At 30.8% G+C, this 60,948-nt stretch overlaps 4 protein-coding genes, 2 long non-coding RNA genes and 1 other non-coding gene across 8 annotated transcripts; 3 read left to right on the forward strand and 4 right to left on the reverse strand.

The window, feature by feature from the left end:
- Positions 1–558: 558 nt before the first annotated feature.
- On the forward strand, positions 559–2,849 carry LOC114182703 (Adenine nucleotide alpha hydrolases-like superfamily protein). Its single transcript, XM_028069629.2, has 4 exons — positions 559–861; positions 1,652–1,773; positions 2,263–2,381; positions 2,499–2,849. Exons 1-4 carry the CDS (start codon positions 684–686, stop codon positions 2,605–2,607), a joined length of 528 nt encoding a protein of 175 aa, XP_027925430.1. The 5' UTR covers positions 559–683; the 3' UTR covers positions 2,608–2,849.
- A 291-nt stretch (positions 2,850–3,140) lies between these two features.
- Positions 3,141–7,802, reverse strand: LOC114182210 (PWWP domain-containing protein 3-like). Of its 2 annotated transcripts, none has more exons than XM_028069025.2 (2): positions 7,337–7,802; positions 3,141–7,027 (listed from the first exon to the last, which is right to left on the reverse strand). In XM_028069025.2, the coding sequence occupies exon 2, from the start codon at positions 6,984–6,986 to the stop codon at positions 3,333–3,335; it is 3,654 nt and encodes a 1,217-aa protein (XP_027924826.2). In that variant the 5' UTR covers positions 6,987–7,027; positions 7,337–7,802; the 3' UTR covers positions 3,141–3,332. The 2 variants fall into 2 exon arrangements, with proteins under 2 accessions (XP_027924826.2, XP_027924827.2); XM_028069026.2 differs by lacking the exon at positions 7,337–7,802 and adding an exon at positions 7,107–7,264.
- Positions 7,803–12,388: 4,586 nt separating this feature from the next.
- Positions 12,389–12,460, reverse strand: TRNAP-UGG (transfer RNA proline (anticodon UGG)). The gene has a single exon. It is a non-coding gene; the product is annotated as a tRNA-Pro (tRNA).
- A 12,905-nt stretch (positions 12,461–25,365) lies between these two features.
- LOC146887359 (uncharacterized) lies at positions 25,366–26,333 on the forward strand. The gene is made up of 2 exons (XM_085672107.1): positions 25,366–25,926; positions 26,043–26,333. Exons 1-2 carry the CDS (start codon positions 25,366–25,368, stop codon positions 26,331–26,333), a joined length of 852 nt encoding a protein of 283 aa, XP_085528233.1.
- Positions 26,334–32,735: 6,402 nt separating this feature from the next.
- Positions 32,736–36,768, reverse strand: LOC114181304 (MYB-like transcription factor EOBII). The gene is made up of 3 exons (XM_028067726.2): positions 36,249–36,768; positions 36,004–36,133; positions 32,736–33,488 (listed from the first exon to the last, which is right to left on the reverse strand). Exons 1-3 carry the CDS (start codon positions 36,475–36,477, stop codon positions 33,086–33,088), a joined length of 762 nt encoding a protein of 253 aa, XP_027923527.2. The 5' UTR covers positions 36,478–36,768; the 3' UTR covers positions 32,736–33,085.
- LOC114181305 (uncharacterized) lies at positions 33,712–39,433 on the forward strand. Its single transcript, XR_003603789.2, has 2 exons — positions 33,712–33,885; positions 38,035–39,433. It is a non-coding gene; the product is annotated as an uncharacterized LOC114181305 (long non-coding RNA).
- Positions 39,434–43,213: 3,780 nt separating this feature from the next.
- On the reverse strand, positions 43,214–45,132 carry LOC114179779 (uncharacterized). The gene is made up of 3 exons (XR_014994156.1): positions 44,970–45,132; positions 44,796–44,865; positions 43,214–43,434 (listed from the first exon to the last, which is right to left on the reverse strand). It is a non-coding gene; the product is annotated as an uncharacterized LOC114179779 (long non-coding RNA).
- Between the last annotated feature and the right edge of the window lie 15,816 nt (positions 45,133–60,948).

The raw sequence follows: 60,948 nt of genomic DNA on the forward strand, positions 1-60,948 counted from the left end.
GATAATACAAACAAGGGTACTTTAATTAAATTTTTAAAATAATTAATTTGACTTTTATATTAGACGCAAAGTATTGTATTATTATAATACAACATGCACGTGGATATGCTCAACGATGGTTAACGTAAACGTGTTAAACTTATTTTCTGTCAAAGAAAACATTTTAAATATTTGCGTTGAATATGTTATTTTTCTATAAAATAGTAGCAACTATTTGTTATGCATTTATTTTTTTATCATGGTTTAATTTTTTAAATCATAAAGTGGAATTAATTTATAAAAATGAACTATTAATATTTAGGTTTTAAAAATTAAAAGGAGGTAGTATTTTATGAAAAAACATGAAAAATTTATCTCCTTTTAACTCTTTGCATGTGATTTTGTGAAAGTTGTCGTTTTGCTCTGTTCTCGATGTTTCGGGCCCCGGCCCAGGAATAAAAGAAAGGACAGCACGACTCGTGGCCCAGGACTCAGGGCCCACTATCACTCGTACAAGAAAACGACGCACCGTGTTTGAAGTAGGGTCCGCGCGCAGTTTAGCGAAATCGGATAGAAATTGACTACCCTGCGCAGGGGTGGTTAATCACGCTGGCGCCTCTGTGGTCGTTCAATATAAGCGCGAGGTCAAAGTAGAAGGAGAGAGCGAAGCGAGTTGAAGTGAGTTGAAGCGAGTTGACTCAGAGATGGGGGACGAGGTGACTCGGGTGATGGTGGCGGTGAACGAGTCGAGCATCAAGGGTTACCCTCACCCTTCGATCAGCAGCAGAGGGGCTTTCGAATGGACCATCAACAAGATTGTTCGTAACAACGTTTCTGCGTTCAACCTTTTCTTTCTTCACGTTCAAGTTCCTGATGAAGATGGTTCTCTCTCTCACCCTCTCTATTTTTTAATTGTTCTTTGCTGATTGTGTGAAGATTGTTACGTTAGTGGTGGTTCGATTTAAGTGATTCCTAGAATTTCTGTTAGAGTGGGTCCAATATTGGTGAAATTGAACCTTTGCTAATTTGATTTTGAGTGAGATTGATTGTTAAGTGTGTGATTTGTTTTAATTTTTAGGTTAGTAGTAAAACTCAATATAAAATATTCTTTTTTGAATGTGAAAGCTAATTAAAGTGTTTTTAACTCAAAATCAATTCTTCAACTTAGGACCGATCATGTGAGTATTTAGTTAAAATCATCTACTTGTAGTTTTTAGTGTAAGTTTGGATTAAAATTTGTAAACTTGAGTTTGCAAAAAGTAACTCAAGTTTTGGTTCTACGAAACTGAGTTTCCTACAAAAAAAATTGATGTTAATTATTCAGAAAAAGAAAACATAATGGTTCTACCTGACTTGGCCGTGATTATTTCTTGGGCGGGATAGATTAAAAGGAACGATGTTTTCATTCATCAAATGTTGATTTCTAGCTCTAACTATTTTTATGTGTGATTTGAAAAAGGAAAAGGATTGTGCCCTTATTTTACTGAGTATAGATTGAGTTCGAGAATGCTATGATGATAATTGGTGGTGTTTTGTGATTTGTTTGATCCTTTTTCTTTGAATTTGCAGCTAATGAAGTGGGGTGTTTATGTTTTGTTGTACTAGGAGAAGTGAAAGGAGCGTGTAATCTGATGGTGCTGCTGTTTTTATTCTCTCTTTTTTTTTTTTCTAGGTTTTGATGACACAGACAGTATATACGCATCACCTGAAGATTTTAGGAACATGAACCAGAGAGATAGAATTAGAGGGATTCATCTGCTGGAATACTTTGTCAATAGGTGTCATGAAATTGGGGTAATGGTTTTCTATTGAACTCCCGAATGATCTAGTCCCTGTCTTCTTTCTTAGATCACATGCTAAGTGAAATAGGTTTCAAATTATCACTGTAAAATATGTTTAGGCACGCATCCAATCATGAACATATGATGACCTAAAAAATGATCAAATCTGATTAGATATTACTTAAATTTATTTTATTCAGTGACGGTGTGCATGATAATGAATAAACTATCAACTTTGTCTTTGAATTAATACTCTTTTTCTTCAGTAATTGCTATTTAAGTAATCCCTTTTATTCATCACTTTAGTCCCTTAATTAATGTATTTTACGGTTCAAAACCCAATATTTAGCATGCTTTTTAGTACTTTTAGGATTACTTGAGTTGTTTATTTTACTTTAGGGATAATTTAAGAAGAGATTACAACTTCAGGGATGAAATTTATTATGTACTAGATCTATTTATAACACTCTTCTCCGCATGCTAAACTTTGTTGTATTTATAGGTGGTCTGCCAAGCATGGATAATGCAGGGTGATCCCAAAGAAGTAATATGTCATGAAGTGACACGACTAAGGCCAGATTTTCTGGTTGTGGGTAGCCGAGGTCTTGGCCCTTTTCAAAAGTATGCCCCAATTGCTTATTTGTTAAAAATGCTGAGATTTGGAGTGCATTAAAGTTCCTAGAATTTAATTTAGTTTGAGATGTGTTGTTGAGGAATTATGTTTAACGTCTTCTGCAGGGTTTTTGTTGGCACTGTGAGTGAATTTTGTTGGAAGCATGCTGAATGCCCTGTGCTTACTATCAAACGCAAACCTGATGAAACTCCCCAGGACCCTGTTGATGACTGATATTTTGATACACCAGACATTGAAGATAGATTACCATTGCGTATTTGGTTATAAGAAAAAAAAATGGAATACCATTCAAGATTAAGTAGTGGAAACAACAACAGAAAAACCTACTTTTGGTGCTTCTTTGCCCTTTGTTCCTTTTATCTTCTATGTTGTGTTCATAAGTGTTTGTAATTCTGTAAGTTGGATGCTGTTATTATATCGCTGTTAAATGTTATGCAGGCATTATTTTACCAAAACCATAATCTTTTTCTTCAAGGAATTGTGTAAAAGCAACATTGCACTTCACTTCACGTGTCTCGACTTTTTATTACAAAACATTGTTAAAATATGATATAGATAGATAGAGATGGTTGGGTTTTAAATAGCAGCTTAAGAATCTGATGAAAATTTTGCATCAGAACATTCGAAGCTTCTATCAATTACCAACACACTTCATAAAAAGTGTCGAACCAAACGAAAATAATCAGAACGGAATAGAATAACCTTTTTATAAGTAAAAAGCTGTTTGATTATTACTACCATGAGAATGAAAAGTCTAAAGATGTCGATGTCCATAAAATTAATACCAAATGTCATGACCCGCATCAAACTATACCAACTAACTTTATGTCAAATAAAGCTAGGCCAAGGTCAACCAAAAAGGGGCCTCAGACAACGACAAAACCAAAAAAGAAGGGCATATTGTCACAAAACCTACCCTAATCATTGCTAAATAATGACTAAAACAGAGAAGCTTCAACCATTTGGTTGACATCCTCCAGAAGAGCCTTCACCTCACTCTGTAGTTTAGCCATCAAATCGGGAGATTTGTCACCTGATGATGCTTCAAGAATCAAAGTCAGACCCTGAAGCTTCTTCTGGATAAAGATCAATCTCGATGCTTCACCAACCGATGGTGGTGTAGCTGCTAGCAAAGGTGTGTTCTTTGATTTTTCACCATCTTGTTCAGACTTTGATCCTTCAGAGTAATACTCGAGCTGAAAAGTTACATCAGAAGATCCAAAAGGGTTATTGCTTTTAGAATGGTTGAATGCATTTTCAGCATCAAAGGTTCTCAGGAAGCACACTCTAGCTGTGTAGTCATTGCAGAACATATCTGTTTCTGCTTCATTCAGAGCTCCAAACTTACTATACACTGAGATAAGTTCAGATCTTGAAGGCGTAGATGTTCCTGGGCAAAATGAAACAACAAGAACAGCACCTTCAGCATTTTCACCAGCAGCATCCTTCTTACCTGAACCACTTTCCTTTCTTTTCTTCTTTGTACCAGATTTTTGTTTCAGTGATTCTTCAGATTCTGGCTTCTTTCTTTTCCTTCCAGGCTCATTCTTCTCGTACACATCACGTAAAGATCCTTCAGAATATAATGAACTTCTGAATGCAAAAGTGAAGTCAACAAATTGGTCAAGAGAAGTGCCTTCCCTACGAATTTGAGGACTAATAGCTGCATTACGGACTTGGAACAGAACTTCCTCCACATGACCTTGGATTTTCTTTGGATCAATAACCATTTTCCCATCATCTTCTTCAGTTTGGTAACTTGAGCTATCAAAAAACCTCCCCATATAAACTGGAGGATATTGCAGAACAGCAGCCACTGCACTTGTCTGAGATGCTTTAACTTTTCTGGATACTGTAATGGATTCTGCTTCAATACTTTCCTCTCTTTGCCCCCTGATTGGAGCAGTGAAAGGAGGGGACAAGTACTTACTTTTCTTCCTTTCTCTAGACAAACCACTCTTCCTGCTTCGTTCTTCGCTCTTCCCTTCATCTGAAACTTCTTTCTTCTCCTTTGACTGCATCCATGAGCCAATGCTACCACTGTTTTCCTTGGCAGAATGTTCAGCACTCGACACATCTTCATCAGTGTCTAGAAGCAGCAACTCTTTTTTCTTCTGAACAGGTTTAGATGACACACCATCCTCACCACCTTTTCTCTTCTTTCCACCATTTGAGCCAATTGCTTCCACCATAACATCTTTGTCCTCCCTCATAATCTCAGCAATGCTTTTCTGCTTTCTAACATGGTTCGATATGTTCCCTGAAAGCCCTGGAGAATGACCCAGTTCATCAAATGGTCCTTGAGTCGGGGCTTCCACGGTACTTTTAATGTTCTCTACAGCAACTGTTTCATCCATTAGACTATCTTCAACTCCATGCACCAGCTGGGTATCCATAAAATCAGGTAATCTATGCCCTTTTGACAGATAATATGCAGAAAGTCTAGCCTTTAAGATCTCCAGCTCCATAATACTACTACCACTATCAATAATTCGTGCAATTCGATTCACATGAGAAAGTAATTCTGCTGGCTCAAATTGACTATATAAAAGTCTATCTATGCCAGTTTCTGGTACAACAACACCTTCCTTGATTCCAGAATTTTTCCCCTGTAGGAGAGTAGATTTAGATTCAGATTCAGATTCAGAACCTGTTTTCTTGTCAACGACTAAACGACTCAGCTTCATAGAAAGAAGCCTTCCGACTTCACTTGCAGCTTCTTGCACTGCATTGGTGAAATCGATGCAGCTACTCTGTTTAACCATATCATCAAAGCTATCCTCAAAACGCTTTAACTGTGATGGATGACACCACGCAAAGGTTCCATGCCCAAAGTAGGCAACCAGAAGTCTGTTCTTTTGTTTCAGCTTCAATGCAGCGTCGGATGCATCAGATGGGTCATAAATCCGGCCAGGCCACCAAAGTTGGCTCTCAGCTTGACCCCAAACAAAATCACCAACAGCATAACCATACCCTTCATCACTCAACTCCTCCACATCCACATCCATGTTCTCACTTGTCTCTGCAATTGGAACCTCTACAGTCACAATGTTCTCAGAACAATCTTTGTCTTTTTCTACTTCTTCACTGCCAACACCAACCACTTTTGAACCATCCACACTCAAAACAGCAGCATCTTCTACTCCATTCTCAGAAGTAATATTCACAATGTTCCCACCACATTCTGCTTTCTTTCCTCCGTCTTCACACTCCTCCACTGTTTTGTCATTCACACCGATAGCTACCACACTATCCCCACTAAGATCAGCAGCTTTTGCAACTTCACTCTGAGAAGCAAGAGTCAGAATATTCCCATCACGGTCTTCACCTGATGTATCTTCCCCACCAACATTTATCAAATTATCCACCCTTAAAGCATCAGCTTCTGCAGCTTTACTCTCGGAAGCAACAGCAACAATGTCTTCATCTTTGCCCTCCTCTTCACGTATATTCTCTTCTCTTCTTTCTTGCCCTCCAATTCCTACAAAACTATCAACACTCAAAACAGCAGCTTCTGCTACTCTACTCTCAGAAGAAATGGTCACAACATTCCCATCACGGTCTTGGTCTCCACCTTCCTCTTCACTGATACCCTTTTCTCTTCTATCTTCCTTGCCAAGTCCCACAAAAGCATCCACACCCGAAACAGCAGCTTCTGCTACCCTACTATCAGAAGTCACAGTCACAACATTCCCATCACCATCTTCCTCTCCACCGATATCTTCTTCTCTTACATCTTTGCCAACTCCTACTGACCTATCCACAATCAAAACAGCAGCTTCTACTGGTCCACTCTCAGAAGTAGTAATCACATCATTCCCATCACAATCTTCATCTTTACCTCCCTCTTCACTTTTATCCTCTTCTCTTCTGTCATCACCATCAACCCCTAACAAACTTTGCACACTCATGACAGCAGCTGCCACCCCTATGTTCCCATCACAGTCTTCACCTTCCTTCCTCTCTATTGTGTGTTCAGCACCAGCCTCTACCACACTATCCCCACTCAAAACAGGAACTTCTGCAACTCTACTCTCCGAAGCAAGAGTGACATTATCGGCATCACAAGCTTCATATTTTCCTTCCTCACCACTCTTGCCTCCTTCACTTCCATGCTCTCCACCATCCCCAACCGATCCATCCAAACTCAAAACAGCAGTCTCTTCCATCTCAGAAGCAAACATATAGTCCATCTTCTCAGATGCATAATCATAATCCAGCTTCTCAGTTCCGTCACCAGAAAACACTGTGCTCATATCACTTTCTTGCATTCCCAGCCAAGGGGACATCCCATTCACCTCAGAATCAGTCAAAACTTGACAATCATTTCCACTCACAACCGAAACCTTGGCCTCCAATACATTACTATTATTGACAACGTTAACAACAACCCCTTCATCACCCAAACCTTGGTTTTCAATGCTAGAAAACCCACCCCCATTCACAGCAACCCCACCGCACCCCTCCTCACTTCTCAAACCCCCAACAACTTCCCCAACCTCCTTCGCCTGCTCTGAACCTCGAACCACGCTCACACTTTCTTGCACAGGAGATGAACCTGGTGCCATGCTGTCGCTTTCATCCGTGCCCATTTGAAAAAGATCAAATTTTTCTCGACAAAAATCAACCTACTCTGAAAAAAAGAACACCAAAAGACATGTTAAAAAAAAAAAAACCGCAATCATCACACGTCCACATTTCTACACACTCACATTTCTAGGGCTTTAGGTTACAAGAAATGAAAGAAAGAATGAAAATAACTCAAAATGGGGATTTAGAACTTAGAAGCAAGAACAATACCCACTAAAGAAAAACAACAATAAATTATTACCAAACAACAAAAGGAACAGACAAGGAAAAAAAAAACAGTAAAACCTTTAGTGTAGTAATTTTTTTTATATGATCAAAAGAACGGACAATAAATACAAAGAGAAGAGAATACCTGAAGAATCCTTAATACCGTATTGACCTGAGAAAGAAGAATGAAATTGTGGGGTATTATAAATTTGAAAAATACATATATAAATATTGAAACTTTATCCTTCAACAAATAGAAATAATCAAGTAATTTAAAAAAAGTACTAGTACTGCAATGAAAGCTACATTATTAAGTAGAGTGAGAGAGAAATAGTAGAGAGGGAAATTTTCTAGTTATGGAATGTGTTTGAAAATATCGAGGATTCTCGAGATGGTGACAGATTAAGTTCATTGCCAATTTTTTTTTCTTTCTTGGTACTGTTGATTTTCATTATTGCTGCACAAGACTCAACGAAATATTACAGATGGTGGAATGAGTGAGGGATGAGATTGTCTTTGTCACAGAACCAGAATGATATTTTAACGTTTCATGGTGTGCTGTGTTGCGTTCAGAGAGAGAGAGAGAGAAACTCGCGAGAGTACATAACAAAAACACTACACGCTTTATTTTCACGCCATCTTTGTCCTCACACAAAGGGAATGTGAAAAAATTGGTTATTTTGTAAGATGAAATTACCTTGATCAAATTTGTTTCCTTGTTTTTATTTTACTAAGACTTGTTTCAATGTTTTGTCTCTTCAAAATCTTTATTTTTGTTTTTTTGTCATTTTTTTATCTCAGAATTCTCCTAACGAAAGAGATCATTTTTATCAGTTTAAGACGTTTGATAAAATTATTTAAGGTTTCTTTTTCAAAAGAGAAACTTAAACGAAAATCTTAAAGTATGAATAAAGTTGTATTGTAAATTATTGGGATAAATAGGTTTTCCCTAAAATGTAAATTTAAATAAATTAACCGTCTTGAAAAAAAATTGATTTCATAAATATAAATAAAAATTATAAATTTATAAAGTTGTATTTTAAATAATTATCAATTATTATTGTTTTCTTTATTTATTTTGATTGCCTGCTATAAAAATGTATTCAAAAAAGAAATCACTAACAATATGTTATAGATTAGAAATAAGTTGATAATTAAAACAAACAATACCCATATAAAAGTTTTTTTTTGTCATTCTTAATTAATATCATTTAAAGATAAATTGATCAAAGACATTAGTATGGGTATTTATTTTTTCCCTATTCCATTTATAAAAGTTATTTTGTTACTTTAGGTACAAGTCAGATATCAAAAACAATTTTTTTTTATATACATAAATACTCATGAATATTTATAAATATTTTTTAATCTTAAATTAGAATTTTAAAATTAAACTCATATAAAAATAATAATTTCAATGTATAATTCAAATAAAATTATATAATCAAATATTAATGAACAAATATTTGATTTTCTTAAATATTTAAATTCGTTTTATCACATAATATAAGTTTTAAAAAATATAATCTTCTTAAAAAGAATTACAATTTCATAGGTCTAAAAAAAATGCTTGAATAAAATTTATTAATAATAACTTGTGAGTAACTTATATTTGTGGGTTACATTTTACCGTATCAACAAACCGACAATTAAAATACATGTACCTATTATCCATTCAACAAACATATAAACATTATAGTATTAAGCAACTAAATGTGGATGTTTCAAATAAGCTACTTTAACATACAAGACACAAATTCATTATTTAATTTGTAAGATCATTTAATAAGCATAAAAGTAAAGTTGAGAATTTTAATGAAAATTATGACAAGGCATATTAAAACATTCTTTACAATGTATGTTAAACTTAGTGTCATTAGTAAAAGAAATGGATGTTAATAACAAAGATACTTTATGCCTATATGTGAAGTACAACTACAAGTATGAAGTCAATCAAGAGATATTAACACCTATTTGAGACACAAATGAAGCGTTGAATTTGTTAATTTTTATGTAGATTTTTTAGGCCGATGAAAATAATACATCTTGAAAAGTTTCACATTGTTAGGAAGTGAGTAATAGTGACTATATAATAGATCTAAGTACATGATGTTTAGTCAAAGACACTTTGAGTTAATGTTTGATTTTTCTTATACTCTTGTAGTATGGTGATATGAGATATAGTTAAATTTTTGCTTTGGAAAGTGTGAATGTACTTTAAAGAGTCAAGAGTGTAGTTTGTGCGTGTTGTAAAAATTTGCACATAGTGATTATTCTCCAATTGTCTTTGGACAACGCCTGTGATCTTTTTCCCGTATTTGAATTTTTCATGTTATATTTGTGTGTATCCTTGTGTTTATCTTATTTCTGTGTTCATAAGGTGATTTTTGGGGGTAAAGACGATAATATTTTTAATTGATGAGTTTTTCTCAACAAGTGGTATCAAGAGTTATTTGTGTGTATCCTTCTATGGTTGGAGCTTAGTCTGATCTTCCACATTAGAAAATATTAATTCCTTGTTGGAAAATCATCCTTAGTTGTTGAAGTCGCAATGAGAAATTTGATAGAAGGATAGTGTCAGCATCGTGTTGGTGAATTTGCAACTGGTTCGTGGATGGGGTTCTTTGTTGTTTACAAATCTACTCTGGTTGTCCGTGCGATGTATCTCATGGACCTGGGATTGCTTGGTGTTCACTTGGAGGTCTGGTAGTTGCTGAGTTTGTGGATTTGCTCTCGTGGTTTCCGTTGGACGACAAGACCTGGTGTGGTGGCTGACCCGTGATGGTTAGCGTCTTTGTTTTTCAACGAGGTGGAGCTCGTGGTGGTTGGAGTTATAGGTGCATTGCAGAGTTGGTGATACACGGCAACAACAAGTGCACAATGTTTTCATATTTGCTCTTACAAGATGGAGCTCAAAGGTCTTCGACAAGTGCGAGGGTTGAGCTCGCATTAACTCATGTGTTTGATATAATAGTCGGAGAATTGTGCATCATTTTATCCAACAAGAAGATGATGTATTTTTTTCACTAGATTACTTTATAGAGAATGTTATAAATACTCATTTATTTGTCATAAATGATAACTATTTTAAAAAGATAACAATGAAACAAATTTGATACATTAAAATAAATGAATTTTATTAAAAATCATATGAGCCAAAATAAAATTTTAGTAAAACACATAATGGATAAAAATATATTTCACCCTGATTAATTTAGATAATTGATGTTATGTTAGGTGGCATTCCAACTAAAGAAAAGAAAGAGATGAAAGAAAGTAGTTTACTTTATTGAATTGTTATATATGTTTTGTTTTATTAGAAAGAATAAACTAAATATATGTGTAGAAATTTGTTCAATTTAACAATGAAAAAAAAAAACAAACTCGAGAAAAAAAGAAGAAAAAAAATTAAATTTTTTTAATTACAATCTAGTGTTTCTCCTATCTTTTTATCTAACCACTCACATAAAACCAAATTACTATGCAATTTCCACAGCATCACACATTATATGTCAAACCCACTTGTTCTTATTCAATGATTTTATCCTAACCAAACATATTGTATTTTTTCCTTATGTACTATATTTATATCCTCTAATATTAATTTCTCACCTAACTAAATTTTATGAAACACAAAGAAGTAGATACAGAAGGAAGAGAGAAATAACAAAAAAATAAAGTGAATTTGTAGGTTGTTAATTATAAAGAAAAAAAAAATACTAAAATTTATTCTAAGATTTTTTAATTCACTAAGAAAAAAAATATAGTAAGAAGGGATAAAAGTTAACAGTAGTATATTATCCCTAACTTATAACTATAATCCAAATATATCGCCAACAAAAATTGATTATATATAACCATTACAAAAAATTAGAGAAAGACAATCAATTATGATATATAGAACTCAAATCAATAAAAAATTAACAAATTAAGAGAAATAATTTAGGGTTCATCAAAATCAAGTATGAAATAAATAAAAAAAGAGTAAAAGATTATGAGGTAATAGATTATTAGAGACAAGATCAACAAAAAAAGTTTATTTACCTGAATACGAAACAAATGCGTGAAAAGATGAGAGCAACTCAGCGGCGGAGAGAAAAACAAAAAGTGTAATGAAATGATTAATTTAGGTATTATCTTAATACCCTACTTTCACTCTTTATATGTGTATTTTTATTTCTTTATTATTTATGTAGATTTTCTTTTTTTGGTATTTCATCTTTAATCAACCATAACAAGATTTTTTTTTTCTCAATTTTCATATTATTTAACTATTACAGATTAAAGTAATAAATAAGGAAGGAATGAAAGTTTTAGTTGATCCCATGGAAACAAATTTTCTTCTCGTTTTGAAAATAAAATAAAAGATAAAAACATGTGAGATTGAATTTGCAAAACAAAATTACCATTGATTTAATGATTAAACAAACTTTTGGCCCAAATAAATTTCTGAATTATGTTTTTATCTTTCTTTTCTACTTTAGTCCCCCGTAAATTTGTATTTAACATTTTGATTTTATTTGTTAAGCCACAAATGATCATTGTATAATTGCATATAAGGATTCACAAGTGCATTATTTTTTGGCTCGAAGCTTTAAACTTTTGAATTTTTACTTTTAACCCTTAATTCTTTTTCTTTTCATTTCAGTCACCAATAAAATATTTATTTATATTTTCGTCTTCGTCTTTTATCACATCACTCTTACGTTATTGCAATCTTCTTTCATTTAACATTCTTTTAACACCCATACTTTATTAATATTTTATTTAGTTGTTAATGTTCCTAAGATAAAATATATATTTTTTATGATTCAAGATCCTAAATTTTATGTCATCTAAACATACTTCAATAGTAAACTTTTTCAAAATCATAAAGTTTGACATATAGCTTATACACATAAATTTGACTTTTAAATAACTTTAACTTTTTGTTTTATAAGTAACTCACCATTCATATTCCCTTTATTATGTTGTAAAAGAACCAAAACAAAAGAATTTGTTGAAATTCATGACTCGAAAATACAACAATTAAATGGCATTAAATTCAGCACTGAAATTCAACCAAGTCCTACCAACTTTTTAACTTTTTTAGCAAAAATGGGTTAGTGCAAGACTTAGCAATAAAATAATTCATGAATTAAAATGCAAATTGAAAACCTAAAAGTATGATAATAAAAAAAATGAAAAAAAAAAATTTGGGGCATTCCGAGAATCGAACTCGGGACCTCTCGCACCCAAAGCGAGAATCATACCACTAGACCAAATGCCCTGCCTGATTTGTTTAATTTTAATTTTGTTATATAATATTATATTCAATACCATATGTGCATCTATGTCTATTATAAATAGGGTTAAATATGTTTTTGGTCCCTCAAGTTTCAGTGAATTTTGGAATTAGTCCCTCATCAAAACTTTATACTAATTTAGTCCTTCATCTTTTAAAATGCATGAATTTAGTCCTTTTAACCAAATTTTGTTAAGTTTATTTGACGTTTCAAACACATTTTATGATAGTATTTAAGTTAACATTGAAGCAAAAATATGTCAAACAATGTAAATAATTTAAATACTATCATGAAATGCGCTTGAAACGTCAGATAAACTTAACAAAATTTGATTAAAATGACTAAATTCACACATTTTAAAAGATGAAGGACTAAATTGGTCAAAAGTTTTGATGAGGGACTAATTCCAAATTTCGCTGAAACTTGAGGGACCAAAAACATATTTAACCCTTATAAATAAGCCCTTTCGATTCCATTGGAAAAAAGTTTTTGTTTATTAAAATACTAAATTATTTTTATTTCTTTTCTTATTTTATATCTCCTCATCTAGGAAAGGGTCTTTTATTTTCTTTTTACATTTTACTTTTATTTTAACAAATGATATTTGTTATAAGACGTGTTTTAAAATAAATTATCGACTTTTTTTAAAAAACATTTTATAATTTTATGTAATATATAATACATATTGTATTAATTGGCAGTGAGATTTTTTAAATTGGAAATAATTAAGGTTAATTTGATATATTGGTAAAAAAAAAAATGAGTTATGTATTTTTATTGATGCGTGTGAATATGTTGGAGAAAGATGTATTATATTGAGGAAAATATCATTTTATTTTTAATATCAAATTCCCTCTCCTACACTGTACCTCATTTTAGTCAATAACTCTTAAAGGTTAGTTAAATTTTTGAACATTGAAGAACCCCATTTAATAAATCTGAAAAATTAATTTCTACAATATATTCAATGCTTTATATTTCAGAAATTAGTTTTCAAATGTATCTAAGGCATCATGAAATTTCAACATCTACAAATTTTTAAAAAGTTTAATTATACTTCAAGTCTTTAAAATTAGGAAGGAAAAAAATCACTTTTACTTTTTGAATTGAAGAAAAAAATATATTTTAATTTATGTGATGCCTGTAAAAGGATATAAGAGTATGAATGGTTTTATTAAAAATACAACACTACAATATTTTAATTAATATTTTAAAGTGGTTAAGTTATATAAATGTTTTAATTACTAGAGTTCATTTTTATCGAATCACCGTTTTTTTACAATCAAACTTTTTAAACTCTTCCTAACTTATCTCACTTGTTCTTCATTTTTTTAGCAATCAAGAACCGCAATTGTAATATTTGTGAGGAACTTTACGCAAGCACCCGATCAAATAGTCAAATAGAGTAAGTCACAATTGTGCCATTTTTTAGGTTTTGAACCCTAGAGTGATGTGGCTCTAAAGCCATGCACGTGACTAAGGTTGCTCTTTGGTGACTCTCTATTGCTATATGATCTTAATGGTATCTTAGAATTCTAATCATGGCTTTTCCTGTTTGTTTATGGGATCATGTGCGATTTTGGTATTTAAGAGAATCATTGTTTGAGGAAAATGTTTTTGGCTAAGGTGATGAAAACTAATTTTAGTTATTATTTGAGTACTTATTTTGATTGTTGAATCTACAACTTAAAATTGTGGTTGAATGACCAAATTGAGATTTTTTATAGTAGTTGCTACTGAAAATAGGATTGATTTATGATTTCATGTTTCTGTTGTGTATTGGATTTAGGGTTTTATATGATAAGTATTGTTGAATGTAGAATTTGTCTTCGTATGTCTAATTTGATATTAGGATTGGAATGAGAATTGAAATTGTGAGGTTGATGATATTGGCTGAGATAAAAGATTTCAACACGTTTTGGTGCAATAAGCATGAAAAGTCTTAGTTGTTGTATGTAGTTAGGAATTTATTTTTGCAAAATATTTAAATTGAACTAATTTGACACTCTTAAGCCAAGAACTAGAATTTTAAAGTATTATGAGGTTTATTAAGTGAGCATTAACTCAAGAGTGCCAAATTACTCAGTCCAAACTAAAAAAAAAAAAGTTATGGGTACCAATACACCATCGGGCTCCGTTACACTAAGACAATGGCCACCAACTTGGGGATGTTGGACGCCACTTTTGGACAGTCGGACACACTCAAATTAGTGGGTTCCAAGTAGGGATGTCAATAGGACGGGTATTCCAAAATGACTTTTATAAAGTAATCTTGAAAACATAAAATAATAATGTTATTAAAAAACGGTGAAACACTACTTTGATAAAAAATAAATAATTACCATACAAAAATAATAAAAATGTAATATAATTAAATAGGTTATATTATGAAAATTAATCTTAATTTTGTATAGAATTTATTACTAATTAGATTTTTGAAATGGTTGATTTATATTATTAAGAGGAATATGAAATAATTGTATATACGTAGACTTTTTAGTACGGGTCACCTTAGTAGTTTGATAGTCAGAATCACTTCTTACCAATTTAAACACTTAGGTTTGAACTCGTACAAAGACTCCTAAAATCATAATGAGGTCATCCAAAATACCTTTTATAAAGTAATCTTGATTTTTTTTTTGTATAGTTAAGAGTAAGACAAAATCATTTAGTGTATTGTAGACGTTTCGTTACATGTCACCTAAGTCACGCGCACGCGCGCACACACACACACACACTTAAGTTTAAGGCGAAATCATTTTGTAGAATTCTTATTACGGGTCACCTAAGTAGTTTGATAGTTTGGATTACTCCTTATCAATTGAACTACTTATGTTTGAAACCTATAAAACAAAGAAAGCGAGTTAAAAAACCTAACAGATTATGAAAAAGAAATATGTTGAATGCAGAATTCACGGAGAATTAAGAATACATAACACTCAATCCCATGAATTAGGAAGTTAGCTATTCCTAGACATGGTAGTCAAAATCGATCCCATGCATAATCGTAATACAGTAGGATTGATAGGATCGTTGAACAAAATCATAAAATCGTGTAAATCATCATTTGTTTTTCAAAATTTTTGTTGCACTACCCATTTACATTCTTTGGTGAATAATTAAAAGTTTACATTATTATACGTGTTGTCACTCACATAACCCCTTCTCACCTAATTAAATTAAATATTAATTAAAATTCATTTCTCAATAAAAAATTAATACAATTAAAATACAGTTGCAACACACCACACCACTTTCCAATTAAAATTTAATACAATTATACTTTTCCAAATTTGCAACCACAATTATTTATAGACCCAAAACATAATAATATTTAGTATTTATTAATTATAATGTTAGTATTAATTACTTCTCGTATAAAATTTAATAAAATTATAGCTTCAACATACCACAACACTTTCAATTAAAATTTAATACAGTTGTAATTTTACAAATTTGCAGTCACAATTATTTATAGACCCAAAGCATTATACCGTTTATTATTTATTAATTATAGCGTTTGTATTTATTATTTCTCGTAAAAAATTTAATACAATTAAAATACAACTGCAACACACCACAACACTTTCCAATTAAAATTTAATACAATTGTAATTTTCCAAATTTGCAGTCATAATTATTTATAGACCCAAAGCATAATAATGTTTAGTTTTTATTAATTATAACGTTAGTATTTATTTCTTATCGTATAAAAACATAATAACCATACTATTTATTATTTTTTTTATAAAAAAAATTTATATTAATATTATTTATGAAAACTAACAACAAACTACTTTTTTTGATTTATTTTTTTATTTTATTTTAATTCTTTTCGAATTTTCACATTTTATATATTTTATTATATTAATTATTTTCGTACATGTCATTTAAAATTTTAAAAAATAAAATTGAATTAATTTCTACTACTAGTAAAATCGAATAATTATATATATATATATATATATATATAATAGGATGTGAAATTTATGATCCGTATTACGATCTTATGATTGAACACTGACGATGAAATTGGATGTCTCCATCCTTTAGAATGTCATTCTACCTTATAGATATAAGGTTTATTCTCCGAATGTGTTTTGACATATGTTAGATCCTCAATTTATAGATTTTCATAATTGGATTGAGTCTAAAATTTGAACTTGATTTTATATTTTAATAAATTATAATAGATAATTCTTCATACATATATATATATATATATATATATATATATATATATATATATATATATATTAATCTTTGAAAATTTCATATTGTATATTTTTCAAATCTCCTAACTTTTAATTGTAGAATGTAACCCAAAAATTTATCTCTTCCACTTTTGTTGAATAAAACCTAAAATATCAAATAAAATCCAAAAATAAAATAAAATAAAACATAAAAAATAAAAAATAAATAAAATAAAACATGATGTCAACTATCAAATATATATCGAATTATTTGTCTTCTAAAAATAGGATGTAACATCTATATTTTTTAAATACTTTTTTATAAACAAACATAATAATTTGAAGGCTTACTTGTTACAAAGGCTAACAACTCATGGAACAATATTTGTTAACATCAAAAAGTATTTATTTAGGTTTAAAAGCTATTTTTAAATTAGAAGTTGCAGAAACTAAAGTAGTTTAATTATTTAAATTGAGAAAAAAAAACAATTTTACTCTAGATTATAAGGATGAAATACCAAAAATGTAATTTTAGTCATTCTAAAAACACCTTTCAAAAGATTAATTTCTGAAATATATTTAATACATTCTAACAAAACATCTACAATCTTATTTCAAAAATTCTGAAAAGTTTGCATAAAATGTATTTCGAAAGCCCCTTTTACATAAAATGGTCATTTCCAAAATTTAAGAAGAAAGAAATTGATAGAGTGCAGGAAGTAAAAGCTTAAGCAAGACTGAAGCCTGACAATAACGATTTTGTTTTTTTAAATTTGGGCTAAAATAATATATGATTTAAACATTGATACCCAAACAATAATTGACCCAATAAGAAAAAAGCCCATTCTCCCTCCATCTTTATGATTACTCCATGCATTTGAATGAGATCACATAATTCAAAATATAATCTGAATTATAGCGTCTAAAATTTAAAAATTGTCATGTGAAAATATATTTTAGATTTATTGGTTTCTTGTTCTTTTACCCTTAATTTGTTGAAATTTTTATTTTTAGTCATGAATAAAAACTTCAAAATTTCAACATGTCTTTGCTATTGAATCTTTTCTTCACTTATTTATTATTTTATATTTTATACAAGGTTTTTTGGTTTAAGAATGATCTTATGTCACATATAGTGTTTTGGTTTATTCATGTTTATAATTTATATATGTTTTTATAAAAATAAAATAAAATAAGATGCATTCAATATTATCTTTCTTCCTTTGTTGTCATAATTTCTGCTAAAACATTTCTTACAACATTACACTGGAAAAATCATCCAAAAGATTTTAAGCTATATTTGAAAATTACAACATAATTTTAACCGCTTCATATTTTAAATATAAATTCACTACAAACTTAAATTTCTCTCTAGTTTTTCTCTCTTTTTTTTCTCTAGTTATGTAGGCCAATAATCAGATTAGATGGAGCTTTCTTGAAAGGCAAGTACGGAAGAGAGTTGTTAACAACTATTGGACGAGATGCTAATGAGCAATTGTTGCCTCTTGCATATGCTATTGTTAAGGTTGAGAATAAGGATTCACAGAGCTGATTTTTGGAGCTATTGATTAACGACCTTGGTTGTGTTGCATTGTGTGCATCATGTACTATTATATCAAATCAAAGGTAATAATACCTACCTATAATTTATATCTTCTTTATATTAAGTTCCATATCATAACATAGGGTCTAACTACATTTTATTCAATTGAAACCACAGGGCCTACTGGCAACTATACAAGAACTTCTACCAAGAGTAGATCAAAGATTCTATGCAAGGCACTTGTATGCCAATTTTAGGAAGAGATTCCCTGGTAAAAATCTCAAGCGTCTAATATGGAAGGCAACAATAGAGACACACCACAATCATGGGAGATGAAAATGAGAAACATAAAATAGGTAAACGAGGAGACATTTAAACACTTGATGGCTATTTCCCCAAGGTTAGTATTTATAACTTATCATTGAATTTATGTTATCATGAATGTTAATATTCCATAACAAGTTTTTTAATACGTCACTAATTGCTTGAAATAGATATTGGTCTAGATCAAAGTTCATGACAACAACTCAATATGATACGTTGGTTAACAACATGTCTAAGACCTTCAATAATGTACTGCTTCATACAAGGACTAAGCCTATCATAAACATGTTGGAGAACATTCGACTTTACATGATGAAGAGATGGGCAACAAACAAATTAAAGATACAGTCATATTCAGGATCCATCTGTCTTAAAATTATGACCAGACTCTGAAAAGAGTTAGACTTAACCAAATATTGAATTCCTAGGTATTATGGTCTTAATTTATTACTAGGTTTTTTCTTATTGTTTTTTATTACTGTTTACTTATTACTATTTTCTGTATCCTCACAACTGATCAACAAATAAGTTATTTGAAGTTAGACACGTCTAACACATTAGGGAGAAGTTTGTGGTGAATATAGATTAAACATCATGCACCTGCAAGAAATGGAGTATAAGTGAAATTTCATGTTATCATTCCCTAGCTAAAATGAAGTTTCTAAATATAAATAGAGAAGACTTAATCTCTAATTGGTTTAGGAAATCCACATATGAAGAAGTCTACACGTAATTAATATATCCTATCAACGATTAGAAAGTGTGGGAAATTACAACATATCTTGATATGTTACCCCTAGGTAAAAGGATATTACTAAGAAGATCAAAGATGAAAAGAAGATTGGAACATTGGAGTTAAGGAAAGATGAAACATAACTACCAAAAGCGGGGTTACACAAAAGATGTCACATTTGTAGGGAAATTGGACACAAAAGAAGTTTTTGGCCAAGCATATCAGGCACACCTAAACTCAATGACATCATTTGAACAAAATCCTCAATTCGAAGTTGTTGAATATTCCCAACCACCACACCAAGCTACTAAATCATTCCAACCAGTTGTGCCACTGACAAAAATAGTATAGGTTACCCAATCATCCTAACAACCACACCAACCTACATCCCAACCAATTGTGCCACCAACAGAAGCAACACAGGTTACCGAACCATTTGTGCTATCAACACAATTTAGTCAACTATCACAGCCTTGTGTCATAATTCTTCCACCACAAAGCCCATCATGAGGTAGATCGCACATGACTCTCAAACTCGATGTTAGAATGGCACGAATTTGGAAAGCATGACTTGTCAATGACATGTTTTGAAGCTGGAAATGTTGTTTTATTATGTACTTTTTGTAAAAGTTGTGTGAACTTTGAAAGACATATCATAATATTTCTTCTTAAGTGGTGGACCATGCCTTCTTGTCATGTATTTATGAAGTGTTGTTCCACATTATTACTTCTTATTATCAATCAGGTTTTTGGTAATTTAGTAGATCAAAATTGACCAATATTGCTTCTTTCATTTTACCATTTTCATTGTTTTTGTCACGATATAAACTGTTTCAAACTTCACAAATTCTTTAATTCATTTAAAAAGATTACATAAAACAAGACACTAACATTACATAATAAAATTCTACATCGTAAACTTTAAATACTAACTACATTTAATTTAACTTAACTAAGTACAATCAATAACATTGTTACAACACATCATGAATTTGTCATCAACATTGAAAGTACAATTACATTAATGATATAAACAATAGAAACAATCTTTATCAATACCTTAATCCATTTTTATAAAATCTTAACAGATTTCTCCAAATTACATATGATCTTCCTATCACCATCCTTTCTTCACTCTTCATTAAAGTACCATCCCTTCGTTTGCACTTCATAGTGGTTCCTCTTTTTTTGAATCCCATCTTCGCTGCACCATTTGAAGTAATTGCAACCAACATCTTCACTTCAACTTTGTGCAAAAAACAACAAAGAGACCTTCAATATCCAACAATGACTTGTTTTCAAAAACAAAAGTAGAAATAACATAGCTTCCATGTATCTTACCTTGTACTTAGGGTAGTCAAAAAATTGTTTCCCCTATTCTTAGCAGTGTTTGCAGTTCTCAAAACTAATTTATCTCCACAATTGCATCCCTCAACCATTACATTGCAAGATGAATAAGAATGACACAACAACATAACTCACCTACTCCAACAGAACGTGGAAGAAGAACCAAGATGAATAACCAGGATGAAGAACCACTAATTTAGGGCTTCAACGAAAGAGGGGAAATTAATTGACACCTATTGACACATTTGTTGCAATGCATTTGAAAATAAAATGACATGTATCCATTATAGATGTCCACCTGATCATCTCCAAACACTGATTTAGCAAATTTAATGGAAAAGGTTTGATTGTATCTGTTTCTCCAAATTATGGACCAAATTGAGACACAAAAAGGGGACCTATTTGAGACTTTCCTACAAAAAATAGGGACAAATAAAATGATTTAACCTAGTAATACAAATAAGTGCCACAAATCCTCCAATGAAGTCATTATCTTCGTAAAAGATACTTGTAGATGTAGGAATCCATCCATATGAAATTTAACAAATCTTAGATTAAGGTGATTCTAAATAACTTTTATGTAGTATTTTTTATGCTTTAGGTGAAGGTAGAGTGGGGTATGAAAAGTTTAAAATTTGTACTCTCAATAAAATTAAACATAGCAACACATCATGAATTTAATTATGTATTACTTGAGTTGTCTTGCAATGAAAGAATAACAAGTGACGACATCTGTTTTTTTTTCTTCTTCTAATTAGCTAAAAAATAACTTTAAATATAACATAAATGCAAATAGTACTCCATCAAGAAGAAAAGTTAAATATAAGGCTATTAAGGATTGAAAGATCATTCAACAAAATAGGGGAAAAAATCCTTTATTATTGTTGAAATCCACATCCAAGATTTAGGCTCAATAAGTTTTATAATCATGTAACAATTTAACTCATGTTAGAAAGTAATATTCCTATGTAGGCACATAGACCATATTATAGTAAATCAAATCATTTTCCATGAAACTTTGACTCTTTTTCCTTTCAGAAGATGTTAAAGGAAATATGTGATACTTTTCTTATCTAACATGCTTGGAATATCTAATCAATTATATTAAAAAATCCAAATACTATATGAGAACATATATAAGAAGAAGAGGTGTAACTCCCGTTCTAAAGCTATGTTAAAGCTATGTGACAAAAGGAAGACATTGATTTTTATATTGTATGTTGTATATTTCTCTTCATATTTTCAAGTGTTTGTATCTTATTTTTAATAGTTTCAACTAAACAAGACAATGATTTGTATTATGAAGTAGTTTATAATTTTTTTTTGTAATGAATGACCTTCATATTCAAACCATTATATGTATAACATTACCTTATTTTGTTAGAAAACTAATATAAAAAACGATATAAATATAGAAAATTTTGATGAAGATAAATATGCAACTTACATAAGGAAAATCAGCATGACCCTTTTGTCACTTGGTCTTAGAATGAGAGTTACTCTTGTTCTGATGATATATATCGTCATATAATATCAAAATGTCTTATTATAATTGACCAGATATTTTATGTGTGTTACATATGTTACATAAGGAAAGTACCATACACTTCCTTCAACATACCTATCTTCTTAAAGGAATGAGTCAAAGTTGAACAATGTATTATTCACTATAATATGATCTTTGTGTGTGCATAGGAATAATAACACTTTTGGACAACATGAGTTTATTGTCATAGGATTATAAAACTTATTAAGTTTGAATCTTAGATATAGGTTTAAAGAAAAATGGGGGGGGGGGGGGGGATTTTGTTTCTATTTTGTTGAATGGTCTTTCATTCCTTGTTTATGTAGTCTAAGATTTAACTTTTTTTATTCTTTATGTATGTGGTTTAATTACTTATTACATTTATATAATATTTAAAACTTTTTCACGTCCCTAGACCTTTAAGATATTGTAAAAAAATTATTTAAATTTTACTTGATATAAAATTTGTTAAATTTAATAAGGATGAATCATTACCTCTACAAGGGCCTACAAAACATAATGAGGTATTCCAAAATAATTTTTATAAAGTAATCTTGAAAACATAAAATAAGAATTTTCTTAAAAGACGTTGAAACACTACTTTGATAAAAATAAATAAATAATTACCATACAAAAATAATAAAAATGTAATATAACTAAGGTTATATTATGAAAAGTAATAAAAAATTTTGTATAGAATTTACTATTAATTACATTTTTGGAATGGTTAATTTATTTTATTAAAAGAAATATGAAATAATTGTATACATTGTAGATTTCTTAGTACGGGTCACCTTAGTAGTTTGATGGTCAGAATCACTTCTTACCAATCTAAACACTTAGGTTCGAACCCGTAGAGAGAGTTCTAAAATCATAATGAGGTATTCCAAAATACCTTTTATAAAGTAATCTAAAAGCATTTTTTTATAGTTAAGAGTAAGACAAAATCATTTAATGTATTGTAGACGTTTCGTTTCATGTCACCTAAGTCATGCGTGCACACACACAGTTAAGTCTCTAAGGCAAAATCATTTTGTAGACTTCTTAGTATGGGTCACCTAAGTAGTTTGATGGTTTAGATCACTCCTTATCAATTGGACTACTTAGGTTTTAAACCTATGAAACAAAGAAAGTGAGTTAAAAAAAGGTAAACTATTTTAAAATACCTTTTTATAGCAATCTAAAATATTTAATGTTTTTTAAACTCAGTTAAGCTATTCAATGGTTATTATTTGACAATATATTTATATTCAATAAACAATGCACAACACTTATCTTGGTCGTCATTAATGTCTAAAGCTTGCTACAATGGAGAACTAAGATTTCTCCTAGGTGCTTAAGATGGAATCTAGAGGGAGGCATAACAACTACATACTTCTTTTCTCATTTTCCAACTAATTATGAAGAGTATGATATGTAGACAATTTTCCAAAGATGGTGGGACGAGTTTATGAAATTTTCATTGCTAAGAGACATGATAGATGGGAAAACAAATACTTCTTTTCAATAATTAACAAAAGTACCACTATTTAAATATTATATTTTGTAATTTTGAAACATATAATTGTAACTAAATTGATTGTTATACATGGTATATCATATATGTAATTTGAAATACATACTAAGGAATAATACAAAGCTAATTCATGTTAATCGATATATATCATTAAACAAATTTAATATTTTGTGATTTAATTTAATTTTGATATATAATAATACTAAAAATGTTTTATTTTGTGGTATACATAAAGTTTAGAATATATAATAATCACAATTCTTTATATATTTATTCACAAATTTGTTCCCACAAAAATCCACAATTAAATCATTTTAATGACATAGTATTACACATTTTATATCACAATATTGAAAAAAATATAGATAATATTCACAATAATTAGAAGCAACAAAACATGGTTCGGTTACAAAACATGAGTTCATGTCAATGAGCACATAAAAGAAATAGAAATACTAATGTTCAAGAACAGAACAAGTTCAAACTACTACAACAAATTCAAACACAAATTACATTGATATATTTTGTCTTCTCCCCAGCAATGCCAAATTTCATAACATCTCCAGCTTTGTATCCATTCTCATTACAAAATTTCTTCTTGCCAAATGTAAGATAACATTCGGTACTCCTTCTACTTGCCATTTGATTTCACATGATGAACAAATTACGTTACTGTTAACCATATAATATGATTTCCTCCTTGGATCCAGAGTAGCATGAGCAAAAGAAGCTTCCAAATACTAATTCAATGGACAACAAAGAATATCAACCATGAATCAATATAAAATGTCTTATTCAACAGTACATAAGCAACATATAATTATAATTATAATATTATCTTTAAACAAATTAAAGTAATCAATTGTCTAATACAATATGTTAGTCCATATGACACAATACATAAGAATATTTGTAATTAATTTTAAAGTAATTCATTAAAAAATATAATGTGTTGTTATTCCATCTTTCATTATATCTATTAATAAATCGTATTATTATTTGTAAATAATTGTAAAGTAATCTATTAACAAAATATGTAAGAAGTATATAATAAGAAATTATAATATTATTATTGATAAAAATTTCATTATTAGATCCATAACTTTACTTCTTAACAACAAAAAATTCTAAAACTTCAATTTTAATTAGATTGAAGTATAAATAATTATTAAGCCTATTATGCTATATAGTCTATCTTTTATTTAAATGTTACTTACTTATATCTATATATAATGATTAAATTAATTGTATTATAACATTTGTTCTATTTATATCTTTTCGTTATGGATGGATTTAATTTTTGTTTCATAAAACAAAATTAGGCTACCTTGAAGAATGATGTGTGTCAAGCGATAAAATGGTTCCATAGTACTGGTAAAATACCAAAAGGTTGTAATGCCTCCTTTATAGCTCTGGTACCCAAGAAACAAATCCCCTTAGGAGTGGAAGACTATAGGCCAATATCGTTGGTGGGATGTGTGTACAAGATAATATCAAAGATTCTTGCAAACAGATTTAAGAGGGTACTACCTAAGATCACTGACTACTCTCAATCTGCGTTCATTACAGGAAGAGGTCTTATGGATAGTATACTGGTAGCCAATGAAACATTGGAAGAATACAGGACCCAAAAAAGAGACTAGCTATAGTCAAGGTTGATTATGAAAAAGCTTATGATTCGGTAAGCTGGGACTTCTTATACGACATGATGGCTAGACTCAGGTTTTGCCAAAAGTGGATTCGATGGATCAAGGAATGTATGGAATCATCCTCTGTGTCGGTACTGGTGAATGGAACCCCTACCAAAGAGTTTGTCCCAACTAGGGGTCTTAAACAAGGGGACCCTATGGCACCATTCCTATTTCTCATTGTAGTAGAGGGCTTAGCAGGGCTAGTAAGACAAGTTGTCAAGAAAGGTCTGTATTGTGGAGTTCAAGTAGGTACTCAAGGGACTAAAGAGGGGTTATTACAGTTCGCTGATGACACGTTATTCATGTTTTATGCAACTACTCGTAGCGCCTATGTAATAAAAGCCATTTTAAGATATTTTGAATTGGTGTCTGGTCTTAAGGTTAACTTCTGCAAAACTAGAATTGGGGGGCTAGGTCTAGACGCCATTCATTTAAACAACCTCTCTAGCATTCTGAACTGTAAGCATATGAAAATCCCATTTTTGTACCTAGGGTTACTAATTGGGGGGACCCAAGGAAGAAACATTTTTGGCAAACAATTGTCTGCAAAGTCAGAAGTAGGCTATCAAGTTGGAAAGGTAAACTTTTGTCTATGGCTGGTCGGGTTTGCCTTATCAAATCAGTAATATCAGCACTACCGTTGTACTATCTATCCTTCTTTAAAGCACCTAAATGCGTATGTGATGAGTTAAAGAAAATCCAAAGGAACTTTCTATGGGGTTGGAGCTTTGAGAATAGGAAAATAACATGGGTTCGATGGGAAAACATATGCAAACCAAAGGAGGAAGGAGGTTTGGGAATAAGAGAAATTAGGAACTTCAATAGAGCACTTCTAGCTAAATGGAAGTGGAGATTAGGCATGGAAGACAAAGGCCTGTGGAGAGAGGTGCTAGAATCAAAATATGGGTCATGGAGGAACTTTAATGAAATTGTCATCCCGAAGTCTGCTTCAAGGTGGTGGAAAGACATCCATAAGATTTGTTGAAGCGCAACACAAGGAGCATGGTTTGAAAACTGTAAAGATTGGGTAATAGGAGAAGGGGACAAAGTACTGTTTTGGGAAGATCTTTGGGTAGGGGATGCACCACTTAGCTCGAGGTTCCATAGGTTATACCTAATCTCAGAAAGTAAACAAAGTCCCATAGCAAGAGTAGGACATTGGGTCGACAACACATGGGCTTGGGAATTGGTTTGGAGGAGACAAAGAATTGTTTGGGAGCAAGCTATGGAAGCACAACGCTATCAACTAATTAATAGCCGTACATTTAGGAAAGGGAATCTGGATACTTGGAGTTGGAAGGAAACCGCAGAAGGAGCATATACTGTAAGGTCTACATATATGAAGTTGATGGGTAGCTCCGAAGGGTAAAGCGACAAGGTGTTCACAGAGTTATGGAGTATAAGAGTGATTCCGAAGGCACAACTATTTGGGTGGAGGCTACTCTTGGATAAGTTACCGACAAAGGATAAATTATCGGTGAAGGGGGTCCAATTACAACATTCTTTATGTGAGTTATGCTTAGATTGTGAAGAGAGTGCATCACACCTATTTTTCTCTTGTACAATGTCTCAAAAGGTGTGGAAAATGAATGATAGCTGGATAGGGGTGAGTTCAGTGCATCACAACCAAGCTAGGATACACTTTCAACACTTTCATATGAGTAGCTTGAACACTAGGCAAAACATAGTGTGGAAAGGAATGTGGCTGGCTATAGTTGGGGAAATTTAGAGACATAGGAATGAGGTGATCTTTAAGCAAAAGAAAGTTGACACTGAAGAAATTTTTAGTCTTGCTCAAGTTAACGCTTGGGCTTGGTTGAAACATAAAATTTCTTCGGTAAAGTTTTCATATAGTGACTGGTACTTCGCTCCTATTGTGTGTTTAAAATCTCTATGATATGATGCTTTATGTGTTTAAGTTGTCAGGTGAGCATGAAAGGGATTCCCATGTCTAAAGCAATGAGTTCTTCATCAGTGATCATACACACTTCTTTGGTTACTTCGTAACAACCAAGAGAACATTGTCTCGGGAGCACAACGAACCATGCATACTTGGTTTAGTATTCACTTTCTATGTAATCTAGTAGACTGGCCGGGGAAGGTGCGATGTGGGTGACTAATCTTAAGATTCCTACACAGCTTGATGTTGGGAAGGCATATCTCTTGCATTGAAAGTCCAGTTTTAATTGGTCTCCCAGATTATTGTAGTAGCATAGTATGTTATTGGCGCCTACTCAAGCTCTATTTCCTTTCCAAGAATGTTGCTTAGATGTTGTTCGAAGGCCCCTAAGTTATATATTTTATGCCCAATTTCTAGGAGAGTCTTAGCTTTTGTACGTGAAAGTTTTTATCGTTGTTTTGACAAGTTTTAGAGATGTACTGCATTCTCATCTTTTTGTAAATGGGTTAGAGCACCCCTCAAATACTCTATATTAATTTAATTTAATTCTTTGCCGATAAAAAAAAATACATTATAACTATTTTAAATGTAATTTGTTGATAATAGTTTAAAACACTACTCCAAACCAATTATAATCATTTTAAATATATTGCTAATGTAAAATATGTATCGATACATCTTTCTTAATATTAATATACTAAATTCACTATTCTAGCTAATCCATACTTTAAATTAACGAATTTAAAAAATCAAACCACCACGACGCCGTATGTACGAATCTAAGACTAGTTATATTTAAAACTTTTTCATGTTCCTAGACTTTAAAAGATATTGTAAAAAGTTATTTAGATTTTACTTAATATAAGATTTGTTAAATTTAATAAGTATGAATTGCTACCTTTACCAATGCCTACAAAACATAACGAGGTATTCCAAAATAACTTTTATAAAGTAATTTTGAAAACATAAAATAAGAATTTTATTAAAAAACGGTGAAACACTACTTTGATAAAAAAACAAATAATTACCATACAAAAATATTAAAAATGTAATATAATTAAATAGGTTATATTATGAAAATTAATCTTAATTTTGTACAGAATTTATTACTAATTAGATTTTTGAAATGGTTGATTTCTATTATTAAGAGGAATATGAAATAATTGTATACATTATAGACTTTTTAGTACGGGTCACCTTAGTAGTTTGATGGTTAGAATCACTTCTTACCAATTTAAACACTTAGGTTCGAACTCGTACAGTGACTCCTAAAATCATAATGAGGTATTCCAAAATACCTTTTATAAAGTAATCTTGAATTTTTTTTTGTATAATTAAGAGTAAGACAAAATCATTTAATGTATTGTAGACGTTTCATTACATTTCACCTAAGTCACGCAGGTGGTCCACACACACAATTAAATATAAGGCAAAATTGTTTTTGTAGACTTCTTATTAGGGGTCACCTAAGTTGTTTGACGGTTTGGATTACTCCTTATCAATTTAAGTACATAGGTTTGAAACCTGTAAAATAAAAAAAGTGAGTTAAAAAAGGTAAACTATTGTAAAATACCTTTTAATAGTAATCTAAAAAATTTAATGTTTGTTAAACTCATTTAAGCTATTCAATTAGTGATTTGACAATATATGTATATTCAATAAACAAAACACAACACTCATCTCAGTTGTCATTAATGTCTAGAACATGCTAAAATGGTGAACTAAGATTTCTCGCTAGGTGCTCAAGGTGGAATTCAGAGGGAGGCATAACAACAACATATTTCTTTTCTCATTTTCCAATAAATTTTGAAGAGTATGATAGATAGATAAATTTTCAAAGATGGGGACAAGTTTTTGAAGTTTTCATTGCTAGGAGACTTGACAAATAGGGAAACAAATTTACGTTTATAAGGTTCTATGACATTAATAATGCAAGTGACTCCAACAAGAACTAGATTCAATCATAATAGCCTTCTCTATTCCATGGATGGGAAAGAAAGAGTTGATGTTGATAAATTGATTGAAGAAAACAAAGATTGGCAAGAGTCTAACTTCAAAACCCGCAAATAGAAGGGAAAGAGTTAAAAAGATAATGAGGTGTTATAAAATGTATTTCATTTAATAATTTCGAGTATATAAAATTATTTAATATTTTGTTGAAAATTGTGAAGAATAGGATACAAAAGAGGAACATACAACTTGAACATAAGAATTAAAGTGTTCCTTCTTCCACCTGAGAGTTACACTTGTTTATATATATATATATATATATATATATATATATATATATATATATATATATATATATATATATATATATATATATATATATATTCTTTATATAGATGTCTTATTACAATTAGCTAGATATGTTTCATACGAGTTACATAATAAGTAGAATATCATACCTTGACAAATAAATAAATTTAACATCCAAACTATTAAAACATTATTCAATAACATTCTAATAATTTATAAATATCAAATTATCAATCTATACAATTAGTAGTAAATAATTATATAAAAAAACTTATGAAAAAAATGATAAATACTAATAAATGATTGTTGGTAGGTTATAGGTTAATCCACCTTCAAACCAGCTTAACTTTGTTTAACTTGTAAATTAAATGAGTCGGATCCAATATAACTTACATTTTAAAAAATTGATTTTTTTTTTTCTGATCCAATCCAACTTTGTGATAAATTGGATTTCGGGGTTGAAATCTATTTTAATATTCCAATCTGAAAAACTAATTATTGGTTGAAGTAACTAATAAATACAAAACAATAAACATAAGTATATTTTGGTATAACTTAACATCATATTTAATTCATTGAAAAATACACTTTAAAGTATTTATAACTGTTCATTTTTGTTCATAAATTGATTATTTAATTCTACTATTTATATTTAATAAAATAATACTTTGGTATGGCATTATTCCATTATTATCTACATATATTGTGTTAAAATATTGTAGCCATATAAAAACTCCACACTTAAATAAACGTCATATTTTCATTATGTTGAATTTTAGTATTTGAAAAAGGTGAAACACTAATTTGATAAAGAAAAATAAATAAATATGAATTATTAAAAGTTATAGAATTTTAGAAAACATTAATTAAAGGTAGTCTAAAAAACCATAAACTATTAAAAAAATTGTTTATAAGGTCAAAAAGGTGTTTCCAGCACGTAAACAAAAATCAAGAAATTAACTTAATATATAATATAATTAAAAAAAACAATAAGTTATTTATCCTAATTAGAACTTAAAAATGCACTTGTCTCATATTAAATTGGTGATCCTTTTTTAAGTGGCCGACCCCAAACATGAGTGATCTTTATCCTTCACATGTGAGTTTTCCTTTGGATATGGAGAAAAGGGTTTTTTTTTTTTTTTTTTTCACAAAAAACACATGCCAAAGTTATAACCCCACAAGTAACTTGCCCTAATTCTTTCCTTTATAAGATAGTTTCTAGTGACCCTCTTTTTCCCTTTGTCTGAATATATATGTTGGAAGCTAAATCAAAATTAAAGTGTGTCATTACATCAATTGTAAATCTACCATATTCTAATGTTGTCATTTGCCTAACTTGGTGTTCACAAATGACAAGTAAACTACATATCCCTTTTTCTCCAAGATCATGATCCAAGAGAAATAGTGTAGATGTATAAGACAACCACATTATTATGTCATATTGTATAAAATTGCTATTGATAATAGTAGTATTTGTTAGGAATCTTCCATTTTTTATTTTCTTATCTATTAATAGAGGTTAAAATAGGTCACTTATTCCATATAACTATGACTTGAAATATTCAAATTTAGGTGAGAACAAACATTTTCAAAGAAATAAAGTCAAATATATATTTCTATGAAAGACTGTTTAATTTAAAAAGATAGGTTTTAGTTCATTGGAAGAGCCTTTTTAAGTAAATATATAAATACATTAATTTTATATTATTACATTATTAAATTAAACTAAAACATATATTAAAAATTCATCACCTTTCTTAATTATTGAGGATATATAAAATATACAATTATAAAATTATTAAAAAATAAATTTACACGTCATTTAAGAAATACAACAAATTTACTAACTTTTTAAAAACACACTTAATAGGTTAGATCAAACCACACCTTAGAAAAACACTTGAAAAAGCAAGTTATATCCAAAAATTGATTTACTTTTAAACCAAAGTGAGACACAGTTTTTAACTTTGCTTCTTTCTATTACACCTTTTTTTATAAAGGATGCAAATTGATTAAATAATTATATGGTATGAATGTTATTTGAACAGGTAGATAATTTAAGAGGGGGCACGTGAAGACTTTTCAACCATGCACTCCTTGTCGAGAATTAGGTTTACGTCGAAGTCCAATGTCTTGCATGGCCATGATATACATACAAGCACATATATGTATATGTGTGTGAATGTGGTGTGAACTCATGAACACTGGTTTGAAACAAGAATCTAAGACCTTATCTATGATCGAAACACATCATAAAACCGATCGAAATGAGTTAGTGGTTGTGATTTTGCGAAGTGTTAGATTTCTTTTAGGTTCAGTTAGGCAGTGTGATGATGACAATTTTCTTTTTCTAAAATGGAAATGCAAGTTCATGTTGATGTTGGCTTCGTTGTCTTTCCATTTATGTGAATCATCAAAAAGCTTGAATCACGTACACCTCCTTACGTATTCTACAAGGGAAATTACACCATTCATCAACAAACTCATTTCATACTATTTTTTTTTTCTTCAATACTAGTTAACATATTTTTTTTTATTGATCCAAAATTGTATAGTGTAGATGGAAGAAATACGATTTTATTTGAGAGAAGCAGAAAAAAAAATGAAAAATAATAAAGGTTTCAATCCATTAGGTGTGCCGTGAAACATAACATTCAACCGATTAAATCAAGAGTTAAATATGATTTTAGTCTTTACATTTAAATGTCAATTTGTAATTCATTATTATTTCAAACTTTGATATATTTTTATTCTCACACTTTAAAAATGAATTGATATAATCATTTTAACCAAATAACATTAATTTTTTTTATGTATTAAACAATGTTCTTGGTTGATATTTGAACTAAAATAACTAAAATATGTTAAATGGTATAAGCAACTCAAATACAAGTTTGGAACATCATTTAATACGTAAAAGAAGTTAACACCGCTGAATTAAAATGACTATATTCATTCGTTTTTAAAATGTAAGAACCAAAACGTATCCAAATTTGAGACATGAATGAATTTTAATCTCCCGTCTAAATTTAGAGACTAAAAGTACATTTAACCCTTAAATTAATCATGAAGAAAAATAAGTACAATTGAAAAATTAATTTCTTTGTAAAAATAAAATTAGGTGGGAGAATCCTATTTATAAGTAAAATTTATATATGCTAACTGATTAGGTTGAACTTAAGCTCCATAAAGCTGAGACAAATAACATAATTCATACTAGGAATATTTACTACAACACGAGCTTGCCATATTATTCAAAGTTTGTAAACCTCAAACACATCTTATATGGTACACCTACCATAATTATTTACGATAATCATACAATAATGCACATATTATATATATAAATATAAAAGTTCCTACATATATAAATATACTTCAATCCACATATAAGTAACTTAATCCTCGACTCACATCAAATGCATGGTAACACCACATAAACTTGCCTAATGATGTTATTAGTTAAGCCTGATGACACAATAACAACTTAGGTATACATATATAAATATAAATATAGTTATAGATATATATATCATATATATATATATGATTTATGTATGCATATGCATGTAGGTTCAATCTCCATTGAGCAATTGCATAGACCACAAATCCTCTATGTTCCAATAGTTGGTGTGGGTGTTGATGTTGTGATTGGTGCAGGAACTTGATTGATCAGTGATTGGAGGGAACTGTGATGGAAATGGCTCCAAAGTTTCTTGATATGAGGGTGTGGAGTAAGACTCAATTTGCAGTGCCATGTTTGATGCAAGGCTTGTGCTAGAGCTTGGTTGATGATGATGATGTTGATGATGTTGTTGATGTTGATGATGATGATCATTTGTCTCTGAAATATTACTGTTATTACCCTGTTGCTGTGAATTCTCAGTTTGCTTCATGTGCTTCTGGATTCTGGTTCTCCAAAAGTTCTTAATCTCATTGTCAGTTCTTCCTGGAAGATGCTTTGCAATTTTGGACCACCTTAAAAAAAAAAAAAAAAACAAGTTAGATAATTGAAATTTGATGAGATGGTGAGAACACAAACTAGAATTGGGGGTAAAAGGAATGTTATAATAAAGTTACACTGATATTGAAAGTTGTCACGTTTTATATATGGGTAATAATAAAATATAATAAAAAACAGACACCAACATTAAATAAATGTCACATGTCTGTTTTTCCTGCATTTTTCACGTGTCTATATTTGAGACCATGTTCCTTGGTTGAGAATAAAAGTGATCGATGAATTTTGAGTCTCACTTATAAAAGAGTTTGGCTATAAGTTCCTCAATCTCCCTTTGGAATGATGCATTTGCTTTGCAACAACAACATGGGATCTCAGAACACCAAAACCAAATTTCTCAATGCAAGTCCCCAGGTAAAAATAGTGTTCTTCGATTCAAACATTCTTAAGTTTCTCATATTTTGTATATAGTTTCTATTAGAATAAAAATGTTTTCTGTTGTGTTATATATATATATATATATATATATATATATATATATATATATATATATATATATATATATATATATATATATATATATATATATATATATATATATATATATATATATATATATATATATATATATATACCAATATACAAATTTTCAAGGTTTTTTTTTCCTCACATTCACCTCATAAATTTTTCCCTCTACTTTGCTATTCATGATATTTATGTACACTTCTATGTATAAAAAAAACTCCATTATTTATTTCTATTATATTATATCATCTATGATACTTTCATTTCTTTTAGATCCTTACCCTCTTTAAGAGATAGAGAGAAAAGATTATGAATGATGGTAGTTGTATGATTGAATGAAAAGTAAAATAAAATAAGATAGAGTTAATTAATTTCCACTTTTTTCATATTCATCTTTTTTTTTTCCTATTTATTTTCAATGAAAAAAAGTTTTGAAAATTTTGCTTTCTTTCTCCTATATTTTCATTCACCATTTTTATAGTTCCTTTTTTCCTACCAAACAAAAAGAGTAGTGCTACCTAAAATTTGGTGTCCACCAAGACTTTTCCTATTTTCAAACTTATTTTAATTACTTCATTTTTCTTTGCCCAAGAAAAGCCACGTGTCTTAAATTCGTGCCTCCTTTGTTATCCCAACTACAAGGGATAATAATATTTATGACTTTTTCTTGTCAAATATTTTTTTTCTTGGATGGGAAGAAGTACTAAGGGTGGGAAAGGTACTAGGGTTAAGTTGTGCACTATCAAAGTTTAGGGTTTTTTATCTATATTTTCTAAAATTCTTGATTCACTCTTTTATTTTACAATAAATATTTTAAAATGTCTATTTTTTAGGGTTTATTTACTACAACCAAGCTCATATTTTTGTCTAATAGGAAGAAGGGTCCTTGAAAATGATTTGATGTGAAGAAAAATAATAATATTTACTCTAATGTTTTTCAATATACTTCTATTAATTTTTTTTTTCTCTATTTCTTTTCAATCAAACACTTTTAACTTCTTATATATTTTCAGTTATCTTTTATTCATCTTAATTTTCTCCTCTCTACACATAATGCATAAGGGGAGTTATATCTCTTATACTATTTTTAATTTATATTGTATCATAAAAAATAATAAGTAAAAGTTTAATTATTCATTTAATTCCCATCTCTTAAACTATATTTAAAATTCATCAATTTTATACTTGAGTTAAGGCACCCCATCTATCCCCGTTCGTATACTTTTGTTTAAGAACAGTAACTGTTTTATAGCGTACTGTGTCCTTAATTCCTTATACCTTATCATCTTCTACAACGTTGTTTCACTTTTTTATTTTCAGGTAATTTATATTTGAAATTTAAATTAAGAATTAAAATAATAATGATAAACAATAACTTTTATTTAAGTTACTTTTTGAAAAACTTCATTCTCTTCTTCTTCAAGATCTCAAAATCCCTTCACCTCCCAAACACATGCATGCATGTGGGTCATGTTGTATACAGAAAAAAATGCATCTTTAAGGAAAAAAAAACTAATTTCTTTCATATATGAGTAAAATCCATTTTGAAAATTCCAAAAGGATTTAAAATAGGAATATTCTTTTTAACCTAAATTTTACAAACTCCCCATGTGTTCCAATCTTTTTCTTGGCTAATTCAAAACCATGAACAAAGTAGATCTCTCCCACTCTAATAATCTTCCATGACCCTGCTAATTATTTTCTTGACATGCTCTTACAACACTTTCAAATGCTTGAAAATCATCCATTAATTTTTTTTTCACTTTTTATTCAAAGATAAACTCTTCTGATTTAGAAATGATGCCCATAAAAAAATGATAAACTTTTTAATCAATTACATGTTAGAGTAGAGTCAACACCTTCTTCTATCTTTCAATATATATTGTAGGAGAAAGTTTATTTTCATTTTGGGGATTAAAGTAACATACCTCTCATACCAAGATTCAGATATATAGAAAGTTGAAAATGTGCACTTAGTATATATGTATATTTTATATATATATTCACCTATTACCCCACTTTGCATGAAGCTCAAAGATCAAAAGCTGTTCTTCTGTTGTAATGTTCCCTCTTCTAACATCAGGACGAAGGTAGTTTAGCCAACGAAGTCGACAACTTTTTCCAGTTCTTTTAAGACCTACACAAAGATTCATACATCACCATGATGAAATCTAATTAACCCTAACCCTAGCTAGGGTTTATACGAAACACACAAATAATAATAATAATAATAATAATTAACATGTTTTTACCAGAAGCTTTGGCTAGAGAGTTCCAAACACCTTCACCATGATTTGCAATATAGTTGATCAAGATCAAGTCTTCTTCCATGGTCCATGGTCCCTTTCTCACTTCAGGATCATGAGATGATGAGTTGCATGGTTTTTTGTCCATTATTTTGTACATATGCACAACATAAGAGAGAGAGAGAAAGAGAGAGAGAGAGAGAATAAGAAGAAGAAGAGAAGACGTGGAAATCATAATGAGTGTTGGAGGGTTTAAATAGAGGATAATTAATTTTAAGATTATAATTTATTATAATAATGCATTGTCCTTTGTATTAACCCTAGGTTTTGTGGCCTAACCATGTTCATCATATGAGTATATATATATACATGCATGAATATCACAATAATTAATATATATTGCAAAAAAAAAATGACTATTTAGGGTTTGTGAGATAAACAATAACTTATTAGACACTAGTGACCCTTGGATCATCGTCCTCCCAAGACATATATAAAAGCATATGCATCAGAAGCATGTGGTGTGTGTTGTACATTTTTTCAAAAGAGGAAAGAAAGTTACGACATTTAGTTCAAGTATCACAAGTTTTATGGATAATGGAAGAAGGTAACCTTCAAGTCCTTTAAAGTATGAAAAATTAATTATAGCCCTAGAAATCTATATATAAGAAATATAGAGAGACCAAGTGGAAGAAAAAAGTATGTAGGATAGGAGTTTGAATATATCTGTTTTTTTTTTTTTGGAGGTTCTATAAACATCATTTTGCTTGATTACTTTTTTCAAAAATAATTGTTAAAGTGTTAATTAACAATTTATAAGTGTTCCTTTTAAGCTCTTACTTACCATTTATATGATTGTTTATGGTAGAAAATGGAAAGTATATCATTTGAAATGATAAAAAAATAGTATAGTTATACTTTAGACTTCTTTCAAAGAATCGTGATCTATATTCTCATTATCATAATATGAACTAGAAATTTTACATAGAATCATAGTCTATACCTTACGAGAAATTACAAAAAATGTCACTACAATTTTATAGATCACGTTTTTCTTAAAATTGTAGTCTATATGACTTAGTTAAATATAATATTTATACTAGTGTATTGTTTTTGAGATGAGTTAGAATACGTTAACCTATATTTCTATTTTATCTAAATTTTGATAAGTAAAATTTACAAATTATGTTTATTACTAACTCATTTTTAAATGACATAATTGTTTTTTATACTGAAATGACTCATGGTTATGGTTGGTTGATTTTAACATGTTTGGACAATTTCACATTTATGATTTTGATGTTACGATTGTAAGATATACATTTTATAATTATTAATTTGATTTTTTTATAAGTCTTTTAAGCATTTTTTTTCCTTTCTTTTGTTGAGGGATCACACTATAGAAATATTTGACTTTAGATTAATATTGTCTAATTACAATTTTAATTTGAGTTTTTTTTTACTAAAATATGAAATTGTTTTTTCAATTTTTATTGCATGTAGGGTTTTTGTTACTGTGTATATGGTATTGTTGGTTCTAAAGTGGGTATTTATCAAAGTGCCACATTGAAGAATATGAAGAAGAGAGTAATAGAAAAATACTATAAAAAATAAAGAGTTAATTCTTAAGTTGTGACCAAAAATCAATGGAGGACTCGGGTAGTTAATTACAAAGTTGAGTAATAATATTTTTTAAGTATTTATGGATGTAGGTTTTGAGGTGTTTAACCATGTAAAATCTATTGTGTATTTTTATTTAAATTTATACTTGCGGGTGTACTTTTGTTTGAAGAAATTATTTTTCTATGGCGTGGCTCCAAAGAGTGGTATCACAACTTATGTTTTAATCAAAGGAGGAAGATGAGCATTTTGACATGCTTATCAGAATCAACATTGTGTGTTGTGCCTTTGGAGAAAGATTAGGCGTGATGATTCTTTTTATGCAAGGACTTCATTAATGCATATATGGTTAGGGTCTGGTTTGGTAATATGGAAATTGTCGACAATGAGTCTGATGTGCAAAGCAGGGATAATTGATGATAGAAAAAGATCATCGTTGTTAATGAGTCATGTAGATCCTTAGTGATGAGAGTGATTCAAACAAATATGTTGGTAGTATGTAAAATGTTTGTTTCAGAACATGTGAGACTTTAGATGAAGAAAATATATGTTTGTTATCAAGTGAATATTCACTAAAGTCCAACATTGAGTAATATAAAGAAGAGAGTAGCAAAAAAGTACTATAAGAATTAAGATTTGGAGTTATCAAAATAACTCAATGAGAGACTTAGGTAATTGTTATTATTATAGAGTTTGCAATTTTGTCCAAAGAATTTATATGAGAAGGTTTGCATTATTTGGCAGAAAAAATATATGAGATGGTTTGCAACTTTTATCACTAAAATTGTTGAAAGTTTGTTGAAAAATTGCATGAAAACCACGTTGGTTTATTAAAAGAACATGAATATAACACTCCATAGTTGAGACTCCACCACTTATAAACCTTGTCATGTACTCTGCCTCCTTATCCACACATATAACAAGTTTTTCATATTTAAACACCTAAAATAACTTTGCTTAAGGTCTATGATATCCTGAAGACATCTCGAGCGACGAGGACGAAGTGTTGTCTGCGTATCCCTTGCTTTCTCAACCAGAGGACTCTCTCGAGGTGAAAACTTCAATAGCGTACATTATTTATTACCTTAATTAAGAATGAATGAGAAGTCGAGTGGTCTGAGAAAGGTTGTGCGAAGGAAAGTTGTGAAAATGACAGGGACAATGGACCCCTATTTATAGAAAACATGGAGGACATGTGGCACCAACTGGATCGTCAGACCAAACGTCCTTCAACGGCTGAGGGGACTCGATGTTTCATATTCAACACTAACAACATGATTCGCGAAGCATCAACACAGCTCACGAAATGACGCATCCACCCATCACCAACGGTCATATTTTTCTAGACAATTGGTGTTCAAACTCTTTTCGCTTTCGGTCTCCAACTACCTTTAAGGCTTGGGGGGCTATGTACTATATGTGTCGACTAGTACAACTGAACGAAGTTGAATATAATTGACCGACCAGATGAAGAGAAAACAGATCAATCAATTATATCCAAATCCACTCGACTATATATCGATCGACACATATAATATAAAGATAAAGAGAAATACAAATATTCATATTAACTAATCTCTTAGGACTAGGTCAATCTTTTCATAACACTAATACAAATATGCATTATTAACATTTTTGAAATTACTAAGATAGTATAAGCTACAGTTGGAATAAGAACCGTAATGTATATTGAACAATATCTTTACTAATTAACTCTTAACTAGAATCACTTCATTTATACCAAAGATAGTTTGTTTCACACTACAACAAAATTATCAAATAATAACCAATTTTTGTGACTAAAAATGTGTTTAAAAACCAATTTCCTAATTAGAGATCAATTTTTTTGGTAGCTAAAACATTGGTAGCTAATGTTAGTGATCAATTTGGATACCAATTCATAATAGAAACTATTTTAGTTACCAATTTAGAGACCAATTATAATTTTTTGAACTATTTTATTTACCAATAATTTTTAATTTATAAATTATTATTTAAATTTATCACTATAATGGTTAATTATTTTTTGTCACTAAAATTATTCATTAATCAAGAATTTTCTATTGTAGTGTCAAGTATCTTTTAATAATAATTATCTTCAATTTTCATAAACCAAATAAAGTTTTGGAGATTATAAGATGATTCTAAGAAAATAGAGATTTAAAACAATAAGTATGAATAAAAAAAAAACTGTGTAAAAGCTAAGTGCGAGAAACTTTAAGGTTAGGTAGCATCCACTAGAATCAAAGAATTTCAGACTTAGAATTATCAGAGAAAACATTCGTGCAAAAGCAATTGTAAGAAGATCTCATTCACTATTCTCATTTTCTCTTTATATTGATGGCAACCGTTGAGGAACTACTTTTTTTTTTCTTCTTGTTGTACATTAAATGTTGGTATTAAAAAAAAAAAAGTGGCTAGAGGATTAGACATGTCAAAGTGAGCCAACCCAGCTCACACGGGTTGGCTCACCACGAGCCGGGTTCAAAATGAGTGAACCCAACCCGGCTCACTTTCTGGTGAGCCAGAAATTTTGTAACCCGGCTCAACCCACCACGGGTTGGTGGGTTAAGTTGGTTGGCTCACCAACCCACCTAAAAAAATTATTTATTTATTTTTTTTGTTATTCAAATATTTAAATAAATTTTTAAGTAACTCATGAGATGAGAATCATAGTAAAATCAAGAACCAATGTTTTGATCATGCTCACCACCAATATATGAAGAATTATTTCCAAGAAAGTATCCATTAGTCTAAGAAAGCATGACTAATATTACAAATTTTCTGTCATGCTATTCAACAAAATATAAATAAAAAAAACTATACATTTTTTTCATGCTAATTTAGAAAAAATTGTTTATAAAACAGTTACTTGAGTAATTTACTATAAAGATTATAGTTAAAGATTAAAGTATCAACATATATATAACTTGACAATCAAATTAATTAAACATTCAAATAATTCAAATATAATTAAGCAACATTCTAGCATTTAAAAATATGAAATTGTGAACAAATATAATTGGAGTAGTAAATAATTTTAAAAAAATTAAAAGAAAATTTAAAAAAAAAATAAAAAAAAAATTGTAAAAAAATGTTGGTGGGTTAAGTGGGCCAACCCACCTTCAACCCGGCTCGAACCCGTGGGTTAAGTGAGCCGGGTTGAGTTCAACCCACTTCTGAAAAAGTTAAATTTTTCTCAACCCAACCCGGCTCGAACCCGTGGTGAGCCGGATTGGCTCACGGATTGAAACCCATTTTGACATCTCTATATAGGATAAAGAAAAGGTGTAGTATTCTAATTGTCCGTTTATATGAAAAAAGTTATGACCATTTTACTAACGCTGAAAAAGCTTTACAGAAAAATATAGAAAAAAAAATACAAAGTAAAAAATAAAAAGAAAATAAGTGAAAGATTAAGAAATAAAAAGGTCAATAACTTTCGACGACTTGAAGCTTCTTGAATTTACGTCTAATTTTCAATCATTATAATCTTAGTAAAATTGTTTTACTATCTCAAGGAATTTCAATTATTCAAAATGTATTTTTTTATCAACAAAAATAAATATATTAAATGAAAATAAAATGTATAATTTTCTTGAAAACTTACCGATAATTATAGTTGGATTTTTTATTAAAAATCCATAATCCACTTATCTAACCTATAACCTATATGAGTAGGAATTTGTATTTTTGGTTAAAACTTTGAATATGAACCTTTTTATATCTGACACGCACAACCAACAATCTAAACAAAGTCTATTTAAGTCTATTAGTTGTGCATTATTTATTAAGTAACTGTTTTTATGCAAATGGATACCAATACCAACTTCATTTGAATACTTTTATATAAAATAAGGGTAGAAATGGATTGAATTTTTTAAAATTTAGTATAGATTCGATATAGGTAATAAAATAGATTAGATTTATAATCCAAATTTATTTTAATCAGATCAATTAGATTTGCACCTCTCTTTTTTTTCAATCCAATTTAAATTGATCTAATATACCTAACTTTTAAGTCTATTAGATATGAGTCAAGCCGACTTGATTCAACCCATCAGTTTGACTAATTTGTTCCGGTCTTAGGATGAGACTACTTAGGTCTAACCTTCACCATGGACCGATTTTTGCTGTGGTTAACATAAGTTGACCTTCAACTATGACAGACCTCTTACGACAGTTGATTCGGATCAATCTTTGACCGAGACTGACTCATGTCAACTTAGGTCTCGAGATCGACTATGTCAACCTACGATCGCATAATTTCAACTTGACTTTCAACCAAGATCGACTCGAGTTAAGTTTCAACCAGAACCAACTTGATCGATCTTCTATTAAGACTAACTTGATTCAACTTTTGACCTAAATCGTTTCAACTCTTAAAATTTAATTTTTTTTTGCTACCATTAATACGAAACATGTATTGGACATGCACTTATCTTGAACATAAATAGAAAACTTAATATAAAACTTGCTTTTAGACTTAACCTGTGCATGGATAGAAAATTTTACTGTTTTTAATAAATTAAAAAGTATATTGAATTTAAATTGTTTATTTTTTAAAATATTTTTTATATGGAGGCAACAAAATTTATTAAATTAAATATTTCAATTACAACCAATATAAAAATATTAAATACAAAAATTACTATTTAACTTCTCAAATATCAACAAAAAATAATTACTTTCAGCTTTAAAAACCACACTGATCATTCATTGAGAAAATCTAACAAACATAAATTGAGAAAGAAGTCTAACCTCTAACAAGAGATAAGCAATCGCAATAATATTGCTTAGAAAATAATTCATATGGATGTCATTTAAAAACACTTATATTATTTGAAAAATAATTTTATTAACATTGATAAAAAAAACCAATTGGTATCAGCTAAACAACAATCTTATAAATGTTTGCCGATAATAGAGAAATAATTATTATTAAAATTTTCATTATTGTTTACAAAAATGATCTTAATCAACATCAATTAAAAATAATATTTAAGATTTTATCCATAGTTAAATAATATTTCAAGTAAAGGAAGATCAATTTAAATTGTTATATACGTTATCAAATACATGATTTAAACATTATGTATGATATGCCATTTATCAATCAAACCATTTTATTACAATTATTAATTATTAAAATTGAACAACTACAAAAATACATCAAGGGATACTTATTATTTTAAATATTTTAAGAGTTTATTTTGTATATGTTTTTTTTTTTCTAAAATCAAAGTACATTTTAAGTGATTTTTAATAATGACACTTTTTATATATTGTAACGTCCCATTTAATTTAATACGTAAAATTAAAGGACACGTCACACATAGATAAATCGACAATGCAGTCCTGGGGTTCATAACGTCACCCCTACAAAACCAGGCACACCACGATGCCAACAAAAGCAGGATAAACAGTTTGACTAAGAGTTTACAAATCCGGTAACAACAAATACAGGGGCCATAGCCCTAAAGAAACATGAAAGAAAGACGTTCGAATTCTAGCCCGGATGGCTAAGCTGCTGGATCACCACTCCCTTGCTGACCACGAGGACCTCGCCCATCTGCTCCCATCAACCAAGTTGATGATCATCGCAAGAAGAACAGCCACATACATCACAAACATGCAACAAAACGGGTAAGCTAGAGCCAATCAACATATTCAACATGCAATCAAATGTATTTTTACTATCTCATCCACATAGCAACCAAACAGGTTATGACTCTTCATTCAATACACTACGACTCGACTCGACTCATCCGGATACGTATAACTTGGTCGGATTCAGCGGATGCTTGCACTTGTGTGGGTACCCCTGCTCGAACCTGAGCTGCTCGAATCCTGAGCCATGTATTACCAGTGTTGCAATGAAACAAATCTCTCCCACCACAAGGTTAGCCCTTAGTGAGTTTCAGGCCTCCTGCTACTCCCACCACAAGAGTCAGTCCGCTCTAAGTGAGACTAACTGACTCCTCGGAGCGTCAGGATGCAACCTTACCTTGAATCCTTACCTAGTTATACAGATGGGGCACCACCATGAACACCCACTAGCAGGGGCCATGGAATTACGTCCCGACCACTGAAGCGCGACCCCGGAGGTCTCACCTAGAGACCCCCAAGGAATTACACGCTGACACGGACCAACATTCATAATTCATCGATAAGAGAATATTAAATCATGTTTTTCAATCCCATATCCACCCTTGGAATTAACATCCTCATATGCATCACCTCTCAAGTCCATACCTCTGATCATCACCACCCCAATGAGTCTGGGGTCTCATCTCATATTAATCATGTATCCCTTTAGTTCCAACGCATTCATTCATTTCACACGTTAAGTCTCATACCAACCCATTCATTCACAATTCATGAATCATGCCAGAAATATATCTCATACTCCATTATATACACGTCCATCATCACACAATCATACCCAATCAAAACAGATCACTCGGGAAACATCAAACGTCCAAATTATAGCACAGTCTCGCCCAGCATCTCGCTCAGGCTGAGGGGTCTCGCTCAGGCGAGACGTGCTCGCTCAGGCGAGCCTCCCCCTCACCTAGGTGAGAGCGCCAAAAACAAGGGCATGGGCAACACGGGATCTCGCTTAAGCGAGATCCCTCTCGCTTGGGCGAGTTGCCTGCTCGCTCAAAAGTTGAGCGAGCCGCCCGGGCGACGTTTCGCGCAAAAAACTTAGGCGAGCTCCCTGTTTCATCTCGCCTAGGCGAGATTGACTTGCTTGGGCGAGATTTACAGGTCTCGTCACTGTTCTTCACTGTAACAGTCATGCATATCCAATCAACCAGGCATAACAAGCATTTAATCACACCAAAACGAAGGATTCATTCATGAAATCATTAACTCACTCAAGAACAGCCAAGACAACACCTAAAATACTGGAACCCTAACTTCCCGTACCTGGAAAAGGGTTCGCACAGACCTCGACATTGGGCCCCGAAGCACAGCAGTTCGGGAGACGGATCAGGAACTGGTGGAACAGTGGCACAAAAGGAAGAACAGAGTCATCAACCAACATTAAACAGTGGAATACGAAGAAGGGAGGCGAAGACGGTATGTTTTAGGGTCACTTACGTCGTGCAGGAAGTAGGACTTGAGCTTTGAGCTAGCTCGAGGAGGACCTCAGGGCAACCCTAGCAGAGCTCTAGCGGTACGAAGGGGCGGAGCGACGGCTGGTTCAGAAAGGGAAAACACAGACCTCCCATTAGGGCAACGTAGCAGGGTTTATATACACTGGGCCAACCCTTAGGCCCACTTAGGGGCAGCCCACTAACTTTAGGGCAGGAATAAAATGGGGCCTTACATTCTCCCCAACAAGAAAATTTTCGACCTCGAAAATTCATCGATGAGATAGGAAGGAGCTATGTTCTCCTTATCTCCTCTGGAAACCACTACTCAAACACGACATATACAACGACTCCCACACCTATAGTCATTGGAAACTTTTCCTCTGTGCTAAGCGATAGGTGCCCAACTATGTAGATTAAATCAGTCACTACTCTCGAAGCACTCCAAATCCTCCGGCCTTAAAATCCGAATGCTCGTCCATGCATGCCCCACTAACTTGTATCTAACATACTGACTCATTTTCTATTTGCTCTCTGCTACCCCTTGTAGGTTTTTATCAACTTCTCAGATGACCTTAAGTCTCCAACCAAGGCACACTCGTTATCACTTCACATCATCTTGTTCACTCCTTTATGCATCACTTCACTGACTTGATCACTCTTGAGTGTTGGCCTACTGCCACACCATCAACACTTTTGACCACTTTTATGTATATTGAAACTCCTACATCTTCTTCTCATTTAAACCTTCAACTGCTTTCTTCACCATGTCGCATCAGCATCCTATCTTCATCTTTAATCCCCCCTAACTTATAGGCAACATTCCACAAAACCCCAGAACCATAACTTCCATTGACTTCAAATTTCTAGTCTGGTTCGTACCACGTAACTCCACGATACACCTCAAACTGATATATTCCGATTTGGCTTTTCTCAACCTTGTTGAGAGGTTCACTAGTGCTAGTAAGATGACGAGACTAATGAAATCCCCTCACCCATTCTCTTCCCAACCCAAACACTTATGGTTCTCAACCAACTCTCACTCTTACTTCGTCAAATCAAGGATCTTCAATTCCCTTCTCTGGCTAAACATCTACTCTCACGTCCTCACTTCCAAGTTGGCACCCTAACTTGAAATCATAACTCAAACCATCCCCTACTTCTCTTGCACAACTTTCTTTGAGCAACTTCATAATTCCAACTTTAACTGGTAACTGAACATCCTTAACTGATACTCATAAGAACGACACATTTGTTGTTCATAAGTAAGATAGTTCTTTCCACACACCTTTTACCCCTCATAAGTATCACTTGCCATAATCTCGCTGCGCTACTCTGATCACCACAAAAGGCCACTCATTTGTTTACTCCAAATGATGCCCCTTTCATGTCTGCCGTGACAAGGAATCAATCATCACCGAGAAACCTTCTTTCAAAACTTCTATGCAACTTGTAAAATCCTTTGGACTCACCTCTTTATAGTCTTAGCGTCTCATTTTCGCAACATTGCATCCACCCTTCCTAACTATGCGTCCTGTTAGGCACTTCATCCTTTGTCAATACCCTTTCTTGCACATTTTAAAGACTCTGTTCGCACTTGGATACTCGCCGTTAAACCTTGACGACACAGCTAACATGTTTGGGATTGCCTTACCTCCATCATGTTTTCCACTCTATACAACCATAGGTCCGAAAAGTCAATCCTTCCTTATCTAACGTTTTCCCTTGAACAATCTATTCCACCACTACCTTTCCTCTGATGTTCACCAAATCTGCTGTCATCATTGTGGTCGTACTCAGCATAAGCCACTACTCCTCCGACATCTCCTTTACCTCCGTGTTTATTTCAGACTCGCTGTAGAAACCATTCCATTAGGGACTATTGTCTCAAGTTTCCTCTTCAGGCACCAATGCAAAGGGGAATTTTATCACACCAAGGTCAAAACTCTGGTACTTGTCCCACAGTACGTCCATAACTCCTTTTCCACTGAGATCCTCTTCGTCTATCATCCACTTTCCCTCGTCAGATGTCTTTGATTCACGTGAAGCTTTGTCCCCACTATTTAGCTTGGTCCATACCTCAACCGCCACCATTGAATCATCTCTTTTTAATCCAAGAACACCACCTCGTGGGTTGTCCAGCTCATCAGGATGAGATTGAGAAAACAACTGATTCACCCTTGAGACTACGTCCCAACATCGCATAATTCATATCGGATTTAAATTCAAATACTTTGATCACCCCGAAGGCACCATACCCTCGAGCGGGTCTCCACTTGGTCGCAATTTTGGCGAAACCATCGTCTCAACTTCAGTCCTTTCTTAAAGACAACCATCACTCATCTACCATACCGACGACATCAAGGAGTACACGATTCCAAGAAAATCGGCCCTTAGTCCAAGCATCTCTTCGTATGACACATCTCTGTATGAGATTTATTCGTGCTAACCACTTTAGCATCAACCATTGTAGACACCATGCAAACCACTCAGAACTTCCCTCCTTATTTCCCCCATCATTGTGTGATGACATCAGTTGGGTTGTCCTTCCATACAAGAATAACCCTTTAAAGGCTTGCCCCTTCTTCTAGTACGTGAAACCCTTCACTTTATACCCAGGGTCAGATGTCCTACTCGTGGGAACTATTTTCCCCTTGAAGCATCCCACTCACAAATTTGAAAATACCCATCATTACCTACTGACTATTAATCCTGGTATGAATCCCTTATGCCATTTCTTCCCTACCCATCAATTGTTCCTTTCCCTACTTAGGAACGTCATCTTTCCTGACTGATCAGTAACCCTTATCCATCTCAGCCTCTCACTAGAGGTTTGCCATCTTTTGCACTTCCCAGTCTCCTCCTCTCTTACCTTTCTTGTCGCTAAGCAATTCCTCCACTTTTAGCAACCTCAGATTTGCCAATTGTTCCTCTTACACCACTCCAAGAAGCACTAGATGTGACCATATGACTATATTCAATGACACTCCATCTAACACCGTATGCATTTTCATAATTCGGAACCCCACCATCGTCGGGGTGTAGAATCAGCTTGATTTCCTCAAACGACGTGGCACTTGCATGCACTGATACCCCTTAGTGTTATTACCCTTTTGATTCACTCCCTTTAGAAAACTAGTAGTATCTTTATTTTGGGAACTCTAGCATATTCTCCAGCTTATTAGTCCAAGACGTTAAATCTCAATTCTCTTATCTCCGTAAACACTAAACACAAAGCACAGAGGCGCAGCCAAGACAAACTAGATCATACCCAGCAACAATCTATCACTTACAGACAACGAACCCCTTTTTGTCTGTCGCCCCTATTTCCCCGAACCATCAGAATTAAGAAAGGAAAACAACCTTTAATCTAGTCATGAGTGTGCACCCTCATTACTCTATCAAGGCGTTTTTTGTTCCTAAACTTTTGGTTTCACTGACAAACTCGACTAGACATGACTACTTACGCCCGCAAAGCACGACAAACCCACAACCTCAGGTCATCCTAAGGACGAACTGCTCTGATACCATAAATGTAACGTCCCATTTAATTTAATACGTAAAATTAAAGGACACGTCACACATAGATAAATCGACAATGCAGTCCTGGGGTTCATAACGTCACCCCTACAAAACCAGGCACACCACGATGCCAACAAAAGCAGGATAAACAGTTTGACTAAGAGTTTACAAATCCGGTAACAACAAATACAGGGGCCATAGCCCTAAAGAAACATGAAAGAAAGACGTTCGAATTCTAGCCCGGATGGCTAAGCTGCTGGATCACCACTCCCTTGCTGACCACGAGGACCTCGCCCATCTGCTCCCATCAACCAAGTTGATGATCATCGCAAGAAGAACAGCCACATACATCACAAACATGCAACAAAACGGGTAAGCTAGAGCCAATCAACATATTCAACATGCAATCAAATGTATTTTTACTATCTCATCCACATAGCAACCAAACAGGTTATGACTCTTCATTCAATACACTACGACTCGACTCGACTCATCCGGATACGTATAACTTGGTCGGATTCAGCGGATGCTTGCACTTGTGTGGGTACCCCTGCTCGAACCTGAGCTGCTCGAATCCTGAGCCATGTATTACCAGTGTTGCAATGAAACAAATCTCTCCCACCACAAGGTTAGCCCTTAGTGAGTTTCAGGCCTCCTGCTACTCCCACCACAAGAGTCAGTCCGCTCTAAGTGAGACTAACTGACTCCTCGGAGCGTCAGGATGCAACCTTACCTTGAATCCTTACCTAGTTATACAGATGGGGCACCACCATGAACACCCACTAGCAGGGGCCATGGAATTACGTCCCGACCACTGAAGCGCGACCCCGGAGGTCTCACCTAGAGACCCCCAAGGAATTACACGCTGACACGGACCAACATTCATAATTCATCGATAAGAGAATATTAAATCATGTTTTTCAATCCCATATCCACCCTTGGAATTAACATCCTCATATGCATCACCTCTCAAGTCCATACCTCTGATCATCACCACCCCAATGAGTCTGGGGTCTCATCTCATATTAATCATGTATCCCTTTAGTTCCAACGCATTCATTCATTTCACACGTTAAGTCTCATACCAACCCATTCATTCACAATTCATGAATCATGCCAGAAATATATCTCATACTCCATTATATACACGTCCATCATCACACAATCATACCCAATCAAAACAGATCACTCGGGAAACATCAAACGTCCAAATTATAGCACAGTCTCGCCCAGCATCTCGCTCAGGCTGAGGGGTCTCGCTCAGGCGAGACGTGCTCGCTCAGGCGAGCCTCCCCCTCACCTAGGTGAGAGCGCCAAAAACAAGGGCATGGGCAACACGGGATCTCGCTTAAGCGAGATCCCTCTCGCTTGGGCGAGTTGCCTGCTCGCTCAAAAGTTGAGCGAGCCGCCCGGGCGACGTTTCGTGCAAAAAACTTAGGCGAGCTCCCTGTTTCATCTCGCCTAGGCGAGATTGACTCGCTTGGGCGAGATTTACAGGTCTCGTCACTGTTCTTCACTGTAACAGTCATGCATATCCAATCAACCAGGCATAACAAGCATTTAATCACACCAAAACGAAGGATTCATTCATGAAATCATTAACTCACTCAAGAACAGCCAAGACAACACCTAAAATACTGGAACCCTAACTTCCCGTACCTGGAAAAGGGTTCGCACAGACCTCGACATTGGGCCCTGAAGCACAGCAGTTCGGGAGACGGATCAGGAACTGGTGGAACAGTGGCACAAAAGGAAGAACAGAGTCATCAACCAACATTAAACAGTGGAATACGAAGAAGGGAGGCGAAGACGGTATGTTTTAGGGTCACTTACGTCGTGCAAGAAGTAGGACTTGAGCTTTGAGCTAGCTCGAGGAGGACCTCAGGGCAACCCTAGCAGAGCTCTAGCGGTACGAAGGGGCGGAGCGACGGCTGGTTCAGAAAGGGAAAACACAGACCTCCCATTAGGGCAACGTAGCAGGGTTTATATACACTGGGCCAACCCTTAGGCCCACTTAGGGGCAGCCCACTAACTTTAGGGCAGGAATAAAATGGGGCCTTACATATATGATTTACGAGATGCAAATTTTGAATTAAATTAAGTTTAAATAAGTTCTAATTCATATGCTTGATTTTTTTTTTTTTGTGAGTATTCAATAAATTATTATTTTCAAGTTGAATACTTAATGAATTATAATGTTGGTTTAGGAACTTAGGATGAATCAATTGTTCTCTTTAATGTTGGTTCAATAAACATTTATTTTCATTTTTTTCTACTATTTTGTTAACTCTTTTTAATTTGATGTTTTGAAATAATTTTAGATTTGTCTTTCGATCACTTGACTTATTTCTTTTATCATAAAAACCTATATTTTCATTGAATAGTAGTAATTTAGTTATTTATTTGTCTTGTTTAAAAATATTCAATTAAATTTAGAGAATAAAATAAAAGTGAATTATTTATATAATAAAATAATGTTGAACATACGAGGATAAAATATTTTGGGAGTGAGGTGGACTTTATCTTTAGAAGTTCAAGTCCATTCCTAGGTTATTCATGAGTGTATAAATATAGGTCATGTTTTCTCCCTTTCATCTTGCATTTGTTCAATATTTTACATTTTAGATAAACCTTAGGATAGAGAACACCTATGGAACATGAAAAGTAATTTTTAGGTTAGTGATTAGTATTTTGAAGTATTGTGTCACACAAATATAGAATGTAAGGTAAGGATGACAAGGTTAAGTACGAGTAGTGCCTACCCATAACAAAAAAAATGTACCCTATCCATTTGTCTACTTGTATGGTGTCCGTTTAAAAAATACATGTGAGTATTTTAAAACCCGCATGTATCCGTGATACCCGCGAATATTTAAAAAAATATTTTATAATATTTTAAAATAAAATTACAAAAAAATATAAAATTAAATATAAATTAAATTACATATAATTTAAATTTAAATTTAATTTAATCTAATCTAATAAAATATAAATTAAATTTTAATTTTAAATAAATTTAACTTAATAAAACATAGATTAAATTTTAATTTTATTTTTTTGAAGGTAACGGATATCCACATATACAAATAGTATGATACCTACACTCGATCCGTTTATAAACGGGTATTAAAATACTCACTATTCACTAGTATCAACTATCTATCACAGATTTTATCTACGAATATCCGTGGATATGCATATTTTTATCACATTTAATGTATGAATGTTTATTAGTATTACGAAGAGAAAACTTAAGCTTCACCAAAATTATATTATATGTGATTTAAAGGTTATAACATTTCTATCATGAAAATTTTCCCAAGTAATATCAACTATTGTATATTTATATATTATGTAATTGTGATTTTTAAGATATTTGAATCTTGTTTACATAAATTTTTGTGTGATCATAAGATTGAAATTGATCTAATTTATGATCATTGTTTGAGAATAAGATTCGTATAAATTATGCTCATTTGAATTTTAAGATTTCATTTTTTTTTTCAAAAATGTGTTTTTGTATTATGTGATGAGATAATATGACTTTAATTGATGAAATAATATGTGAGAGTTATTTATGATTAAAAATAAAATTAAAATTTTATAACTATAATTTAGGTGTGTGCTTACACAGGTATAATTCTGTTGGGTATTAGGCTCCCTTCCTATATGGAGAAAAGGCCCAAGATTTGAGAAGTCCGTGTCTCACTTAACCTAGTGGAGAGGAGGCTATAAAATAAAGAGAGAGGCAGAACAATAGAGTCAGAATACACTCAAAGCCCTAACACATAGAGGGAGAGGTAGAGGAAAATTCTGTTCACGTTTTTCATAGAGCTGTCGCAGTAAATTCAGCGCTGCGGATTCGTTCACCGTTGGATTGGACTGAAATTTTTACAGCAGGTTCGGAACTCATTGCTCTTCATTCTGACCGGTCGGATCTTTGATACAAGGACTGAGTTGGGAGATATTAATTTCGCACTGCAGCAGTGATTTGTAAAGGTTTTCCTCTCTTGTTCTTCTCTATTTGAAAGCTTTGTTACTTTGTTATTTGGTTGGGTGTTGGCACTAATTTGTGCTATTGATTAAGACTCTTTTGTACTCTTGTTGATCATAGTGGAGCTATTTCTTTAGTCTGGACGACTCGTGGTTTTTACCCTTAATTTGAGGGGTTTTCCACCTTAAATATATTGGTGCCTTTATTTGTGCTTTTGGTGATTTATTATTGCTGCTCTTTGATTATTGCTCCTCATAGATTCTTGCAAATTAGGGGAAATTATATCCGCTGCATTCTCTGGTATATTGTTTGTTGTTGTTTTCCCCATCAAATTCTTAGATTAGTCATATTCAATAATGCATTTTGCTTTTAAATATTATAAGCCTATTTATTAATCGGTTCCTCCAAATTAGAATTACTTGATTAATATGAATTATTATTTATATTTATTATATATGACTAAATCGAATACTAATTTAAGTGTTGAAGTATCTTTTACAAATTATCAATTAAATAATTACATATGTAGAATGAATGAGTAAGAAAAATCACAAAAATTAGGATACATTCAATTTTGTAAAACTACTTATGTTTTGTGTGATGTGAGAAGTTTAAGTAACAATTGTTTACGAAAATTTAAGTTACCATTAGTTATTTGAGATCTATATATAATGATTTATGCATATCTTTTTGTTATGCATATGTGTGTACATGTTCTATCTATTTATACTTTTTAGGGGTAGATACAGTTCTGCATAAAAACGTCTTCGTGATTTTTTTTTTCTTTTTTTATGAATTTGAAATTTTTTTAGTAAGAAATCTTTTTATCTTTTAAATAGGACAAGAGTAATTAGAAATGTCAATTTGGTCCCTAGTTTATGAATCGGTCTTGACTCACTCTTCGTTAAACCCTTTTTTATGGACCTCAAATGAGAGGTCAAAACAAAAGTTTCAGTCTCCAAAATTCTCTTTTAGTTTGGGTTAGAGTCAGGACTGAAGTGGCTTAGATCCCTCTAAAAATACAACTTTAAGTTAGAGTAAAAGATCAAGTGAAGCGATCCGAACAGGACCAACAGAATCGATGATCCGGACGGGATGGACCGAGGCCAAACCCTATGAACTAGGCCAAATTCACATCTCTATGAATAATCTTATAATTATAGTTTAAAAATGATAATATATCTTAACATGATTTGTTCCATTACTACTAAATTAATTATAATTTAATTTAATTTCATTGTGCATATTTAATTTTACTCTAACATTATTTTATGTATCTATAACATTCATGAGATATATTTTCACACTTTTTTTTCTTGTGTCATTTATATTTTTTGTTTGAGTTAAACACTCTCATAAGTTAACGTGATTTTTGACAATAAAAAAGAGATTATGGTGACGCAACTTAAATTTCCATTACTTTTTTTTTCATAATATTCTTATTAAATATTACATATAAAAAATTATTTATTTTAAATTTACTTTAAAGTCTTGTTATGGTGTTATTATTCATAACTGGTATATATATCATTTTAATGGCTATCAATATCTTGTTTTTAAACCTTCCCTTATTTTTGCAAGTTTTATATGTAAAAGTGATACATGTGCATTTTTTTTTTTTACTTTTATCTTTTCCATATTTTATTATTCATCAAAGTAAAATATTTATTGTTTTTTAGAAAAGACTTAATAATATTACTTTCATTTAAACTTATATAAAACATATTTCAACTTAATAAATAAGAACTGAAATGTTTAATTTATTAAATACTAAAAATAAACCTTTTTATTGGATACTCAAAAAGAAAAACCAATCATATTAAAACCTAAAACTTATTTAAATTGGTCTATCTTACTATCGTGTAAGCTTATAATTAAAATTTGAGAGTTTTTATAAATATTTCTAAATTATGTAAAAGAATTGATCATCTTTCATGTTCTTTTCTCTTCAATGAATATATATAATTTACTTTTCAATCAATGTATTTTTTAATCATTACTTTTCGTCATTAATTGTTATATTACAAAAAATCCATTTTTATTAGTTCATGAAACAAATTTTGTGGAAATGTATTTGAGAAAAATAAAATGTGAATAATGGGTTAACTCATGAGTGTATAATAATCCAACAATAAAAATATATAAGCCATAAAATAGGTTGCATATGTACTTTTCTTTTTAACTTTGCATTTTGACACGATCGCAATAAATGATATTTTTATTTAAATAACTTTTCGTCGATTTTAAAATTACACCTTTTATATTTGTATATCATAAAATAAACGTTAAATTACTTTTTTAGTTCTTTTATTTGTCATGAAATTTCAGTTTGGTTCTCAAGTTTTTTGTTATCTCACTTTGGTCCTCATTTTTTTTAAAGATAACTCAATTTGGTCATCACCGTTAACTTTGACTAGACGATGTTAAAGTTAACGCCACGTTCAATTTATGTTTTTTTATGAATTTTTTAAATATTTTTTGAATTTTTTAATATTTTTTTAAATTTGTTTATTTTTTACACGTGTCACTTCACATTTGTGCCACGTGTCACACTTTGACACGTGGCACAATTATGAAGTGACACGTGTAAACAAATTATATATACTATGAAAATACATATGCTAAGTGCATATATATTTACTTTTTTATGATACTAAAAGTATTAAAATTATTATTATAATTATAAAACAAAATATAAATCACTTTTATAATTTTATTATAAGTAATTTTTTTTAGTTAATATTTAAAAAATAATTAAATTTTAAAATATGGTCAAATAAAAAAAATCAATTTAAACAATAATCACTTAAAAGATAATATTCATAAAATAATTATTTTAATTTAGAAAATATATATTTTAAAAGATAAAATTGAAAAACAAATTTACACAGTAATACATATATATATATATATATATATATATATATATATATATATATATAATTTTTTTACATTAAAAGATATCCATAATATACAAAGCTCCCAACATAATTGTCATTACCCTTTATTCTTTTCATTATTGCTCCATGAAAATTTATGAAGGAAAAACTTTTCTTTTGCTTTTTAAAGTATAGAATGAAATTAAGCAAAAGTACCAAAATGCAATTTATAAATTGTGGTTAGGATTGCTTACAAGATAATCCAAAATTTTTAAGTAGAATCAGTTTTGGTTCTCTTTCAGTTCTATATGCTATTTTGGTCTTTAATTTCTTAGTAATTCTAGTTTATTTTCAAAAACCCATAATTTAACTCAACTTCTTATTTTTGCACATCTTGTTACTGCTTTAGCTAAAATTAATGTTAATGTTTAAATAAGTTTTAACTATTTAATATATGTTTTAAGTATATATTTAATTTAATTTTTCTTTGAATTAATTAAATACTTAATGAATTAAAAATTTTGGTTTAAGTACGAGTGGTGTGAGCTATGTCACTTGTACTTGCCATGTGCAGATAAAATTGTAGAAAGTATTTAAAAATAATAATTTTGTTTGATTATTTAAGTGTATTTATGATTATTAGTATGTGACCCTAATAAGCAAAGAGATTGCTTCATGATGGATGGTTTAGACTAAAATAATAGATCTCTTTATTAAAAGTGACAAATTCCTAACTTGAAGGAAGTGAAGCCATAGACTCATAATGTGATGAAATCAATTGGTCTTCTTCGTTAATTTTTCTCACCAACTAGCATTTTTAAGTTCAGACACCAATGAAAGTTGCATAAAAGCATTGCTACTTTGGCAAATCCATGTTATGGCTTTTCATATATTCACATCATTCAACACACTCCACATGCACATCATCCATTAATATTCTATTTCTATTTTCTTATGATGAATAGTTTTAATTAGGAATACATATACTTTATGTCACACAATTCTAATTTTAAATATACAAATCTCAAAAATATATCACTTTTAAGAAAATTACAAAATAGATATAATAAAACTTCAAAAATCATTGAGGTCAATTTTAATAGTTATGTTATCAGAAGTATTCACTCTAACTTTAAAAAAATTAAATATATTTTTCGTCTTCGATCTATTGTAAAAAAATTTATTTTGTTCTTGAAGTAAATTATATAGGATTTAGTTGTTGTACTTTGTGAAACTCATAGAAAATGTCAATTGCAACAAGAGGCAAGTAAAGTGTTTGTCATACGAAATTTTACATGTTGAAAGTACAGATAATTTGATAAGATTGAACTAGGTTTAAAGTCAAAGTTTTAACATGGTATGATCAGAGTCATGTGTTAGAGTACATTCTAGTGATATTTGTTGAGTCTATTGTTTCATCTGTTATTAGATCGTTATCAGGTCACCCATTAATGTTCAGTCTCACATTTGAGATATATATATATATATATATATATATATATATATATATATATATATATATATATATATATATATATCGATGTAAGGGGGTGTGTTGAAAGTCTCTCATCGACTAAAATTAAGGTCAACTTAGAATATATAAATAAATGCAAACATCACTTTACAAGCTAGTTTTGTAAAATTGAGTTGAACTTAAAATTCAGTTCTTAACACTACACTGGACTGTAACATAACTTTCACATATATATATATATATATATATATATATATATATATATATTTGCGTATCGTTTGTTGAACATAATTTTTGATAATAATTTGGGAATGAAATTGTATAATATTTGTTGTTAGCAAGTTATTTAGTGATGAGTATGAGATTTGTTAAAAAGGGTGTTATGAATGAATGCATTAAGATTGGAATTCCTTTAAAAGAAGAAGAGTGTAGCAACAGTGCATTATCTGGTTGCTTAACTTGGAAATGTTGTTGATTCCTTTATGAAACGTTAAATAAAGGCTTGAAAAGAAGAATACAACATGGAATTAGTGGCTAGAAAAGTATTGGACTTTGGAGTGTCTCCTTTATTTAGGGTTCTTAATTACCACTCACATGTCACACAACTAATAAAGATCTTTCCAAAGATATTATTATTTAATTATTCCTCCCAACCACACATATATTTGTGGCTAATAACTTACTTAATTACTCATCAATGGTGGTAGCTAGCTCACATGGTGTGGATTACAAAATTGTGTTATTATTTTCCAAATTAAATTAATAAATTAATTTGTTTCACTAAAAAAATAGTGAAGTGAAATTGATTTATGTATTTAAATTATGGGATAAAGCAATTTATATTGTACATTAGCAAGGATTGAAATGCTAACTAATGTATGGATACTTTTAAATAAAAATGAAATTTATGAATAAAAATGGATTTCATTGAATGATATAGTTTTCACCTCAATAAAAAAATTGAAGTTATATAACACTTTTCAAATTATGCAAAAAAAATAATGTCACAGAAATAACTCAATGAGTTAAGGTATGCCAGTTTATTATGACTTATCAAATTATAAGTGGTTGAAATTAAATTATGATAATATTAAAATGCAGTTTAATATCTAAAATTGAAATATACTTTTAATCTGATATAACATATATTTTGAAATTTAAAAATTAATTAAAACAGATAATACTGCTCTAAATCAAATTTTTTATCTTGTGGATAATTACACAGTTTTAACATTTTTATAAAAGAATGAATTCAAAAATATTGTATTTCCTATTTTGATGATAAATAGAAATTATACTCTAAAATTTATATATAAATGATTGTATTATATAAATCATAAAAAAGTTATATTAAAATGGATGATTTAAAAGATTGATTTAATCATAATATTATTTATAATTAACTTCAAGAAGAGATTGATTGAATGGAGCAAAACAAAGACAAATGTAGCACATTGAAGCCTTCACCTACCTTCTTGGAGTGAAGTAAATGCAAGTGGCTCTATAATTATGTTAAGTCACTTTAATTCTACATCTTAACTTTCTAATCTTATGCACTTTAATTACGATAATAGCGAGGAAAAGGTACTCTAACAATCCTAATCTTAGTTTTCTTTTTTAAATTAAATATAACAAATATATATATATATATATATATATATATATATATATATATAAATACATATTGTTGAAAGTCTTACATCGACTAGAGATAAGACTAATCCACAATATATAAATTGGTGCAATCCTCACCTCATAAGCAGTGTTTGTGGGGTTGAGTTAGGCTTAAATTCTACTTCTAACATGATATCGGACCGCTAATAGATCACCCACACCCATTAATTTTTGGTCTCACGTACGAGATGAATATACATCAACGTGAGGGGGTGTGGATTGACTAGAGATAAGGCTGTGGGGTTGAGTTAGACTTAAAGCCCACTTCTAACACATATATTTTCAAAATGAGAATTTAAATTATTCTTTAATACCTTTCATACAAAGTTAATGTTATGACAAATTAAATTGTATATCCATATATTCTTCTATACAGTACAGTCATGACAAATTATTACGTACAAAGTTAAATAATCAAAATATATTATCATAACAAACTTAATTTAAATTCAGAAAAACTATAAATTCACAAGTCAAACCAATTAAATTATCATTTTGTCAATTACATACATAATATAGATATATTATGCATGAACTCATACATCAAAGGAAAGTCAACAGAGAATATCTGCTGACACATTTTGAATAACTCCTCTTAAGCATGATGTTCAAGAAGACTACCATTTGTCTTATTTTAGTACCTCACCTATACAAACTTTAATATAGGGAGCTTGGACAAAACAAAAAATAGGAGCGTCAAATTATTATTTTTTATATAAAATTTTTTAATTAAATAAAAAAAATTATTCATTTCTTCTACTTAAATTATTTTTAAAGAGTGATTCACGTATGTACTTTTCAATTTCTAATTTCTCTAATTCATTGAGTTTACGTAATAGAGATATTCTAATTTTTATTCCAATTCAAGACTATCCAATTAATTCGTTATGTACAACATAATTCGTAATGCAATGCAAGATACATCCATAAAATTTACAAAATTATACTATCTGCAGTAGAAAATACAAAATCTTTAAATTTCACAATTTAGGGTTATATAATAATTTGGATAAAAAAATATAAGTAGGGTTCATGCCAATTTCATAAGAAAATTCCTAAAATCATAATTAAGATTCATACTAATTTGAAAAAAACTTAATTTAAAAGAAACATCGTAATAAAAAAAACATACCCTTAAGATATATAAATCATAATAGAATATATTGTGATAATATCTTCCTCAATCTCTCTATCATCTCATTTTCATTCCCGATTTATCTCTTTATTTTTCTGTTTACTCTTATTTACTCTCATACTTCCTTGATGACTTACCGAAAAATAATCTTATTATAATCAAAGACAAAACCATGATTCCTTTTATTAACCAATATTCATCCATTTTTTTATTATATTTTATATACAATAAAGGTATATAAATAAAGTTAAAATAAATTTTCCTAAACTTAATATAAATAGTATAATAATATATAAATATACCTTTAAAATATATAAAACATATATAAAAAAAATTTGGGGAAATCGAGCTCTCCTATATATACTTTTGCAATGGTTATATATACTTTTGCACTGATTTTGCAACAAAAATTTAGAACTTTTCAATTAATAAACACTGAAACTAACTTTTCTTGCCTACATATAACCATTATATATACTTTCTAAACATAATTATGTTTCCACATACTTAAATATCTAAGTTAGAGGAGCAATTTTCTTTACTAAGAAACCCACGTAAACTATCACTACTAGAATTCTTCCTATTACATGGAATTTTTTTACAAATTTGTTAAAGAAATTTGCAATAAAAAGTTTTTTCTGTCATTTTTTCTAAGAATCTTAATTGACAGATAATTTCTTTATGGGTAATTATTTTCTACAAAATTATAAAATTCACAAATATTTCTTACAAAATTTGTTGCGAAAAGTGTTTCATACAAAATATTTTGCAAAAAAATTGATAGCAATTTCTTGCAAAAAAAAAATCACAACAAAATTTATAGGTATTTTCTAAAAAAATTACGAAACAAAATTAGCAGAAAATATAAGTATTTTTAGTAATGTATAAACTAAATTCATGATAAAAAAATTCAATTAAAAATATGATTGATTATCTTGATTTATCCCTCTCACCTCTTCAATCATATAACTTTAAATAACTTTACTAATCATAACTAAAAAGACAATAAAATCTTAAAAACATTAAATAAAAAACATTTATAGTTTAATTATAAACTTTCAATTCTTTATTTATTTTAAAATTTATCTCTAAAGAAAACCCTAAATTGTGTATTATTCGTTTAAGAACATAAAGGTTCAAACTTGACATTTGAATTATAATTCTTCAATTAGAATTTTAATGTAGTAATATCACAATTTATTTATTTTTATCTATTATTGGATCATGTTCTAGGTGGGTAGCAGTGATGTAATACGTGTCAAATGGATAATCTTCACGTCAATTAGAAAAGGACATAATAGTACTTAT

This window comes from Vigna unguiculata, chromosome 4, assembly GCF_037176805.1.
Source record: "Vigna unguiculata cultivar grain cowpea cultivar isolate G323 ecotype 2 chromosome 4, ASM3717680v1, whole genome shotgun sequence".
Classification (NCBI taxonomy): domain Eukaryota; kingdom Viridiplantae; phylum Streptophyta; class Magnoliopsida; order Fabales; family Fabaceae; genus Vigna; species Vigna unguiculata.

What these genes read in the sequence shown, in the direction of transcription:
- LOC114182703 (XM_028069629.2), top strand. Translation starts at nt 684, where the DNA reads ATGGGGGACGAGGTGACTCGGGTGATGGTGGCGGTGAACGAGTCGAGC. An exon ending in TCAAGTTCCTGATGAAGATG is followed by an intron (nt 862 to 1,651) that starts GTTCTCTCTCTC and finishes TTTTTTTTCTAG; the next exon opens with GTTTTGATGACACAGACAGT. An exon ending in GGTCTTGGCCCTTTTCAAAA is followed by an intron (nt 2,382 to 2,498) that starts GTATGCCCCAAT and finishes CGTCTTCTGCAG; the next exon opens with GGTTTTTGTTGGCACTGTGA.
- LOC114182210 (XM_028069025.2), bottom strand. Translation starts at nt 6,986, where the DNA reads ATGGGCACGGATGAAAGCGACAGCATGGCACCAGGTTCATCTCCTGTG.
- LOC146887359 (XM_085672107.1), top strand. Translation starts at nt 25,366, where the DNA reads ATGGCTAGACTCAGGTTTTGCCAAAAGTGGATTCGATGGATCAAGGAA. An exon ending in TAGGCTATCAAGTTGGAAAG is followed by an intron (nt 25,927 to 26,042) that starts GTAAACTTTTGT and finishes GATGAGTTAAAG; the next exon opens with AAAATCCAAAGGAACTTTCT.
- LOC114181304 (XM_028067726.2), bottom strand. Translation starts at nt 36,477, where the DNA reads ATGATTTCCACGTCTTCTCTTCTTCTTCTTATTCTCTCTCTCTCTCTC. An exon ending in CTCTCTAGCCAAAGCTTCTG is followed by an intron (nt 36,134 to 36,248) that starts GTAAAAACATGT and finishes ATCTTTGTGTAG; the next exon opens with GTCTTAAAAGAACTGGAAAA. An exon ending in CATGCAAAGTGGGGTAATAG is followed by an intron (nt 33,489 to 36,003) that starts GTGAATATATAT and finishes TTTTTTTTTAAG; the next exon opens with GTGGTCCAAAATTGCAAAGC.